At 42.1% G+C, this 72,089-nt stretch overlaps 4 protein-coding genes across 4 annotated transcripts; 2 read left to right on the top strand and 2 right to left on the bottom strand.

Moving 5' to 3' along the window:
• Positions 1-7,138: 7,138 nt before the first annotated feature.
• LOC311064278 (uncharacterized protein) lies at positions 7,139-19,801 on the bottom strand (the record flags this gene model as incomplete). Its single annotated transcript, XM_084084112.1, has 22 exons — positions 7,139-7,182; positions 8,842-9,033; positions 9,939-10,169; positions 10,332-10,889; positions 11,004-11,040; positions 11,134-11,169; positions 12,328-12,408; positions 12,679-12,747; positions 13,382-13,450; positions 13,534-13,602; positions 13,957-14,025; positions 14,473-14,541; positions 15,632-15,703; positions 15,798-15,866; positions 16,292-16,363; positions 16,480-16,548; positions 17,357-17,425; positions 17,517-17,585; positions 18,930-18,998; positions 19,210-19,278; positions 19,536-19,589; positions 19,787-19,801. 22 exons carry the CDS (start codon positions 19,799-19,801, stop codon positions 7,139-7,141), a joined length of 2,151 nt encoding a protein of 716 aa, XP_083940238.1.
• A 9,259-nt stretch (positions 19,802-29,060) lies between these two features.
• LOC311064817 (GDP-Man:Man(3)GlcNAc(2)-PP-Dol alpha-1,2-mannosyltransferase-like) lies at positions 29,061-41,305 on the top strand. Its single transcript, XM_084084769.1, has 8 exons — positions 29,061-29,144; positions 33,462-33,686; positions 34,071-34,273; positions 35,023-35,191; positions 35,924-36,259; positions 36,685-36,822; positions 37,575-37,768; positions 38,229-41,305. The coding sequence occupies exons 1-8, from the start codon at positions 29,071-29,073 to the stop codon at positions 38,510-38,512; spliced, it is 1,623 nt and encodes a 540-aa protein (XP_083940895.1). The 5' UTR covers positions 29,061-29,070; the 3' UTR covers positions 38,513-41,305.
• On the bottom strand, positions 40,077-71,869 carry LOC311064277 (serine/threonine-protein kinase Nek5; the record flags this gene model as incomplete). The annotated part of the gene is made up of 23 exons (XM_084084111.1): positions 40,077-41,599; positions 42,715-42,853; positions 43,354-43,539; positions 43,842-44,037; positions 44,520-44,648; positions 46,850-46,930; positions 47,648-47,755; positions 48,533-48,613; positions 48,847-48,966; positions 49,745-49,823; positions 51,055-51,363; positions 51,546-51,616; positions 52,822-52,937; positions 55,511-55,613; positions 58,806-58,892; positions 59,200-59,313; positions 60,262-60,316; positions 65,040-65,126; positions 68,796-68,866; positions 69,790-69,873; positions 70,243-70,340; positions 70,531-70,627; positions 71,744-71,869. 23 exons carry the CDS (start codon positions 71,867-71,869, stop codon positions 41,302-41,304), a joined length of 2,835 nt encoding a protein of 944 aa, XP_083940237.1. The 3' UTR covers positions 40,077-41,301.
• LOC311064827 (protein SYS1 homolog) lies at positions 45,115-45,558 on the top strand (the record flags this gene model as incomplete). The annotated part of the gene is made up of 1 exon (XM_084084780.1): positions 45,115-45,558. The coding sequence occupies one exon, from the start codon at positions 45,115-45,117 to the stop codon at positions 45,556-45,558; it is 444 nt and encodes a 147-aa protein (XP_083940906.1).
• Positions 71,870-72,089: the final 220 nt, after the last annotated feature.

The following is a 72,089-nucleotide window of genomic DNA, read 5'->3' as shown; positions in this document are numbered from 1 at the left end:
TCAGTAGAATTCGTTTTTCCAACCAATGCATGTTTATTGTTATTCTGAAGGATGAGTTCATGACTAAAGTGAGTATGAAGATTATTTAAGACTGCAGAAAGTAATATTATCTGGCATAATTGTGTTTCATGCTCCAACTATGTGTTATGGGTTTGTTTATGTTATTGCCTGATATTTGGCTTATTTCAGCTACCCGGTGTAGCTGGGTAGCTCTGCTGAAGCTACATTATTCCAGCTATTTAATTCTAGCAGAATGTCAGCAGATGTAATTTTGACAACTTGTTAAACAGTGTGTGAATTGAACAATGTGATTTCTCTTCATATTAGTATGTTTAAGGTTTGCAGTTGGTCTAATGTTCATTGTGTTGCAGTATGGTTTGCTAATTATATTACCTGCCTTTGCTAATAAAACACACTAAAGTGTATCTCGACTCCTGTACTCTTACCGGTAGGCCTACCCCTGAGGCGAAGCCAGCAGAATCCGAACCCAGCAGCAAGCTAGATTATACAGTCCTTCAAAAAATGTCATCCAATCAGGGGACAGAACCCCACAAAGATCCATGTTCCAATTTTGCTCGTTTATTTGTTTCATCACTTCCAATTGGTTATACTGTAGGCTTGTATGAGTTCTCTCTCCTGATACAATAAGGTATCCCAACCTGATATATTTTTGACAAAAATATATCACCTTTAAAATATGTATATTCTGTATTCTCTATTTCTCACCCCAAATGTAAAAAAATAAAAAGAAAGAAAGAAAAAAAAAACATTCTTGAGTGCACTGTTTAGCTGTAAATTACATTGTGTGTTTGTTTACATGGCTCGCATGTTGGATACGGCAAAAATTAAGATTGCTATGAACAATAACAGACCAATGAATTCAGTGATTGGCCAATCAGAATCAAGCATTCAACCAAGCCGTGTGATCATTTGGCGTAAGAACCACCACTGGTTAAGAAAATCTGAATGCATCAAAAGGCAAAGACCTTCCAGCCTTTCTGTCCATGCGTTCCGTTATCTCCTTTAGGTCCTTTCTCCCCCTGTGGAATGAAACAAGAAGCGGGGTGAGATTTGAGTACAGACATTTACAGTAATTTACTGTTCCTGTTTGTGTCTAATCTCTGAAAACCAATGAGACTGGGAAGACAGCAAAGCAAGGCTGATGTTTGTTTTTAAGATTTTGTGAATTTTGGAAGAAACAGAAAAGGGGATTAAAAAGGTAAAAATAAAAAATAAAAAAGGTACGTGTGGGCATTTGTGTGTGCATGTGTGGGTGTGCGGGTATGTGTGCATACCGTTCACATGAGTGCATGTGAAGAGACATGAGCTTGACGTGGGCTTATTCAGAGGGTCATGCATGGCACGGGTAATTTCCAGTGGTACAACATTTCATTTGGTATATTGACAAACATTTTTGAAAATAGCAACGTGCAACGATGCATAGATCAGCATTAGATTAAGCATTACTGCTACTTATTGTTGTATTGTGTAGTACTAGGCCCTAGTCAATGGAACATCTGCCAATAAAATATAAGTCAGCATCGTATTAGCAACAAAATGATAAATCTACAGTATTCATTCTCATGCCGCTGCAGCATCTTTTTCTCTACTCTATTGAAAAAACAAAGATACTAATTGTTTTGATTTCTTCTATGTTCTTTCACATAGGATAATAATACAAAAATAATTCTGCAAGCAGATCATTTGTAGCCCATCTTTAGAAAGTGACAGATGTGTCAAATGCTGTGTACATGTGTAACCTCATGTCAAATGGTTGTTTTCTTTTTTTCTCATGACATAATCATCAAGAGGCTACTGTACTTACCCTTGGTCCCTTCGGTCCCGTCTCGCCTTTCTCACAACAAGTGGGTGGGTCTGTGGGTGGGGGTGGGGGCGGGGGAAGGGCAGGGCACTTCCAAAAAGGAATGACAAGTTATGTCAGTGTTGTGATGGAATTCTAAATACAGTCACTCATACATCTACTGTTGGGTGCATGTAGGCCTGCAAGTATCGATCATTTTCTTAGAAGTTATTCTATAGATGACTTTTCCGATTTATCGAATAACTGAAAAGTGTGTTATTGAAATCAACAAATTGATTAACCACTTAGGGGCCGTTGTCCACTGAGGCTTTTTTTCCCGGCTGAAAACGTGGGGGTATTCGTATTTGGTATTCGTCTGCTTCCAGGCGCCCGAGCTGAAAATTATCTTAGATCTCGGCAGGCAGAGGAAAGGCAAGGTAAATGCCCAGCACCACGGCAAGCTGCTGGAGTTTCCAAAAATGTGGCGCTCCCGTTATAAACAATAAAAATCAAGCGCTTCGCTGAGGGAAAAAACATCTTGGTGGACACGGCCCTTTTTGATTGATTGATTGGAATACTTTATTAGACAGAAATATAAACAGTACGAGGTACAGTCAGACATTTCAGCTAAAAAGGATAATGCAAAAATGTCCTGGGGACTTGTTTCCATTGTGGTCCTATGTATTTATTTTATTTCATACTTTGTCACACAACAGTGTCATACAAAAATAGTGACATTAGCAGATCTACAAGCTCACATCACGCACAATGTAGATCTGCTATTTTAATCTACAGCACAAGCTTTTAGAATTATTTTCAAACTTTTGGCCTATGATGAAATGCACAAAATCGTAATCGATAATTGGTCAATTAGTTTGATAAATTATTGATTATTGATTCTTTTTAAATGATTGATTAAATCGATTAGTTTGATAAACTGTGTGTGCGTAACACTATGGGCAATGAAAAAATATGCTACTTACCCCTTTATCAGCCAGTTCCTCCTGTATGAAGAAGCAGATGAAAGTGATGAATAACAAACAAAACATGTTTGAAGATGGGGATGACGAGGAGTCAGGGGAAGTGCAGAATTAAGACTCTCGACAAAATGCACTGGTGTATGAAATCCTATATTGAGAGGAAAGGGCCGTTATAGGGGCATATATGGAATCCCAGAGGATATGCAATCACAATGCATACAGTACATGTCAGCTATATAACATCTTCTGTGGTAAATGACTTTTCTAAGCAGCTGTCATGTTCTTTCTTGTAATCATTTTTTTCTGCATTTCACCATCACTCCACCACCTCGGTATGAATGGTTGAACAACCCATAGCCAAATTAAATCTGAATACTTTCTGCAGCTTTTTGGTTTATTTGTTTGTTTGATATCGGAAAAAGAAACGGTAGGCTACTTACAATTATTTCGAGGACTTTCTTTACAATGTTCTCATCCTGCAAATTACAGTTGAGGGTGTTAGGGTGGCTGGCAAGCTGACAGGCAATGCTGTGCTCTCGTTTGATGCCCACGGTGATGAAGTTGATGTTGTGCTTTTCCTTGGCCACGGAGACGGCTGAGCGATCGTTGTAGAGTTGTTGGCGGCCATCTTGGTCTGTGAGCAGCACGGCTATTTTGACGCTGCAAGGAGTAGTCTCCTCCTCGTACATCTTGGTGATGTTGGTGATGGCGTAGATGGTTTCGGTGCCTGAGTGTAGGTAGGTGAGTTCCTGGACGCGGTCCTTGAATTCCTGGGTGTCCCGCCACTCTCTGAAGTGATGCTTTATTTCGACATGGCTGCTGTACTGCAGCAGAGCCAGCCTCCACTTCAGGATGCGATGATTCGGAAGCTTGAGACTGGGGAGTCCGTCCACCACGTCCATAGCAAACGTCTTCTCTATTCCATGGTACTTCAGCTCAATACTCTCAGAGCTGTCCAACAGAAAGGAGAGGTCCAAGGCACAATCCGTGTTTGCACACACTGGGGGGTCCAGGGTGTCCCGAAGAAAATAGAGTTAATATAGCAACAAAATCAGTTTAACCATATACTGTAGTATACAACGACCATTTGAAAAAAGCTGATCCGCTTTCCCCTCCACTCCAAATCTCCTTGGCCAACAGCTGATCTACATGGTTGTGTCACAATGTGATGCGTTGTGAGCTTGTAGATCTGCTATTTTCACCAAATTTTTGCCACGGAATATATCCTCCATGAACAGCGCAGTGCGCAATTACTCAATTTAGTGGCTTGCGCCTTCCATTGTCATATTTTCCCCAAGCACAACTGTCTTACCCACACAGACTTAGAGCATTGCGGATACGACGGCCCTTGGAACTCGTCTTATCCGCAGCGCAGTGTGTTTGGTTTAGTGTTTGGTTTAGTTACGCAGCGCAAGGACGCTCAGAGCAGTTCAGAGATGGGGAGATGATGATGCACGATACATGCTTTAATAACTTGTTTAAAAACAAAAGTGTGAGAGTGAGCACGTGATTAAGTTGGTGTGAGGAGATATAGCTATGGACAGAAGAACAGCAGCAGCACAACACATTTTATTCCATTTGATCTGAACACAGCCCTAATGTTCGACAAGTTAATTGCGGTGGCATTTAACGGCACTTAATCCTTCATTAATCCTATGAAATAAAATAAATTGTTATGCCTGTTAGATGAGCAGTTATGGAAAGAAATGGAGCACGTCTTTTACAGTATAGTTGCATGCTTGCACTCCATTTCTATGGAGCAACTCCATAGAAATGAATGGGCGGGGATTTCCGGTTACCACTCTAGATATATGATAACTCTATGGGTCAAAGATAGCAAAATAGCGCTGGGTGACGCCCTCACACTCAAGTTAAGACAGGTGTTAAGTTGGATTTTACTGTGCTCATACAGTACTTTTTTCAGTTTTGTAGTTTTGGTAATGTGATATATTCATTGAAACATAATGAATATTTAGTAGCAGTAAAGACTTATCAGGTGCAACCAGAAAAAAATATGTTAACAATTAGGGATGCACGATTAATCAGTCATCATATCAGAAATATCTGCATTAAAATTGCAATATCGGTACGGACCAATATCAATCGGTTTTAGTCGATATATCGTTTTAATTTTTTTTTGATGTTTGAATGTGAAGCTGAAAATGCAGTGTTTTCTGGGGAAGCTTTCAAAAGGGTGAACGAGTTGGAAAAATGTTAATTAAAAATACTGCATTCACATTGTTTGAACTAGTATGTGCATCAGTAGGCCTAATAAATCAAGTAATAAGAATGCACTCTTTGTTCAAAGTCTGCATCTGCACCCAGAATCACACTTATACTATATAACAGGTGTTGTAAACTCTACTGGAAAAACTTACATTGCAATATCTGTATTGGCCGATTTTCGGTAATCGGATATCGGCCAAAATGACAATATCCTGTATCCCTATTAATAATGTTATCAGTCTTGGTATTATTTTCTTACCTTGTCCATCATGGTTATTTGCACATTGCCTGCACTGACTCTGGGCACTGCTGGTCAGGGCTGTGATGAGCAGCACCAGCTTCATGGTGAAGGGGGACAGCATTGTCCTACCTGTTGACAACAGTGGTGGAAGAAGTACTCATATATTTCAGTTAATTAAAAGTAGCAATACGTATATACCATAATATAAGAATAAAAGTAAAAGGCTTGTAGAATTCAAACTTTGACTTGAGTAAAAGTACAAAACTAAGAATATATATACTAAAAGTACAAGAAAAAAATCTTATCGTGTCAAAATCTTTCTATCTTTCTTTGCCTCTTAGATTTATTGGAGTAGAAGTAGAAAGTATTGAGAAATTGATGAATTCTCAAGTCAAGTAAAAGTACCGCAAAATTGTACTTAAAGGACGACTTCACCCATTTTCAATCTTCCATCTTCATATATTTGGTCCTCACTAACGCTCATTATAATATGGCACCATTTTTGTCTACTCTGTGTCTCAGAGGACGGCTGTGGACAGTTCAGAAACCTGCCTACCAGTGACATCATCGGTAGGCAGGTTTGGTCATTTCAATCAAGATTTCAAATGATATGTTTTATTGATGCGAGAACAATGGCTTCTATCATAGCATGCCAACTTTCCAGGAATAGAAAGACTGCAGTTTCTATTAGCTTCAATTCTCGATGACACTGGTAGGCAGGTTTCTTTTCTTTTCAAGATCTTTTTATTGGTTTTTAGTACATGGCCCAGGGGCAAGCATACTGCACACATAAAACTAAAGGCACGAAATTTAATCAAAGCAGATAGAATAGAGAAAAAAAAGCAGATAAATAAAAATAAAATAAAAACATTTTAGGTTTACTGTGTGTTGCAGTCGCAGTAGGGATACGCCACACTATGCAGCCTGAGTGTTGTGGTAAAATATCATGAACGGACCCCAGGTCTTATAGATTTTTTTCTCGGAGCCGGCTATTGAGAATCGCAACATCTCCAATTTAAGGCAAGACATTATATCGCGAATCCACTGAGTGAGCACGGGCGGGGCAGCATCCTTCCATCGGAGCAGAACAGCACGTCTAGCAAGCAACAGGGCAAAGTCCACCATACGGCACTCTGTACGTGTCAATGGGAAATCCTCCCTTCCAGCAGTGCCAAACAGCGCAATTAGGGGGTCTGGGTCTAGAGTTCGCTTGTAAAATAGTGGATAGGGTATTGAAGACACCCTCCCAAAATTGTTGTAATTGCGCACACATCCAGTATTGGTGGATGAGGGTTGCGTCAGTATTCTTGCACTTGTCACAGGTGGGGGTTATGTCAGGGTCTGTAGGCAGGTTTCTGAACGTTCCACAGATCTCCTCTGAGACACAGACCAAGTAGACAAAAATGGTACCATATTATAACGAGCAGTAGTGAGGACTACTGCTCCACTGCTGGTTGGCAACTAAATCGAATATGAATAATCCACCCCAGGTGACACCGCAAGCAACACCTGTCTATATAAATAATGATATAGTCTTTGTGGTAACACTTTCTATGAAGCCCATAATGCATTATCAACATACTTATATATTCTGCCAATAACACTGGATAATTGTAGTTATAAGCACTAACAAAGACTCAATAGATAATGATTTATAAATCATTTTATGACTAAGGTCAAGTATCATAATTGCTGGTCACTCACAGGATCATTTGTATTAATTACACCTTTTCAAAACGTATCATTTGAAGTCATTTCCATATTATATGAAAAGAATGATATTGTTTATGGACTAGTATGTAAGTATCAGTAGGCGTCCCTTATCTGTTGCCTTACCTTTCAATATCCTCTGTTGAGAGCTGATGAAAACGGGACAGTGGTCAACTCCAGTTAGCTGAGCAGCAGCAGCAGCAGCAGCAGTGGACTCAGCCTTCCTGTGGTGCAGAGAGAGACAGTGACCCCTGAGCCTCTCCCTCCTTCTTTAAAGGAGAGACCACCCCATCGTAGCCCCCCAAACCCAGTGGTGGAAAGTACTGTAAGTTAAGCTGTGTTTTCACTACAATGCCTATATATCACCAGGTAAAGAATTTGCATATAACTTGCTGTCATGGCAGTGGGAGATTCCTTTTCACATGCCCTCCTTGACAGTAAAAGTGATGGAAATGCCTGGTAAGCATGCCTGGTTAGAGACCGTTTTGCCTAACTTGCTGGAATCCTTTTCCTCATGTCCTCCTTGGCAGTAAAAGTGCTGGTAATGCCTGGTAAGCGACCTTTTATTTGTAGCGGCTGATAGTATTTATACTTATTATTAAAAGGTATTTATACCTTTATACTCAGGCTTAGCCTGGTAAACCCCCCTCCCTCCGGAAATCTCATTTGCATTTGATTTCAGGAAGCAGGATAATAAAATGTAACTTTTACAAGCCATATGAAGGTGCATCAGTTGTCATGAGATTAGATATTAGTGCCTCTCTTAAGCCTAATATATACTTTGGCATATGATGTGTAAAACTGTTACTTTTAACGATTCAAACACAGCAAAAGTAGATCTACAAACTCAAAGCGCTTGTGGCTCTGCAACTTTTGATGCTTTTGTGTGACACTGTAGTATGATCAAGTGTGCCGTTAATTTACGAAAAAACTAAAAATTAGAACATGGAGATAAGGTTTCTGCCTGACAGCAACGATAAATTAAGCTTCAGCTATCATTTATCACCTGTCCTATAGTAATCAAAGTGTTATTCTATCTGTGTCAAAACTAAGAAAAGATCTGTAGCAATTATTTTGGTGAAAAACTCCTGTGCCAGGTCCGTTGGGAGGTGACTGTTTTTGTCTCAGCTCCATGTAATAATGGAAAGGTTCTAAGCCCTCTTTGTTAGGAACGTTGGTATAAAGACTTATCACATCCATGTCACAAGTCATTATATCCCTGACCCCTGACCCCTGGCCCGCCCCATCCCGCATCGCAAAACACGCAAATGTGTCCATGTGACAGAGCCAGAACCAGCCTACAATGCATTGAATACACACACCCCACACAACAGCTGTCTTGTCTATTTGCTTGTAGGAAACCTTATAGGATACACATGTATAATAATTTGGAATGGGATGTACTGTAGCTCTGAGATCCTCTGAAGAATTACATCTCCATACAACTTCTCTCTTAGGAATGATTTTTATTTGAAAGAAAAGCTAGTACAACTTACAAACAGTATTTCATAATATATAGCTTTTTATGAATTCAGTTCCCATTAGCACTGCAAAATCCTCATCCTCAATGTATCCAATTATAACTGTGTACAAATATAACCATATGCATTTGCATATAAACCAACAGAGGGCGTGGTTTGACAAACACAGGTGAAAGTGATAGAAGTAGGCTACTATACTGAAGTAGAGAGATCACAGAATCCACTCCATATCATATGGACTGCCTTCTGGGGCCTCTTCATACGAGTTTCTTGCCCTTATTTTTTTCCAGCTGAGGGAAACAAAACAAAACATACTTTAATCACTTAAGCCCTATTGTATACTTTCTTTTGCTATTTTAGCTATTTTTGAATCCCCCCCCCCCCCACACACACAAGGTTTACCTGTTCTCGATAGAACGCATGTTTTTCTGCATTCGTCAAGTGTCTTAAAGCGATTGTCATTTCCGCCGCAGCCTCCATACCAGAACTGTGCACAGGCATTGGCCCGTTTGAGATAGTACCACTGGACAGTGTACTCGCGACAAGGACCTGGCTTCAAAGGCAGGTTACAGCCGGACACAGCAGGAGCTGACACTGATGGAGAAATATTGTGAGATACTTGATTTCAACCATCATTTCCAGTACTGTTATTCTTATTCATTGCTAGCATGCGCATTAAACATGTTGCTTCAAAGTTTCTAAGTATTATTAACCACTATATACCACTTAAAAAAATCGTGAAAAATCTTTTCACCTATAATGACATATGCCCAAAACCCAAACGCCCTTTGTTGTGGGGGAAACATTCGTCAGAAATTGCCTACATCTGCGCCATCTACATCTATGGAGAACTCCACTCGTATGGGTGCAAATGGAGTCTGTCTTGTAGGCCTAGCTGCTTCAATGCATTCACTGCTGTGCTGTTCTCTTCCTCAGAAGTCGAGTAAGTGTGGTGAGAACCCGATAGTGAGGCACTCCACTAACATTTGAAACCAAGGACTGGACCGCTAGCCTAGCTTAGGCTCTCATATAGGCTCTCATCTGGTTTTTCTAATAAGCTCCCCCAAACTCCAGCTTGACAGCACTATCCTGAATGTTTATTTTGTATTAACCATTTATTAACTCTGATATTCTGAAGCCTTCCATGAGTCACTTGAAGAACCAGTGGGAGAAGGATTTGTGGTTTGAGATGAATGATGACTTATGAAACCACGGGTTGCATCGTCTGCACTTATCTAGGGCTAAATTGGGGAAGATATTTCCATTTATTGATCCTATTCGTTTTCTAATGTAAATTAGAACCAGCCACCTTATTTTATACATTTTTGTCCTGTCATAAATTGGCCGATTTTGACTTTTGTTCTATTATGGCTTTGTTTGGTTCGAAGAAGAGATTTGGTGTGGAAGGCAACAAGAGCAGCCCAAGTACAGTTGCAACTCAGATAAAGGGTTCGTAGAGAATAGAGGGTTTCATGTGGTTGAATCAAGCCACTGCTTACCTTCAGGCAGGGGAGGAATCACCTCGGGCAGAACCTGAGTAGAGGTAGATGAGGATGATGAGGTTTCTCCATGTCTACGGCTGTGGCTATGGATTAGGCCATCATATTCATCTCGGGGCCGAACCTGATCATAGGTAGATGACGAGGTATCTCCGTGCCCATGGATGTGGTGAAGGATGCGGGGAGCATGTTCATCTGGACAGAGTTTAATGAGGAGTTCGGACTCCAGTGCTGGAAAACATATTAAAAGAAAATTGATTACTTAATGTCAGCCAATTCATAAATAAATTCATGTAAGAGATTGTATCACAAAGCCGCTTATCATATATAGCCACTTTGTGCAACAACATATATTTATTCAACACACAACTGAACATTACAGAACATAATCACCTGATAAAAGATTGAAGTCTTCAATATGGTGAATATGTTCTTCGTCTGGGTCAGAGGCAATGAGCCTGAGCTCTTCCTTTAAGTCATTAATGTTAGGGTGAGAGGAATTGAAAACCCCCACGACGTGCACGTCAATTTCGACGTCAAGATGAGCCTCCATCACGGCGTCCTCAAGCTTAACGGGGTCGTGCTCTCGATCCGTCTGTCCATCTGTGAGGACGATGGCTACTTTCCTGACTCCATCCCGAGCGCTGGAGAAAGTTTGCCAAGTGGCCGTGCTGATGGCGGTGCCAGTGTAAGTGCCCTCACCCAAAAAGTCCAACGCCTTGATATGATCGATGATCTTTTGCTTGGTCATGTACTCATCCAAGTTGAACCCTTTAACATCCTGGCTGTAGAGAACCAGTCCTATCCTGGTGGCAGTGGGTCCAATCGTGAAGCGTTTCACTAAATCTGTGACAAACTCCTGGATCATTTTAAAGTTGTCCTTGCCAACGCTCTCTGAGCTGTCGATGACAAACACAAGCTCCATCTTCTCGCTGCATGTAATGGAACATCCTGAAAATAGAGGAAAGCATCTTTGGGGTTTATTTATAAACAGAAAGCCAAACTTTCACAGACACTTCTTATTTTTCATTGCTTTTTGTCATTGCAGCATGAATTAAATCTTACCACATATTTCTCTGATCAACTTGAGGATGACTTCTCTCTAGAAGAAGTCAAAGTGTGCAAAGTATGGGTTATATCAATACCAATCCAAAGAATGTGTGTGTTCCTACATTATTAGTGCAGTTGAACTTACTGTGAGGCCTGGGTCTCCTTTTACTCCTTGTATGCCCTGGGATTGAAAAAAAAAGAAGAAAAAATCTCATTACCTGGTTCTGTCTCTCATTATTCAAATAATTAATAATCTATAATTCAAATAATTTACCAAAAATCAATTGATTTCACTAATTAACTGATGACTCAATCCTTTACATTATAGATGTTTGATTAGTTATAATAACGTATGAATAATCTTAATTTTGCAGTGGGGCCAGAGCCTGTATTATGATGGGATGTAGTTAGAACGTCATCTGAACCAGTGGTTCTCAAATATTTTTTATGTCAGGAACCCCCACCTTGATACATATTAGGCTGTGTCCTCCATTTGAAAATATGTTTTGGGGACCCCCATAGCAGAAGATGTTTGTTAGATTAGATTTGAAACTCTATACTGTACTGCAGGTGAGGAGATAACAGGGCAGAGTGAAACCTGTGATCTGAATATTCATTTTTAGACATTCTCTCAGGGCTATAACTTCTAGCCAGTGAAATACAGTAGCCTAATAGTGAAATTAAACAGTTCCTCGTTTTGCTGAGGGCCCCCTGGGATCACCTGGACCCCACCCTGAGAACCACTGATCTTAACCACTTAAGCCTCCAGGTTTAACGTGGTTAATTGAAAAGATGGGTTCACACATGATGAAAAAGCTCCTTTACCGAATACTCGTTTTAATTCCAGGATAGAAAGATGGTGCTCTGACCTCTGGCCGTCATCAGACTGTCACAGGAATATTCAGTAAAGGAAACTTTCTATTGTGTGTGACCCCACCTTTTCAATCAATATACTCATTTAAAAAATAGCATACCGCGACACTTGTGAGATTGTACAGTAGATGTTCTATGTTTTTGATATTTCTGAAAATGTTTGGGAAAAGAAATTCAGAAAAATTCAGAACATATTTTTTAAATCCCACCTATAATTACATGCCCAAAATAGGGACTCCAGGTGTAAAATGGTTAATAAACATGTCTCTCTATGATACCAAGAAACATTGAAATTCTGTAGCTACAACTTGATATAACTTGTTCACCTGGTTTACCGGTACTGTATGTGTACACTAGGGTTAGTAATTAATTGTAAACCTGCTGGCTGACAACAGAATTAAACAACATACTTCCAAATGGTATAATGACATGTTAATAAAATGAAGAGCAGGTGTAATCTACGTACAGGTCCACCATCGAGTCCAGGATCGCCCAAGTCTCCCTTTACGCCATTTGGGCCCTTCAGGCCCTGTACGCCACGGTCCCCCTGTAATCAGAGGTTTGCAGTCAGACAGTCAAGGTAATAAGGTGGCAGGAAAAAACAGTGGTGAAAAGCAACTAAGTTAATTTACTCAAGTAGCATTTAAGTACTGGTACTGTACAGTAAGTATATTTTGATGCCAATACTTTTCTACTTTTCTTTTACTTTTAACAGAGTATCGCTACTTTTTTTGTATTGCAAATTTTATTTTAGTAAAGAATCAGAGTACTTCCACCACTGGTAAAACTAGACCAAAAATATATTTAGCTCCCTTACCTTAGCACCTGGTAATCCCTCTCCCGTGGGCCCCATGGGTCCAGTCACACCCCGAGACCCTGGCTCACCCTGAAATTACAATCCAGGTGTTATTGTGTTTTATGGACCCAGCAGTAGATCATTACCATATCATGCTTCTTATAATATCACTCATCCAAAAATCATTAGAACTCTAAGGCGGTGTGGTGTCCACCAAGCCGTTTTCCCCAGCTGAAAACGCAAGGCGCTCTCCTAAAAATGCTTCCAAACCCCCATAGTTGAAAAATATTTCAACTCTGGGCGACCAGATATATGTGCCAGATGTGAACACGCAGCGCAGAATAGATGTCCATGCAGCGCCTCATCACGCTGCTAGCGTTTCAAGCTTAGCGTAAATACGTGCTGCTCCCGTTGAAAACTATTCAAAACATACACTGCGCTCAGGAAAAACACCTCTTGGTGGACAGTGGACACACAGCCCCCTAAGAGACTAATGCCTGCAAATATAAGATATATGTACATGTGAAATAGTCTTGCACCAGTTCACTTACATTTGGACCTTGAAGACCCAAGCCTGTAGGTCCCATTGGACCTAGGTGCCCTGGACTTCCAACTTTGCCCTGAAAGTAAATTATATCAGATTATATCAACTGTTGGTTGATATCAGTAAAGTTGTGGGTTGATGATACACTAATCATGTCACATGGTAATGCATTTTTCTTACTGGTGGTCCTTCCAATCGCTCCCCAGGTGGGCCAACTTCTCCTGGATATCCCCTGAAGCCAATGTCTCCCTGGAAGAGATACACTGTAAGAATACTGTACATATACTGCATAGTATGGCAATCGTGCATGTCTATATTATGTACACACTAACCTTGGGGCCGGGGATTCCTACACCTGCAGGGCCCTGTTCACCTTTTAAGCCTGGTAAACCAGGAGGACCCTAGAAAAGGTGCATGAAAAGTCAACTTACTCGACCATTCATTTCCCCAACTTTGAGTTCAAGTGTAATTTGTTGGGAATTGTTCATACGAACCACAGGGCCAGGTAAGCCGGTACCCGCCGGACCAAATAGACCTGGTAAACCAGGATAACCACGATGGCCCTGGTAAAACAGTATTCATTGGTAAAGCACACAGTAACATCTGGAGGGTTAATTGCGCTTGACTTTTACACTCGACAAGTGAAATTAACAAAGATGTTGCTGAGTACTATTTATATAATTATCTATCAAAATGTTAACAAACAAAAACTAAATTATAACAGAAGTATTGTTTTCCAAAATGGCAATGCTAACCTTTGGACCGGGAGGCCCGCGGTCTGTTTGCCCAGGAGGCCCAGGTGGACCAGCAGGACCTACGTCACCCTAAAATAAAGAAGATAATATAGGAATTCACTTCAATGGAGCATTGCATCACATTCCCTCCGATAGTATTTCTGATTGTAGGCTTTTTTTTTTACCGTAAGCAGAGGTCTCACAATGCATCTGTGAGCTTGTAGATCTGCTATTTTCAAATGGCCGAAATGTATACAGGGCTGAAGTGGTTAATGTATGTTTTGTAATAATAATCAAAGTCTACAAAGTAGTAACTAAAGTTTTCAAATAATTGTAGTGGAATAAAAGTACAACATTTGTCTCAGGGTTAGGGAGTTATGTAGTGGAGTAGAAGTAAAAGTACTGAACATTTGAAATACTCAGTTAAGTAAAAAATACCTCAGAATTAAGTACAGTACTTGAGTAAATGTAATTAGTTACTTTACACCACTGGACCTGTGTGAAGACAGACAGTGATAACTGATGTGTATTTGTTACCTTGGGTCCAAGTATGGCTGGTCCACGCAGCCCGGGCCTGCCTATCAGGCCTGGTGTGCCATGCTCTCCCTGGAAGACAATAGTTGGCAAGAAACATAACGTTTAAATCAGACATTTGTTTTATTCAAACCGAACATTTTATCAAAACCAACCATCTACCGCACAACCAAGGGGCAATAGGCTCTATGCACAACAGCCATATTGGGAAGAAAGTGGGCCTCTTCCTTACTTCTTTCATAGGTGTAACCAATGATACTAATGAAGGCTCTGTTCCATTCTGGTCAAACGGAGTCAGGGTGCTGATATTGTGCAACACTCTCAGAGTTATGGGGGTCATTGAAATTATAAAGTTTGAGAACCACTGTGCTACACTCAGTGATGCTATGCTCATTTGAGAAGTGGTTGCTCTCTATTTTAATGACGTGACGCGCACGTCGCTTAACACCTACAGTACAGGTCACACAATGGGCAATTGATATGCATATAGGCTAATTCCTATGTTAATGTACCTGGCGTGAGTCGGGAGCCTTTGTAAACTTTGATGAAGTGTGAATTTAAAGTAGTTTTAAATCTATGCGTGTGCCTGCACGTCCCCCTGGCCAAATAAGTGGTTGCTCGGCGTGCAACCCTGTCCACTGAGCATTGCACCCCTGGCTACACTAAATGGAACAGAGGCGTATCATTGGTAAGACTGTGAAGGAAGTAAGGAGGAGGCCCAATTACTTTCCAATATGGCTGCTGTGCATAGGGCCTATCCCCCCTCTTGGCCGAGGGAGATATTAGGCCCACCTTCGGGCAGGCTCTGCTACTCATGCACTGTACGTCTGTAGGTTCTGATTTCAGAACCTACAGAATAGTTATACAGTAAAATCCAGATTTTTGGGTCTATTTGTAACATTCTGGATTTTACAATATAGAGCTACTATAGTAAATATTGCAATTATTTGACTTGAATTGAACTAATGTGACATGCTGTACAGTAACATCTGTGCAATACTTTATTTACCGTACAGAATCAATGAACAGCAGTGGATATACAGTATGAATTAAGAAAGCATGTGAACAAATAAGAGTATTACTATGACTCTTGTACATTTGACAATCACTTCAAAGTAAAAAAAAAATAGTCTTTGGTCTCAATGCAGGTTTCTCAGCTCACCTTTGCTCCTGGGGGTCCGCTGATTCCGGGAGGTCCATGAGACCCACGCAAGCCTCTCTGACCCTGGTCACCCTGGGATGGATTAGAGCACATCATTTTTCAATACTAGCATGTGATCTCCACAGTGATAGGAGTTCAACACGATGGCCGTGAGTATAAAACACACCTTCTCTCCTTGAGTGCCAATGCCAGGTGCTCCCTCAGGACCTCGTGAGCCAGGTAGGCCAATCTCACCCTGATGAAGAGAACCTTTCTGTCGTTAGCGTCTTTAACACTTTCCATGGATTCACAACAATTCCAGCCGTAGCTTCAATTTTTAATCTACTCTAAGCGAATAGACTGTGAACTATCTAGTTGATACCATTTGGTAATAAATTTAGCTTGGACCCGTCAAGGACTGCTAGGGTGTCAAGTGGTTTAAATGATCAATAATTACAGTTCAATAACATGCTATACTCTATGATTCTGAAATGGGCATTCTGCATAATGTGTACTTTTACTTTTATATTTTGTTATAAGTACTGTATATTTTGATGCTCATACTTTTGTACTTTGACTTACAGTACGTAAGATTTTGAATACAGGCCTTCTACTGGTAACAAAGTATTTTTGTGTTGTGGTATTGCTGAAAAACATCGGAGCACTTCTTCCACCACTGACCTTCTGTCCCGGAGACCCCTCTTCTCCTGGAGAACCTGGCAGGCCATCCACACCAGCTGCCCCAACCTTACCCTGACACAGTGACATGCGCGTGTGCATTAAAGGAATATCATAGGAACATCCTACATCTCCATATACCGTATAGAGACCACAGTAATTGGATTATTATGTTAGCGGTCCTACTATACCTTTGGGCCGGGTTCACCGATGCCCCTCTCCCCCGGAGGACCTTGTTCTCCATGTAAACCTTGGTCTCCCTGGAAATAGAGACAACTTGATGATGTTGCACGCCACCAACATTATTTTGATATGTTATGCCAATATGTTTGTACTTTTACTCAAGTAAAACTTTTTTTTTAACATGTAACAAGAGTATTTTTATGTAGCGGTATTGCTACTTTTACTCAAGTAAACAAAATTGGAGGACCACCACTGCAGGTTTCTTAACTTACAGGGAGGCCAGGTTGTCCAATCCCTGGCGGTCCATGAGGACCATCACTGCCCTTTAACCCCTCATCACCCTGTAGATAAAAAATGATTTAGTGAAGGGCAAACAAAACTAGCCTGGCGTAGCTAGACTAGATTCGTCTGGTCCCAGGCTAAAACAAAACATGATATAATAGATATCAAAATATAATAAAATCATATAAGAGTGAATTTAATTCTACGAATGTTGCATTCGTACATTTGTAAATTAAACCAGGACCGTCATTTGGAGAGGGCAATTGCCACCCCCCAAAGTGTTCACATTTAACCTCTAATTCAGTTCTGTTATACATATTTCTCAACCTCTGAACGATTTTGCACATTAATTTGATTTTAGATCAGTGCTGACTGATTGCATCTCAATCCACGTTATAGACACGTGTCTGCAACCATACATTCATTAACCACTTTAAACCAGGCATTACAGGCAATCACTTTTCCAAAAATGAAACTTTTTAATTTTAGCCAATCTACAAGCTCACAATTTGTTGTAAGCTTGTAGATCGTCAATTTATTTTAAGTAGAGGTTAAGTGGTCACTTTTTTGCCAACCTCTATTTTATTTTTGCATTAAACTGACCTTCTCTCCCTGTAAGCCCACTCCTGGAGGGCCAATTGGTCCTGGAGAACCTAGAGGTCCGATTTTACCCTGGAGGTAACACATAAGAGAATCAATATTAAAGATGAATACTGATTCCAAAAAAAAACTTACTGTAAGATAGTAGTTGAAGAGAATTTACCTGTGGTCCTCGCAGGCAGAGTCCAGTGTCACCTTTAAATCCAGGTGGGCCACGGTAGCCCTGGTCACCCTACCATCACAAACACACATACAGATTACATATACTACATAGAGGCAAGAATCCCCTTCTACAAAGCTACTCTCTCGTTCATATTTCACACATAAGAGACCAAAGAGGTCTCTTATGGTCTGGTTCATGCAGACTACACTGTTGGCAGCTAAACTGTTAGACTCTAACAGATGTTTAGCTGCCAACATTGTGGTCTGCATGCATTTTCCGGGTTCTGCTTTTACAAATAAAAAGTATTGTGTAGATGTCTTTCCCATTGTCAACCTTGACCACAATTCCTGAACTGAAGTGCAAGAAATCATAGCAATAAATCATAATAATAAATCATAGGATGTTACGGCATTTATGTTACGTTACTGTCTTCTTCTAGCAGCATGAATGGTTAACACTTGAGTGAGCAAGTACAAAATTGGGGGGTCCTTGAAATGAAAAATGTTTGAGAACCACGGATCTAGCTGAACAGCAGACCACTCTCAACTGCACAAACACCAATACCCCAGGATCACTGGATATGTACTGTAATCTTATGTTAAGTTTCCGTTTCATTATATCATGTACGTAGCATTAGGACACATTAGTTAGCCTTTGAGGGGACATACAGACATACATACTATACAGTAAATACATACAAACAATAGCAGCCTTTAAAAGCATTAACACAGGAGTATTCCACTGTTGGCAGAGATCATGTTTCTTTTGTTTTGGTTCTTTCACTCATGACAGATGCAGGGTTGGATGATAATATCCAATTACCAAGACCGATACTGCAATACAAGTTTTGTCCAGTAGGGGTTACCTTACACCACGTTATACAGTAACTGTGATTCTGGGTGCAGATGCAGTCTTCTAATAAACAATGATTTATTAGGCCTACTGATGCACTTCATTAGATTTCATCACCACAAAAGGCTTTTTCTCTTTTTTGTAAAATATATTTGTATTTCAATATTAAAAAATAAAATATTGTCCAAAACCGATATATTATTTTTACCGATATTGCATTTTTAAGGCAGATATTGCCTATACAGATATGATGACCGGTTAATTGCGAATCCCTAATGCATAATCATACCTTTGGTCCGGGGAACCCCTCGCCTTTGGGTCCTTTTACCCCTTGGAACCCTTGTGGCCCTCGAGTCCCCTGTGAGAGAAGATATTCAGTACTCTTACTTAATTTGTACAGTAAGTATTTTGATGCCAATATGTTTGTATTTTTGCTCAAGTAAAATTTGTAATGCAGGCATTTTACATGGCTGTAACAAGAGTATTTCTATATAGTGGTATTGCTACTTTTACTCAAGTAAACAAAATCAGAGTACCATCACTGCAGGTTTCTTAACTTACAGGGAGGCCATGTTGTCCAATCCCTGGAGGTCCATGACGACCATTACTGCCCTTTAACCCCTCGTCACCCTGTAGATAAAACATGATTTAGTGAAGGGCAAACAAAACATAATATAATAGATATCAAAATATAATAAAATCCAGAGTGTGAATTTTACTACAAATGTTACATTCAGTTACAAATAGATAAATTAACATTGAGAAACTTTTTGTGAACCTGGTACAAAACTATATTTTGCAAAATGGCGAACATTTACAAGAACTGATAAAGAGAACTTACCTTTGATCCAGGTAGGCCATGTCCAATGTCACCTTTAAATCCACGTGGGCCTGGGTAGCCCAGTTCACCCTGCGATAACAAACATACATACAGTAGGCTACATTACATACAACATCACTGTGTGTGTGTGTGTGTGTGTGTGTGTGTGTGTGTGTGTGTGTGTGTGTGTGTGTGTGTGTGTGTGTGCGTGTGTGTGTGTGTGCGTGCGTGCGTGCGTGCGTGCGTGCGTGCGTGCGTGCGTGCGTGCGTGCGTGCGTGCGTGCGTGCGTGCGTGCGTGCGTGTGTGCAATGTCCATATATGGAGTCCATTTACAAAATGCACCAACCTTCTCCCCCGGAAGGCCCTCTGGTCCGATGTCACCCTGCTGTCCTGGTGAACCCTGGGCAGGAAAAATACAGCTGTTATGGGGTCTGTGGCTTAATACATATGAAGCTGGGGGTGGACAGAGGCTTTACCACTGCACCACCCGGACATCCCGAAAATGTACATTTGTATCTTGCTCTAATATTTTGTGTTACTAATTCAATCTGCCCACAGTAATAATAAAAGTAAGGTTTTAACCGCTGCATCACTGACCTTCTGGCCTTTCATTCCGTTTGCGCCAACTGGACCCGGAGGACCCTGAATAGCATCACACAGGAAAGACAATAAATATCAAAACTTGAAAAATTATTAGGCAATAGATATATATGAATGGTCTTTATATACCTTGTCTCCATGGATGCCTTGGATCCCACATTTACCCCGTTCACCCTGAAATAGAAAATAGCATTAAAGCCAAAACTACATCCAACACTAATAACCACTTAAACCCTGGCATCCTTATTGTGGGGAATGCATTCTCCGAAGATAGGAGATTGACAAGCTCACAGCGCGTTGTCAGCTTGTCGACCGGCTATTTTCAGCAAAAGCTTTCCCCAAAATAACAGAAAACTGAAAATACACTAATATAGAGCCCTGAGGGACTTCGGTCAACCATATAGGGTTTAAGTGGTTAAATACTGTCATTAAACTGAACCACATACCTGCTCTCCTTTGGAACCTGGTTTCCCCTGCAAGTGGATATAATCAGATTAGATTTTTAATGTGCGTAATCAGCTATCAATACATTTATTTGTGTTGTAAAACATTGTTGTTCATGAATGGTAATATTTACCATAGCGCCATCTTGGCCAGAAGATCCTCTTGACCCTGGTTCTCCCTGTTACCAAAGGAATACATGCAGTAAAAAAAAAAGGCGTTCTGAGAGTGTAATTTGAAAAATTACATTTGGTAAATTAACACTCATTAACACACGCCATTTATCTGATTTATTTGATTTGTCCCTTTTTACTATCTGAGCGTTCTGTAACAGTGAAAGTAAAAGATGAGAGCAAAGATCATTTCTTTGCTTGAGCTCTAGTTCCAATTTTGTCTGCTCATTTATTAGTTTCATCACTTCCAATTTCACTTGTTTATCCAGTTCTCTCTCCTGATTAGAGGAAATTGGTATCCCAACCTGAAAATATATTTTCTGTTCACTACTGTACAGAGGTGGAGACACAGGGACACCCTGTTACTGAACAAACACTCTATAGCAATGATTACTACTGTACTGTATGTGAATATAGAGCAATCTAACACTTTTTGACAAATATATATCACCTTTAACCCTTAGCATCATTTCGTCCTTTTGATTATCCGATGTTCAAGTTAGATTCAAATCTGTTATTTTCAGGTATTAATTATTGATTAGGCTCAATCAGAATTTATCAAAAGTCAATGACCTTCAGGCCTTTCTCTCCAGCGGCTCCGTTATCTCCAGGGGGTCCTTTCTCCCCCTGTGGAATGAAACAAGAAGCGGGGTGAGATTTGAGTACAGACTGTGTACAGACTGTGTACAGAATGTGCACGCGTACTTCCATGCATACCGGTTTCTTTTTGTGTGTGTGTTTGTGTGTGCACACTGCACATGCATGCACGTGTGAAGAGACAGGTGAGCTTGACATGGGCTTATTCAGAGGGTCATGATGGCATGGGTAATTTCCATAGGTGGAAATTTGGGTATATTGTCATAATTGTTATCGACATGATGCGACACGTTTGTGTCCACCACCATTGAAACGATGGTGATCGTAAAGATCACCAAAGATATGTCCTTGCTGTAAGTAATGTACTTACCTTTGTTCCATTCTGTCCCGTCTCGCCTTTCTTACAGTCACATAAGGGTGCGGGCGGAACTATGGCAGGGCACTTCAAAAAGGAATGACACGTTATGTCAGTGTTGTGAAAGAATTCTATACAGTCACTCATACATCTGCTGTTGGGTGCATGTAAGCCGGCCCTGCAAGTATCGATCATTTCCTTAGCGATTATTCTATCGATGACATTTATGATTAATCGGATTATCAAAAAGCATGTTTTTATATCAACAAATTGATTACTTTGTCACTCAAGTGTCATACTAAAATAGTGAAAATAGATCGACAACTTCACATCGCCACACGTTGTGAGCTTGTAATAGGCATCGATTATTGGTAGATTATTTAATAAAATGATCAATTATTGATTATTTTGATAATCAATTACTTGCAACTCTTGCACCCGTAGGTGCATTATGCTCAACACTACACACATGGGCAATTAAGAAAAATATACTACTTACCCCTTTATCAGCCAGTTCCTCCTGTATAAAGAAACAGATAAAAGTGATGAATAACAAACAGAAACTTGTTTGAAGATGGGGATGAGGTGTCAGGGAGAATTCAGAATCTCAAAATACACTTGTGTACGAAGTCATATTGTCAGGAAAGGGCCGTTATAGGGCCACTGGTTGAATGGAATCCCAGGGCATATGCAATCACAATGCATACAGTACATGTCAGCTACTTTAACATCTTCTGTTAAAAATGGGGAGAATTACTTTTCTAAGCCGAAAAAATAAAACATAAACACAGAGCTCTGTCATCAATGTTCTTTCTTTCAATAATCATTTTCCCAGCATTTCACCATCACTCTACCACATTGGTATGAATGGTTGAACAAACCCATCACTTTGCCAAATCTTCTTGGAGCTTTTCTGTTCATTTGTTTTGTTGTTATTGCTGAAAAAGAAACGGTAGGCAACTTACAATTTGTTTGAGGACTTTCTTTACAATGTTCTCATCCTGCAAATTCAAATTACAGTTGAGGGTGTTAGGGTGGCTGGCAAGCTGACATGCAATGCTGTCCTCTCGTTTGATGCCCATGGTGATGAAGTTGATGTTGTGCTTTTCCTTGGCTTCGGTGACAGCTGAGCGGTATCTGTAGAGTTGTTGGCGGCCACCCTTGTCAGTAAGCAGCACGGCTACTTTGACGCTGCGAGTAATGGATTCATTCTGGTACATCTTGGTGATGTTGGTGATGGCATAGTTGATTTTGGTGCCTGAGCGTAGGTAGGCGAGTTTCTGGACGCGGTCCTTGAATTCCTGGGTGTCCCGCCACTCACTGAAGTTATGCTTTATTTCGACATGGCTGCTGTACTGCAGCAGAGCCAGCCTCCACTTCAGGATTCGCTGACTCTGAAGCCTGAGCCTGGGGAGTTCGTCCACCACGTCCATAGCAAACGTCTTCTCCATACCATGGTACTCCCGCCTAATACTCTCAGAGCTGTCCAACAGAAAGGAGAGCTCCAAGGGACACTCCACATCTAGGATTTATGTGTGCACATATAGATCATGGTCAGTCACTCTCTATCTAGGTTATCAATGTTAGTGATAACGGCAATCTTTTTAGACATTGTCTTTTGATTTTGTTCTGGCTTGACAAACTGTCTCTGGTTAGCTTTATCTTTGTCTCATCCATATAGCTTCAAACAAATCACTGTTCAACATGTTAGATAGATATACACAAGTCAACTTGTTTCATAGAGGTTAACATAGCAAAGAACATTTACACCTTAATTGATAGAAGATACACATACACTTAGTGTGACACTAATACAGTACTGTATCACACAGCAAAATCCTCAGTGTTAATCGAACTGTGAAAGTGTTCAGGTCTATTTGGGTCCATTTTACACTCTCAGAGTTAGATTAAGACCGAGGATTTTACTGTGCACACGCACATAACATTTTGGTGTGATATCTTCCTCGAAACATAATGAATATTCAGCACCAGTAAAGACAATGTATCTGTTTATCAGGTGCAAGTTTGCTAGGAAAATAATGAATGTTATCAGTCATGGTATTATTTTCTTACCTTGTCCATTATGGTTATTTGCAGATTGCTTGGCCGGACAGAGACTCTGAGCACTGATGCTGGACAGGGCTGTGATGAGCAGCACCAGCTTCATTGTCCCACCTGTTGACAACAGTGGACGATAAAACAACATTAATATTCAAAAGTGATACCATGAAGTAAGAACTTAAAGTATAGGCTGGGACAATGGCGGGTCTCTGTAAAGTGTCTTGAGACAACTTGCTGTGATTTGGAACTTTAATAGAATTTAATTGAATACTGTTTTTGATTAATACTTTATTAGTCAAAAGAAGTACAGTAAAGCATTTTAGGCTATAAGGAAAACACAAAAAGGTCCTGGGGACTTGTTTCCATTGTACCGTTAGTTCCATTGAACCAAGGTGGAACCCAATCGATTGGTTCATTATTCAAATAAACATGCTCTGAAAATGCCCATCTGTTGAGTGGTCAGATGGGCGAACGCTTTTGAGGTTTTCAAGTATGCCCTCCTTTAGAAAAGGTTGAGAACCACTGTTTTAGTTCATTAAAAGTTTCCTTACCACAATTTAAAAATACTCATTTAAAAATATGCATCAAAATGTACTTACAATACCAATATTCTCACTGAATAGTCTAAAATAGTCGTTAATGTATGTTTTGTAATAGTCAACTAAATCTATAAAAGTAACTGGTAACTATAAAGTATTCAAATAATTGTAATGAAGTAAAAAGCACAATATTTGCCTATTTGATATGAAGTATAAGGTATCGAGAAATGGATGAATTTACAAGCAAAGTAAAAGTAACTCAAAATTGTCAGTACAGTACTTGAGAGTAAATGTTCTTAGTTACTTTACACCAGGTCTCAATGCATTAAAAACATACTTATAGGCCTAGACTGTGGCGTCGCGGTCTAGGCACCCTGGTTGCAAATCCTTAATAGCAGTGTGCCGCGGGTTTGCGTCCCGTTCCCGTCGGCCTTTCCTGCATGTCTTCCCCCCATCTCTCTCCCCATTCTTCCTGTCAGACTACTTTCCCTGTCCCTCTCCAATAAAAACAATAAAAAAATACCAAAAACAAATCTTAAAAAAAAAAAAAAAAAAAACATACTTATAATGCATTATAAATATATAGGCTATATAATATAACGGTGTATAATTATAGTTACAAGCAATAAATAATGATTTATAACTATACACAGGATAAATACTATACATAGTTATAATCCTGGAAAAAAGAATCTGCCCACAACAATCAGTTAAGCAGTTTGTTATACTAGAAGTACAGTGCAAACCTAAGAGATTCCTCCACTCATGATGTCATCACTTCACAGTTCCCCTCTACCAGTTACCTGTAGGTTCACCTTTTCAAAATGTCTCATTTTAAGCCATTTCCATATAATTGTATGAAAAAAAGAGCAGATATTATTGTTTAGCTTTTGGACTAGTATGTAAATATCAGAAGGTGTCTCTTATCTGTTGCCTTCCTTACCTTTCAATGTCCTCTGTCTGTTGTGAGCAATTGAAAATGGGACAGTGGTCAACTCCAGTTAGCTGAGCAACAGCAGCAGCAGTGGACTCAGCCCTCCTGTGGTGCAGAGAGACTGTGACCCCTGAGCCTCTCCCTCCTGATTTTATAAGATTAGATGTGTAAATCATGTGATTTCTCATGTATTAGCAAGTCTTACGTGAGTGCATGAATGTCAAAGCAGGCAGTAGATTGACAGAGGATGAGCATTACACAAGAATAATCAATCAATCAACACATTTAGCATGAGCAATGTATTAATAGGACAAGAGAATATTATACCAAAAATAAAGAGATTGCATAAAACTAAAACATTTTGACAAAAGAATTACCAAACATTTACAAAGAATGTATTGCAAATCATGAGAAGTAATTACATGGGGAAAGGAAAGATGCAAAAACAAAGAAAGCACGCACATATACTAAAATCAATGTTCTCATTTAAACCAGGGGTAGTAATTGTACAAACATGATGACACAGATATGGGAGTGACAAAAAACGTCCTATATACCGTATCTGCTGGGTAAAATACAACAATGTGCAAACACAGCAGCAAGATTTGAGAGCTGTTGACAGGAGAAGGATGACCAATGGAATACAACCATCTTAAGGACTACTATGTGTATTTCTGCATTGCAGCAAGTTGAGCACGGACATAGAACTCGTTTACATACATGAACAGAGCAACTACCTTTTACATTTGAAAAACTGCTGGACTATTTGTGTATTATTTTACACCTTTGAAAAATTGCTATTCGTCCCAAAACGTTTTATACCAAATGATGCACAATCCAGAAAAATTGCTGCTTTATATCTACCCTTGTATAATCCAACTGTGGTTCTGTAAACTACAGTTGCAAATAGCTCTGTTTACACCTCACTTTATTCATTTTTAACTGTAAATATACTATACATTTCTTAGGTTTTCGCCCTGTTCGTCTGTGTGTCCGACCGTGTGTGTGTCCGTCAGTCTGTGAACAGATCGGCATGCACAGTCCCGGGAGGCCAAGGAAGAACCTCTGCCCCACATTTTTCACATCAGCCTGTTCAAATCGTCCGGTCGGTCCAGCGGTACCGAGATTAGCTGCTCACAGACACACACGAACGGTCAGACAGACAGACAGACACGGGCGAAAACATTCTCATGCCCTGTGCCTTGACATGTGTCACAACCTCTGATTTGTATTTTCTAACCCCAGTTGTTACAATGCCTAGTCATGAGCTGCTTGTTTGTTAAAAAAAACAATAGGTATGCTATCACTATCACAAATGTGAGGCAGATGTTGGAACTGGCCAAAAGGAATGCTATTGGTCAAACAGAGTGGATGGAATGAGTCCACTCTGAGAAAAGTGATACGTGAGGTTTTCCTCCCATAGACAGTAGTGTGATGATATCCTTGGAACCATCCTTAGAAATAGTGAGGTCAAGAATGTTAATGCTTTTTTGAAAGTATTCGATTTAGTGATATTATCATTGAAAGAATTCAAGTAGGGGCCTAATTGGGAAATTCTAACAGTTGCAAACTGTAACAGAACAATTGAAAACAATGATAAGTCATCAATATAACGACCATACCAAGAGATGCAATGATTCCATGGCTTAACAGGGTTTAGTACAAACATCTCCCAACTTTACATATCATAGGTATTGAGTACAGCAAACCACTAAACAGCAGTGGAGACCGGATTGAGAAATTAAACCAGAAGGACATTTGGATTCAGATGCATTCACAGCTCTGCTAAAAAGGGCCATGGCAGTCACTAAAGAATGTTTAGAGATATCGCATTCACCCCCTTTAACCACTTGAACCCTAGAAACCCTAATCTGGGGGGAACATTGGCCAAAAATAGCAGATCAATTGCAGCTCAATAGCAGATCTGTGAGCTTTTTCTGAGGAAGAGATTTGTTCTACAGTGGGCGGGGGGAGAGTATTTAGCCAACTCATGTCCAGTTTACCAAGTGTAGAGGGTTTAAATGGTTATAATATACCAGACCACAGGTTGATAGTAATAAAGAGCAGAGATGTGCGTTTCCATTTTAAAAATAATAAAAAGTTGTATTTATAATTCAAGACAGAAGCAGCTAAGAATAAGGCTTCAAACTGGAAAGGGTCAAGTTCATGAATTTTAGGAAATATATTTATTTAGCAATTTCACAACTAATTAAAATGTAGTACAAAATATCTCAGGCGTATCAAAAAGGGTTTAAAGGGGCAATAGCCTACTGTATATACCAGTAGCCGGGGGGGGGGCGTATAGGTGTCCTTGCACAGGGAGGCAGGGAATGAGTTTCACCGCCACCAAAAGCGCACACACGCACTGTACTGTAAGACACATGAGAAAATGTTAAAATACACTCAACACCGGGTGCTTAAAAATAATGAGCATGCAAGCAGTAGATCATGCACTAAAGCTAAAACCCCAATACTACAGCCTATCACCCGTGAGGCCGTGACCACCCACCTGTCGGGACCACAACTATGGCCAAAAATGTTTTTAAATGGAAACAATAATAATAAAAACAATTAAATGAACACAATTCAGATCAATGGTAGGAGCCCCATCCCCAACATAAAAAAAAATACATTTCTTTTAAATTTACAAATTTAAAATTACAGTATCATTTGTAATGTTTGATGAGTGTTGTACCTGATTGCGGAATTCCAATCCTTGAGGAGCCTTTGCGGGGTCCCAAACCTGTATAAAAGGTCCATGATGCATTTGGACACCTCCTCAGCGTGTTTGTTCTTTAGTAGATACGCCTCTGACCACTTAGTGAGAGGCCATGCAGTCATCATCAGTGCTCCCTGGCTGGTCCACAAGCAACACGCCACCGAACCACCATCAGGAGAGCACAGCAGTAGGCATGCATGCTCGCAGGACTCCATCAGCAGCTCCGCACAGGGGTCATCATGCCATCTTGTGGTGGACATTTTGGTAAAAATTCTATTTTTGCCACGGACATACAAAATTAGTGGACAATAATATTACCAGAAACACATAAAGAGCTAGCCCTGAATGACCATATAACAGGTCTGTAACTCTGAGAGTGTACAAAGGGAACCAAATGGACCCTTACGGGTCCATTTGGTTCCAATTGTACACTCTCAGAGTTATGGTGGTCCTAAGTTGCAAATAAAACATTTGAGAACTAAATTAGTAGAACGGACTCCTTATGTGCCATAGTGTCATAATAAATCAGTTAGAGTTAAAACAAAATGGAGTAAAGGAGTGTAAAACTCTACTCACTTTCAAAACTGCCCTAAAGATACACCTTCAGGAGGCTGCAATTCGAAAATGGCCCCTGTCTAAGTCTTAACCTACCCCCCCCCCCCCCCCCATTTATTTTTCTTCTCTTGTACATTTTTTTTTTAACTCTTCATACCAGTAACCTGTAAGCTGATTGTATGACATTCTGTGTATAGTAGTGTGTATATCTGTCTGTCTCTTATATGTCATCATGATTTGTGTGCATGGGGATCTCATCTCAAACAAGCTCAGTGCTTAATGAGTCTCCCAGTTTAGTAGACCTTGTATTGTGAATTTGTACTTCCATTTACTGATGTTCTCATGTCTTACTAAATAAAGTACATCAATCAATCAATCAATTCTGAAGTAAACCTGGAGACTTGACATTCAGTGATTGGGTCTTGTGATCAAAATAAGAACATTATAATGGTGTGTTAATCAATACATTTCCACAGACAAAAAAAGGTACGACAATATTGATGAGAGGCTGTACAACTGGAGGGGGGGGGGGGGGGGGGGGGGGCAAGTTAACCTACCCCACCGTCAGATGCCATCAATAACCTTCTGTCCTTCTCCCACACCTACCACCCAACACACCACCAGTCAAACATAAGCCAACCACATGACTTATGGCCAGGTGCGGCTCCCCTTTAGTCAGCCAGCAGTCTCGGCTGTCCTGAATAGGAGTGATTAGAGGGCGTTACACAACTAGGGAAAAGCTCAACCCACATAATATATATAAAAATTAGTATTAGGCCTACTTTTTTTTCCTACTACATACTCCGGTACTGTAGGTGGCGGTATATATGTAACGCTCAAATAAGAAGAAGAACAACAACAACAAGACGAACACTTCCGGGGTCAGAGGTTTTGTTGTGTTGTCAAAATGGAAGGACACGATCATCATCATCACCACCATGATCACCAGCACTTCCCTATGTGTTTCTGTGATCTAATCAGGTAATTACAGCATTATGATCATCTAAGAAGGTCATTATTACAGTCTTGTAGTAAACACGTTCAGATCGTTGCACAATATAGACATTTCTCTGCAAGAGGGACACGCGATTCTAAAACCTGATCCACTCTGTACTGACGTAGTACGACGACCTAAACAAGAACAGATCTACAAGCTCACAACGCGTGGCATCGCTACGCGTTGTTGGCTTGTAGATCTTTTTTGTTTGTTTTGCCAAAGCTACGTTCTCGTGTTATTCATCAGTTGTTCTCATCAATCAATCAGTGGTGTAAAGTAACTAAGTACATTTACTCAAGTACTGTACTGAAGTACTATTTTGAGGTATTTTTTACTTTACTGGAGTATTTCCAAATGTCAATACTTTTACTTCTACTCCATTACATCTCAGAGACAAATATTGTACTTTTACTCCACTACAATTATTTGCCAATAATGAGTTACTAGTTACTTTGCAGATATACATTATTATAAACATACATTAACCACTCTATTTTATACATAGGCTATTTGAAAATAGCAGATGGGGTCCCCAATTGTAGATTGGCTATTTTCACAATATTTATCTGTGGGACGGAGTCAAAAATGTAATGCCTCAACTCCTACAATTCCAAGTGCTGAGGTGCACAAGTGGATGAGGGGTTCCCAGTTCAAATATAATACTTTTGCTGGGTCACGGCCTGAAAAGGTTGAGAACCGCTGGTTTATGTACCAGTACCCCATACCGTATATTGATTGAGTACAAACAGAGCGCAACGCGCAACAACTTTTTATGTCGCCCCTATGAGTCCCCAGACATGGGATGGCTGTCAGGCTGTGTACTGTAGCCTAATGCAGGGGTCTTCAACGTTTTCAGGCCAAGGACCCCCTAGCTGAGAGAGAGATGAAGCAGGGACCCCCTACTCTATATTGTATAAAATTGTGTTTCAGATTAACGTTTTTTTTTTACTTAGTCTGTTCTTTTTTCCCTCTACACCTATACCTCTTAGCCAAAAATAGCCGATGTTCCCCTCAGAAAAGGAATTCTATGGTTCAAGTGGTTAATGTAAAAAACTAAATACTATCACACAATGATTTGGCGGACCCCCTATAGTAGGCCTGAGGACCCCCTACGTACGGGTCCCGGACCCCCTGTTGAAGACCCCTGGCCTAATGGAATACATGCAATGTAATATCCCAGCCATTCTAGGGCTACTGCTTGCTACTACTAGTATATAGATATTGTCACTATGGCAGATATATGTGTTTTCTGTTATATAGCATACTAGAGTTTCGGGGGGCTACGCCCCCCTCAACCCCAGCCGCGCACGGGGCCCAGCGTGGCCGTGTGTATATTGGGGGACCCAAATCGCCGGAGTGAAACTGTGGAAATTTTTTTTTGAAAAAGGAAAAAATTTGAAGAAATAATATTTGTTATGTTTCAGGGGGTCCACAGGGGGTCCGCGGACCCCCTGATGGTCCACTGACCCCCTGAGGAGTGTTGGGACGCGCGGGGACACCCCTGGAACATTGCGGACCATTTCGGTGTTTTTTTTTTTTCCATGAAGGTGGTTGCTTGTTTCTGGCGCAGGCTGTGCAAACCTGGCAACCCAGCGCATGCTGCCGCACGTTTAAGTGGCGTAGCGTCATGAGGGTCAGTGGGGCCGTGGCTGGGTCAGTGAAGACCCTGTAGTGCGGATGATATGTGGCATAGAGGGGCAGATTGTAAATCCAAAGAGGAAACATCCGTGGGCTACCATTGGTTCAGCGATGTGTGCGGTCGCCCTGCGGCCCCTCGTCCTCCACCAATGTGCAGTATTGAGAGCCCTGACGTCACAACAATTGGAGCGATGGGCACTGCACTGTGGTTGGTTAGGGTACACCTAGGGCCCAGGTAGAACCCAGTTAAAGCCTGCATGGGCAAACCCAGTTAGGAGCCGCCTTGGTCCCACATAAACATGGCTACTTGGGGCCCACCTGAGGGCCAGGTAGAAGCTACTTATAGCCTGCATGGGCATCGCAGTTGGGACTGAAGTGGATGCCGCTGACATTGCTGACATGGGGTCCATATGGTTTAGCCCACCTTGAAACCATATGGGAACTACGCTGGCATGCTGGCTGTAATGCAAACGCTGCATCATACCTGCAGTGTGTAGTTTGATGTTGTGTGTGTAGCAGATATACCTGCAGTGTGTAGATCAATGTCCATAGGAAAGTCAATGCCCAGCAGTGTTTTTTTTCCCCAGCAGAGTTTCTAGTGTCTCTGTGTCTCTCTGGAAGAGGTTGCACATGAACTCTGCAGCCGCACTGAGGCGCTCCAACACAAACACTCTGACATTAAGCTGCTTCACACAACAAACATCAGCACCACGCTGCTGTTTGTCCAAAAGACACAATATCTCCTCTCCCACCGACGTCATGTGTTCATTTATCGACAGCCGTACAGCCTTTTTTTGACACATTTTACGTCGTTTATCCAGCTCTCACTGACTCTCCACATCGGGCTGTTATTTTGCTGCGATCAAGTCAACGATGTGAGAGATTAGCTATCACAGACGGACGGACAGGGGGTGAAACATAGTCTTGCGCCATGCCTTTCGGCCTGGCGGAGACAATTAAAAACCGAAAGTAAAGGAAATGGCCATTTCTGCAACAGAAGTAGTCAATAAACTATGCTATGAAAACATGGGCCACATTGGCAAAGAATGTAAGAAAGAGGCAATCATGTAGAAAATAGCCGATCTCCAAGCTTACAAAGCCTCTCAACGTGAGGCGTTTCGAGCTTGTAGATCGGCTATTTTCACAATATGTACTTGTGGAACGGAGTCAAACAGAATGGGGGGGTCCCAGATCAAGTACGTGTATTTGGGGGGGGGGGGGGGGGGGGGGGGTGGCGGCGTGAAAGGGTTGATAAACACTGCTCTAATCGGAGCGAAATTATCTGAAATTACTACATGACCATAATGCAGGCTAACATGCGTTGCACGGGGCGGTCCTGCCATTACGTTAGTTACTGTAGTTGCTGTGGAGCTACATAGTTCTCCAGAAGACACACACAAACATACACCATCTACAATGGACGAACTGAGCAGCAATATAGACATTCACCACACGAACGTGCATTGTTGACAAAGTGATTGCACAGCCGCTGCAGGCATGACAACCAGGTTAGCGTTAGCGACATGGCAGCTATCACAGCGCCCTGTCCGTCGTGCTGCAACTGCCTGTGATGGCTACAGCAGTAACAGCAAGCTGTCTGCGATGCCATTGTCTGGAGACTGCTCTTAGCGTGACACGACCAATGAGAGTGAGCGCTGTAGTTGTTGCTAAGATACGGTGGCGTCTCTGCCCCATAGCTTGTAGATCTCTCACACATGATTGGCGTAGGCTGCGTTGCCAGGTCTGACTTTGTGTCTAAGCAATGGTCGGCTTATTTTTGCGCGCCTTTGGGCTCGTTTGCATTGTGCGCACGGCAGCGCTTGTTTAGCGTACGTCAGCGCGACGTGGCAACGGACGTGGCAACGTGAAAGGTGATTGGCTGGTGAAAAGAAACACCCGACGTTACACCAGAAATGGTGCCTGGAGAAAATGGTGACCAAAGAAAAAGTTTGGAAAAAAAGGAAAAAAACCCCGCAGCAGCTGCCTGCTGTTGTGGTGATGAGGTCGTGCGCACGGTAAACGGTACGAAGCTGCCTCCCCTTCCGTTTTGTCCGACATTTGGTGAGTAGAATTAATTATGTTGCGCGGTGGAAAAGGTGTAGTGAACAGTGAGATGTCCCCTACGCGAGGCGTAAATTCAGCGCGGCCGCCGTGGCGAGTCAGTTGGCGACATGTGGTCTGGCGGTGCGTTGTTTATTCGATAACAGAGCTGTGGGGTGTGGACACCGAGGGTGCGGAAGTCGGTCGCCATTTATATAGTTAGATAGTGTTTTTCTAATGTGCCTTTTTGCACATGTATATGCCTCACGCACGCTTTGCACATTTGTATACGTTTGTCTGGTCCCCTCCCCTCCTCCCTGCCCTTATTATTATGTTATGCTGATGTGGATAGTGTTGAAGGCTCCTTGTTTTTATTTTATTCTCATCTTAGTTTTTATTTTGTATTATTATTATTATTGATCGACTGATTGATTTTATTTTGACAAAAAGAAATACAAATTTGAGCTCAATATATAACTTCAACCAGGTTGAGTGTAATGAAGCACTTATTCCCAATGTGGTCCTGTTATAATTGTTGTTAGCGCAGTACTTGGTGGACCTCACAAAATTGCATTTAGCTTCTTGTACCAAGAGAAGTGACACATACAACCTTCCTGATTCAGGTTGCTGTGGTCCCTGGTTCTGCCCTGTGTCTACCTGAGCCTGGTTCTGACGCTGGTGCTGGTTCTGGTGGTGGTCGGGGTTCGGACGTGGCTCCAGGGGCGCCGGAAAGCCCGCCAGGCCCGGGACGGTGGTTCCCCCACCGTGGGCTTCTTCCACCCGTACTGCAATGCCGGTGGCGGCGGGGAGAGGGTGCTGTGGTGCGCCCTGCGCTCCCTCCAGAACAAGTGAACAACCAACACACATTTTGCACACACATTTGCACTCAAAGTGTGATTGATTGATTATTTTAAAGTACAGCTGTACATCAAATTAAAGACGCCAAACGGATGAGACAAAAAGGAAAAAAATCAAGGGATTGTTTCCATTGTGGTCCATTAAACATTCAACACTCGAACAACTGGACAAACCAACAACAGCACAACACTTTAAAATATAAAAATATACAGTTACATATACAGCTTTCCTTAAACTTGAATGGGGAATTTAAATTGGAAACAATGGAAATAAGCTCTTGAGCTTTTTTGCGTTTTATCCTTTCCACAGATATGTACACATTTATGTTCATGAATAGATAGATTTCAATTTTCTTTCCCATCACTTCCATTCAGATACCCCAGTGTTGCTTTCGCTGTGTACACTGGAGACCAGGGCGTGACCGGGGAGCAGATTTTGGAAGGAGCGCGACAGCGCTTCAACATCACGCTGCCTCGGCCTGTCACCTTCGTCTTCCTCCGTCATCGTTTGCTGGTTGAGGCCAGCCTATGGCCTCACTTCACCCTGCTGGGACAGAGCGTGGGCTCCATGTTTCTAGGTAATGTTAACCACTTCAAACCTGTATATGTCGTATTTGCCCGTGGTCCTCCAGGGGGTCTATACGTGATCCCATAGGAGCCACCCTACAGTAGGAGCCTCTTCGTTAAAAATGTTTCTAAATTGACCCTTGAATAAAAAGGAATCATTTAAGATCATTGGTTATCTGCAGGGGTGGAAAACGTTCTGACATTTTTTACTTAAGTAAAAGTATCAATACTGCAATATAGAAATACTCTGTTAGAAGTAAAAGTCCGGAATTCCAAATGTACTTGAGTAAAAGAACCAAAGTATTGGCATCAAAATGTACTTCAAGTACCAAAAGTAAACATACTCATTATGCAGAAGGTCCCATATCACACGTTTTCACATGTATAAAAATCCATTGAAAATAGCAGATCTACAAGCTCACAACGCGTCGCATGAGCTTGTAGATCAGCTAAAATAATAGCCAAAGTATGTAGGGCTTAAGTGGTTAATGTATGTTTTACAAATAACTAGTAACGTTTTCAAATAATTTTTGTGGAGTAGAAGTACAATATTTTTGTGGTGGAGTAGAAGTAAAAGTATTGAAAATTGGAAGTAATTGAGGTACTTATACGTTACTTATAAGTAACGTATAAGTACCTCAAAAGTGTACTTAAGTACAGTACTTGAGTAAATGTACTTAGTTACTTTACACCACTGTACATTATCTGTACATGACCCAACGTGATGTGAGCTAACCTTTCTGTGTTGTGATGTTGGCAGGGTGGGAGGCGCTGACGGCCCTCGTACCAGATCTGTACGTGGACTCCATGGGCTACGCCTTCACGGTGCCTTTGTTCCGCTACCTGGGAGGCTGTGAGGTGGCCAGCTACGTCCATTACCCCACGGTCAGCACCGACATGCTCTCTGCGGTCAGAGAGAGGAACCCCAGGTCTGAACACAGAGGAATCACACAACTCGCACAACACTATTTACAAAGTGTAGGCATTTACATAAATGGTAAATGGTGCATTTATATAGCGCTTCTATCCGAAGCGCTTTACATTGATTGTGCCATTAACCCATTCACACACACACATTCATACACCAATGGCGGAGGAAACCATGCAAGGCACCAACCTGCTCATCGGGAGCAATTAGGGGTTCAGCGTCTTGCTCAAGGACACTTCGACACTAACTCTAGGGTGAGCGCCCCAGCCCGGGATCGAACTGGGAACCTTGCGGTCTTCCAGTTCACTCTACCCGGCCACTCTACCCCTGAGCCACTGCCGCCCATACATGCTTTGTCATGTGACAAATAGCAAAAATCTTCAAGCTCACTGCGTTTGCAGTTGCAGTTTTTTTTTTTTTTTTACAAAACTTGAAAAGAAAGGAAAAGGTGAAAATATCTGAACATTTTGGGAAGATTTGTCACAAAATCAGTGGTCCACTTACTAAGATCACCAGGTGGAAAAACCTTTTCGAAACACATTTTAGAGCCACTTTTTGGAGACAAACTACAACTATGACATTTATTCACAAATTACTATTATTCACAAATTACAAATTCATGCTGAAAACATTGTGAATTACGTTGAAATTCCATCCGTTGGATCTGATGGACAGTCTTTACTGTAATGCATTTATTTTAACTGTCTTGTCTGTCTGTCTGTCTCTCTCCCAGGTTCAACAATGCTGACTACATCTCCGCTAACCCCGTGCTGAGTGCGATCAAGGTCCTCTACTACTGCTGCTTCGCTCTGCTGTACGGCCTGGCGGGTTCCTGTAGCGACGTGATCATGGTCAACTCCACCTGGACGCTGGGTCACATCCTGGCTCTGTGGCGCGCCCCCGGCCGCACCTGCCTGGTGTACCCGCCCTGCGACGTGGCCGCCTTCCTGGCCGCCCCGTTGGACGAGAAGGACGAGGAGGCGGAGGACGGGTGGGAGGAGCTCGGCCAGGAACTAGGAAGCGGAGGAGAAGATGAAGAAGGCGGGATTGGAGGAGGAGAAGGAGTCGGGTAGGCCTGTTACAATTATTACGTAATTGCATGATCGCAATTATTTTGCGTAATCGTCAGAATTGTTTCATCTGTATGAATTAATGTGTTCAAAAATTGCGGAAATAGCCGCTACAAGCTCTGATTGCGTCGTATCACAATGAAAAATGAATGTATGTATGTAAACCATACAGTATGGTTTGTTTTGGCCATAGTACCTTATTTATTTTGATTATTGGTAATGGGGTCATTGTCAGTCAAATCGGTATGTATTTAAGTTATTTGTCATATGCCTTGTGCAATTTTTGTTTACAATGCCTAAACGCATAAATATATCTTTTATTTATATGTTGCAATGTTCAATGCCAAAAACACATTTCAATTATTCATTGAAATTATTATTATTTTACTTTAAAAAAAAAATGTCATGATCGTGACATCCCTAGTGGCGGGGACAGGAAGTGTCACTCCATCGTGTCAGTGGCACAGTTTCGACCAGAGAAGGACCACCGCCTGCAGATCCGGGCGTTCCGCAACCTGCTGGACAGGAAAGGGGAGGGGCCCGGCGGGCGGGAGTCGCTCAGGTAGGGGCTGCGACTCACGATTATTTTATAAGTGATTGTTCTGTCGATTACTTTATTTCTTATTTATATCGATGAACCACCTTTTTTCATACTCCGTTGGACTATGGTATCGTGCAAAAATAGTGAAACTAGCAGATGTACATGCTCAAGCTGAGAGCCTGCTCTGTAGATCTGCTATTTTCACTATTTATTTCATGGTTCTTTGTTTTTGAAAATACCTATAATTTCATAAAATGACCAATTCTGTTTTTAACACATTGCCTGCCAGAGTTTTTTCAGATTTTTAGCTGTTGTCTGCCAGGGTTTTGCCATGTTTTTGGTACCTGTTCGCGTAGCCACAGATTTTTTTCCTCCAGTATGATTGATCCCCAGATGGTTTTTAATCACAGATGAGATTCAGGTGTGGTTTCACAAATGTCAACGAGGTCATTTTGACCTCGTTGACATGTGTTGTTTGATGTTTCAATATAGCTCAAAACCAGTAGTTTTAAACCAAAAAACAAAGTGAATTGTTTGTCCGTTTGAATTTTAACATTGAAGTGAATGGAGCAGCAAATCTTCGAACATTTTTAGCTCCTAATCTGTTCGTAATTCGACAAGGGTTGAAATTATTAAAAAATTCATCGTATATATACGTCTTTGGCGGACAACAGCTGATAATTAAAAGACGTATATATACGTCATTGGCAGCCATTGTGTTAATAATCTATTACATGGGTTAGTTGGATTAAGTGTTGCACCGCTATGCTCAGGCTGGTGCTGATAGGCGGCTGCAGGAACAAGGAGGACGAGGACAGGGTGCTGATGCTGAGGGGTGTGTGTCAGGAGCTGGGCGTGGCCGACAGGGTGGAGTTCAAGCTCAACGTGCCGTTCGACGAGCTGAAGAGGGAGCTGGTGGACGCCACCATCGGACTGCACACCATGTGGAACGAACACTTTGGCATAGGTAAGGGCTGGATGGCGTCACATGACTCTACGGCTGCCACGGCTGCAACTACTGGTTTCTTAGAGATTATTATATCGATTACTTTTCCGATTAATCGAGACACGCAGGGTTTTTTACTTTAGATTTTTTGCTTTATATTAACAGATTGTTGCAATTCTTTTTTTATAATACACTAAATGAATTCGTCTGATTAACCAATTAAGCCCTATTTTATACTTCGTCATACAACAGTGTTGCACAAAAACAGCATATCTACAAGCATAGTGACAGGTATTTTAGTATATTTTTTAAAATCTTAAAAAGTTAATTCAAGTTGATTATTTGTTATAATTGATTAAATCGATTAGTTCGATTAACTGTTGCACTACATGACCCCTATCTACCACACATTAACACTCACACACACACCTTTTCCTCTCTTTCCCCATGCCTTTCATGTCTCTCTCCTCTCTCTCCTCAGGCGTGGTGGAGTGCATGGCGGCCGGTACCATCGTCCTGGCCCACAAGTCGGGCGGCCCCAAGCTGGACATCGTGGTTCCGTACGAGGGCGCCCAGACGGGCTTCCTGGCCGACACCGAGGACAGCTACGCCGCCGCCATGGACGCCATCCTGGCGCTGACCCCCGCCGCGCGGCTGGAGGTCCGACGCAACGCCCGGCTCTCCGTGGAGCGCTTCTCCGACCAGGAGTTTGAGGCCTGCTTCCTGGCGGCCATGGAGCCCCTGATGACGAGACTGGAGCGATGATAACGTCCCACCACCACGGACCCGCCGTCCCACCACCAAGGACCCCCCATCCCGCCCCCACCCCACCCGGATGGGTATGGGTGTGTGCTCAGCAGCACTGTTTCTCAACGTCAGGTCCAGGGACCAACGGGGGTCCAAATTGACCTTTATGGGTATGTGACTCTGAGAGCGTACAAATGAGAGTCCATTTGGTCACATTTGTGCGCTCTCAGAGTTAACACTGAGGATTGTACTGTGTAGATTGGAGTTCCAGTGTAGTTCAGGTCAGTCATAGATTACCGAAGTCCTTTCTATTGGAATCCCCAAAGGCAAATCTTAGATTGCGTCATATAAGAACTTTGTTCCAAAAATAAACAAATTATTGTGGTTATTTGTTAGGTATTTGACTCTGTCGTTTTGATGATATTGAGTTACATTAGTTAGTTAGTTAGTTAGCGTTAGTTACATTAACGCCGTGGCCCAGGGAGATGGCGCCCTCTAGCGGCAGTGATCAGACGTCGGTGCTTTAATTGTCGACCTTTTTAATTTCAAGGACCCTCAGTTTGATATGCATTAGGCCACGGACGGACCCCCATTTGATACCGTTTTGTTTTGATCTGGGACCCCAATCGACACAGTAAAGTCCTCAGTGTTTATTGAACTGTGGGAGTGTACAAATGGACCCATTTGTATACACTCCCACAGTTACAGACTCGTTAAGGGTCCATTTGGACCCCTAGTGGTCCCCGGACTTGACTTTGAGAACCAGAGCACTATATAAACTTAACGCAATCAAACACCATAAAAGGTAATAACAGCAGATCTGTGTTAAATGTTGAGTTGAGTCAACGTGAATGACAATCATGCACTTCCTGTGTTCCATGTGACCTGGCCCTTCTGTTCCAAATATTCCAATATGTTAACTGTTGGAGCCAAATCAGAGCTGTTATGCCTCATCTATGCTTTGTCGCTTGGCGCCGTCACCTGCTGACAGGAACTGATCTTAAAGTTAACAACGCATCGCGTCATAACCCGAATTACAGAACCCATTAGGAGAGGGTTTTTTTCTATGGGACAATCTCAAATGTAGTGAGATTCAGTTTTATTAGACTACTATTTAAGTCCTCAGGCGCTGGCATTATTATTATTTCCCTAACAAAATACTTAGGAAAGCGCTAAATATAAATCTATATAAACAAATAAAATGTTTTATTATTATCCATGATTGAGAGATGGAGGCAATAATCATCTCATGTTTTCAAGTACGTGCAGTACAACTGTAGTTATGAAAAATGAAATCTACCTGGTGGGGGTTCTTGGTTAGCTTGTACTTGTCAGCAAGTGGCGCCATTGTGCAATGGAGTATAAATGAGCTTTAAGGTCTTACTTTATATGTTAAGGGAGTTGCAGTAGTTACATGAAGGATTTTCTCTGTTGGTGGAGGTCGATAAATGTGTTTACTCAAGAAGCACTTAAAAAACATTTTGCAATGGGGTAAAAAGATGACCAAATCTATTGCTTATGTGCTTAAAGGAACACTTCACCTATTTTCAAACATCTTATAATTGGTTCTATATTCCTATAGTGAATTAGTGAAGATCCTATGGAGATTATGTTGAAAAAAGGTGAAATGTTCCTTTAAGTATATATGGTGTGTTGACTGTCATGTCGTGCAATAAATAATCTTTATGATATGGACCACAGCATGGAGGTGTCACCAAATGTGTAAAATACTTAAGAGCTTTTATTTTAGAAGAGGTACTAATGTTTAATTTGTTGTAATAGTGAATTCCGTGTTGATTTCTAGTTTGTTTAAGAAACTGAACTCAACTTTGCTTTATTTAATAACACTACAATAAGTGTAAATATCATATGTCTTTTCTGTATCGCTTGCTTATTGTAATCTGCCAGCCTGTGGCAACAAATGGGGACAGCTAAACGTATAGACAGAATATGTGCAAACAACAAAGCACTGCTACATCGGAAAATCTATATTTCTGCAGAACAATGAAGATCTGCATGGTCGTGTTGGGACAGGTGTTGTCATCAGATAACCAGTTAAGTGTCGCTGTGTCGGGTTGAAACCTTGTTTGTCCAGAAATGTTACTTTTCAGGAAATGGAAAAAATAACTTGTGTTCCAATGCACCCATTACAATTATTATTAATTTTAGATGCAAGCTCTTGTTAAAGGATCTACACCATGAATTTCAAAAATAATAATATTTAATATCATATTGTTTATGTCCCTCAAATGTTTTTCAAAAGGTTTGAGCCTAAATCAAGCTTCAGATATACTCATTCCAACTAACTTCTCTCTGGCTTATAAAGCACTTTCACCTGCAATACCACATTGTCCTGTTTGGAACTCCAGCTGCATTAGCCACATTTAGATAGTATTGTGCAGTGGCTGGAAAGTGGGAGTCCTCTGCTAGCCATTTTGTCAGGTAACAGACTGACTTAACTGTTTTGTGTTCATATAATTTAGTTGGCTAGCAATACACATACAATTGGCTGATACAGTATATCTTGGGATTTATCAATCATTGCTGCTTGAAATAAGCTTCCTGCCCTGTTCCTTATTAAACAGACCTGCTAACTTAAACTGTTTGTAATTGTTGATAATGAAATCCATTTATTAAGCTTGTTTCAGTTCACTGAAGATTTGACTGAACACATGTCCAGAAAGTAAGATTAAGTGTAAAGTCTTCAAGTTGCAGTGTTGTGCAAAATGTATCATCACTCTTATCTTGTTTTTGTTGTGGTTGCTTTTTCAGTCGCTCACAATAAATATTTCCATATTTATGAACACTCAAGTAGTCCGTTGCTTGTCCTCTGTGTGGGCGTCGTTTGTAGCCTGGGTCTCTCCTAGATGCTCGGACTGGACTCCACAGAGCTCCTGGTCAGTCTGGGACGGTCCGGCCTCGATGGGTCCAGCAGCGTTGATGTTTTCGCCAAGAATCTGTTGGATCCTTTTGGGTTCCTTCTCCACTCCATCATCTCTCTCTCCATCCTGCTCCTCCTCGGAGCTGTGTCCGTCCTCCATGTAGTTATTCATGGATTCTGACACCTCCTCTCTCAGCGCCTCCTCATCTGACTCCTCGAAGTTCCTGATGAAAAACAATCCCAAGTTGAAATTTCCCTTTTGAATAAATGTTTCTTTAATGGGATCAACCGTAGAAAAAGAAAGGTATCAACTAGAGCACGACCAATGCCAGATTCTTGGGTCCGATGCCTGATCCGTTTTTGGAGAATTCTAGACCACAAATTACCGATGTTTTGAGCAACATTTTGTCAAAAAGTGCAACATTTTCTAATCAATTTCAAGTTTCCATTTGAGAACATTTTTATAAGCTTCAGCAAACAAATAAAAGTCAACAAATTTGAAATAAGGTTTACACATTGAACGTCAATACAAGAAAAAAGCACTTAAGCCCTATTAAGAGAAGCTAAGTACATATTTTAAACATTTGAAAATCTTGGCCAAACCGATATATGGGTGGGGCTCTATCTCTCTCTTTTTTCAGCACAGCAGGTGTTAGTGCAGGGGTAGGCAATTGAGATAAGCCTAGGGCCAATATCACTCCCAGACATTCCATCGCGGGCCGGGCCTCCCCGCGAACATGCAACACGCGCCCGCGCGCGAAGCCCGCGCCCGCGCGCAAAATTTTTCGGGTCTAATTCGGGTCTAACTCGGTCTAATTCGGGTCTAATTTGGGTCTAATTCGGTTCTGTTTGACCAATATAAATCAACATTTTTTCCGGTTTAAATATCAGCACAGGCGATTTTTCTGGTGATTTTTTTTTTCTTCTTCATTTTCCTCTAATCTAGCTATAAAATGTTATAAATCCTTTAAAATGCATCGTGTTTATGAGTGCATGATTTCAAAAGTGGGTTCAGGTTCTATGAAATAAGTATTTATAATTATTTTAACATTCATTTTTAATACTTTTTTTATAACACTTTTCAGTAAATCATTCATACTGTATCTTTCTGTATTTGGATATAATAGATATCGGTCTGATACTGTATAAAAATAAAATCCCTCCCCCCCCCAAAAAAAAAAATCAAAAAATATTTTTCTAAAAAAAAAAAAAAAATTTTTTTTTTTTTTTCAAAATTATCTCACGGGCCAGATATTATTTCTGGGGGGCCAATTTCGGCCCGCGGGCCGCCTATTGCCGACCCCTGTGTTAGTGAGCAGAGACCAGTACATGCACTCACGTGTCATCGTCATCCGACCTCGGTTCTAGACGCTCTTCATCCACATCCAGGTCAGAATCCTCTTCATCATCCTCCTGTTTCTTGTTCTCTTCTGCATCACTCTTACCTTCCTCCTCTCTCCTGTCCTCTGTCACTGGTTCTAAACGTGTAAACGACAGGAAAAGCAGAGTCGACTTCAGGTTATTCTATTCAGACACATTCTCTATAATAACTACCAGTATAACATGAAAACATTATTTGTAGATACAAATGTACAGCTTACAAACATGCTTTAACGATAAAGTGAGGGGAAATAGCACAGTCGTAAAAGACCTATGAAACATAAATTAACTAAATTAAAACGAGGCATTCCGTTGGTTGTATAAGTGTTGGGGCATTATTACTTTCAGCTAAAAGCAACAAGTTACAGTACAATATTACTTTATTTGTCAATTAATGTGTGTTACATACTTACTTTCACAAAACACCCATACATTTTACTGGAATTAAAAGGCAATCTTAGCAGTCTAAATGTCAACATTATGAGAAAGATCAATATATGTGAAGGTTTAGGCATAGTTTTTGTGAAGTTAAATGTTAGCGTTTAAACGCAACATGGGTGACACAGACACACCAACGAAAGAGGGAGTCCCGACTTACCCTGCTGGGTGGCTTCCACGGTTGATGATGTCATCTCAGCGTTGGCCAGGGTTGATGATGTAAGCTCAGTGTTGGCCAGGGTTGATGATGTAAGCTCAGCGTTGGCCAGGGCGTTGAGGAGTGTTCGAGGAGGACCCTCTCCCCACTGCTTCCTCACCTCTAGAGCCCCCTCTTCCTCCTCGCCAACTTTATGTGGGGAAGAGATGTAGGGATGCAACAATTAATACAAACTAATCGATTGAATTATGAAAATCTATGAAATCAATTTGAATAAAATAATTGATTTTAAATACAGAAAGTAGCATGTAATCAAAAAAGTTATCAATAGAATAATCGCTTAATAGAATAATCGCTAAGAAAAATTTACTGTAAGGCATACTGGCACTGAAGAGGACTGAGGTCGACGTTTGTATCAGTGTGTAAACACAAACACACACACACACACACACACACACACACACACACACACACACACACACACAGAGTACCTTGTCCAGGTGTAGCTATAGAACACACCAGGTCCATCTCTGCCAGGGCGTTGAGCAGAGTGTGGGGGGCTTCCTGTCCCCACCCCCTCCTCGCCTCCTCTTCCTGCCCCTCCCACCCGCCCACCGCTGACCAATCCCTGCCTCTCAGCTCCTCCCCTGCCTGGAAGGTCAGGGTCTGGTTCAGCGGGTCTACCCCCTGGTGATGAGAGAGAGAGAGAGAGACAGACAAGACAGACAGACAGAATCAGAAAGAGGCAAGAAAAGGAAGAGAAAAGAAATGAGGATCAATATTACAACCTGACCGATGTGCAATTCCGATGCCGATTCCTATGCCACCAATTACCAATATGTATTGACCAATATTGTGTGAAAAGCATATATTTTAGAACAGGTAAGTACAAAAAATGTACACCTGAACACCTTGTGAGCTTATAGATTGCCTACTTTTGAAAATGTCATGCCCAAAATATGCCCAAACATGCCCAAAACATGCCCAAAATAGGTAGGCCAGGTTGAAAATGGTTGAAAATGGGCTGCATTATGGCTGACAGAGAGGGAGAGAAAAAGACAGGGAGAAAGTGAAAGGAAGAGAGAGTGATGGAGATATAACAGAGGGAGGGAGAAGAGCAGGGGGAGCGAGAGAGACAAAGAAAAAAAACATCCATACTGTCCACTTACCTCTTTCTCTTCTTTTCCATCACACTCCTTTTTCCTTTGCTCATGTCTGTTTTCTTCTTCACCCCTCTCCTTATCTACCTCCTCTTTTGTCCCTCCATCATCTAATCGGATCTCGAACATGATTCCTTTCTACAAAAGAAGACGGAAAGTAAAAAACACAACCACAGATGCACTTTCAAAGCTGTACACCTGACTTAACAACCTGTGGGCTCTTTCTCTCATTGTTCTAAACTCAGATTAAGCTCCAAAGGGCCTCTCACAATGTCCATGTTTGTTATTATTTCCATACAGAGTATTTGGAGCACAGTCTGGAGTCGTGTGGACTCCATATTTGGGCAAGACTACATATTGATGATGTGAGATCAAGGCGACTCGGCTTAAAAGCTGATACACAAAGTGTGAGAGGGCAATTGCGACAGACACAACAACAGAGCCAGCACGGCCGCAAACAGACGTCGCTACAAAAGAAATCCAAAGACAAACCTGTTAATTGTATATACCGGTTTCAGGCTCTGAAGTCATACATACTCTACACTGCAGAGGGTGGTGTCATCTATTCTCTTTTGCGCCTGCTGGGTACAAGCTACATTCTGCCATGGCACCTCATTTCCTCAGCTACGTATGGAACCCGGTCCTTATCGTGTGTCAAATGGTGCTGATGCAGTGCATCTTCTACGGCTCCTTGCGTCTGTGGTTGGCCGGAGCGCACCCTCACGGTTCACCGGACCAGATCTTCAGCTATGACATCATAGCATTTACCACGACGCAGGGCTGGCTCTCGGTAACGGCGTTCGTCTTGAACTCGCTCACCTGCGCCGTCGGCCTGTGGTTTTTCATTCGTCGAGTGAAGCAGTGCCTTGACTTCTCCGTCTCCGTGCATTTGTTGCATTTGATCGGCTGCTGGATGTATAGCGACGCCCTTCCAGGCTTGTCCTGGTTGGTTGTGAATGTATTCTGCATGTTACTGATGGCTGTGGTCGGAGAATACCTGTGTATGCGCACTGAGCTCCGGGCGATCCCCAGGCAACAGTGGACCTAAGTGATTCTAAACCTTTTTTTCCATTTCAAGGACCCCCAGTTTATTCAAGCCTGGGACCCAGCAAAACCATCGGCATTAAATTAACTCTTGAGACTGTACAAATGGAATCAAATGGACCCGCAAGGGTCCATTTGATTCCATTTATACAGTCTCACAGTTACAGACCCGCTAACGCCTCAAGGACACCCTGGGGCTCCCCCCGGACTCCACGTTCAGAAGCAGTGGTCTAACCTTTGGGCTGCATTGACCTGGAAGACGTGAGGCATACAGAACTCTGGCGGAGAACTTTGTGCGACGGAGCAAGGAGAACCACTTGCATCTTAAGGTCAGCCAGTTGGTGTTGGACATCTGGAGGAAGAAAGAGCCCCCTGACCCCTGTCAACATCCAGGGCCCTGATGTGGAGGAAATGGTCCAGTCCTATACCTTTCTGGGGGTCCATATCGACAATTAACTGGACTGGAAAACCAACACCGATGCCCTCTATAAGAATGGGCTGAGCTAGGCAGGCAGACCTTTCTTCCTCTGGAACCTTTGATTGATTGATTGATGTACTTTATTTAGTAAGACATGAGAACAGTACATGACAGTACATAACAGTACATGGAAGTACAAATTCGCAATACAAGGTCTACTAAACTGGATAGCTCAGTTAAGCACGTAGCTTGTTTAAGATGAGATCCCCACGCACACAATCTCATCTTTTATACTTTTATCAGACAATAATCACACTTGTAATGTAACGGCAAGTGTCATTTTTATGCTGCTGTGTTTTGGGTGTTTAATGTTAGCAAGAGGAATGCTTGCAAAATTGACAAGGTGGTAAAAAAAAGGCTCTGTCATTGGTATAAGGCTGGACCCCCCTGGACACCGTGATGCAAATACGCATGAGGGCCAAAATCTCCATCATATGGACAACGCCATCAACCTCTTGCAGCGGAGCACCTTCAGCTCTAGTCACTGGGGTGATGGAGCAAAAGACTTGAACTTTCTACTGTTATGCACGTATGTACTGTACGTATATGTGTGTCCTGCCTTGTGTACACCCTGTGTACTGTAACCTGATTGATTTCTTTTAGCCCTATTCACCCTCTCTAACAGTGAACAATGTTACAAATCACATACAACCACTGTACACCACCATTAGTTGCTCAACCTTGAACTCATAGATGCATCATCCTGAAAGAAAAACGTCAGCCAAGTAGGCAGAAATCGGCCATTTCAGCTATTTAAAGACTTTTTTTTAAAAACACATTTCTTTAACAATTTTAAAACATTGAGGTCTGTGCTCACCTTGTCCCTGTGCTTCCTCTGCAGAGTTCTTCTCTCCTCTCTGTTCTCATTCCTAATCTGTCTCAATGCCTCCTCCATGTTCTGGACAGAAACATGAAATAAAATGAAGAATTTGATTTTTACATAAATATCACACACAGCAAACGTAAATATCACACATATCAGGCAGTCTACAGTTCCCAAAAGCAGATGCATTTAATTCAGTCTGACCAGAAGCAGGGATGAAACATATGCCCACTGGCCTCTTTCATGTGACATCACAAGTCAATTGAGCATAGGGGTCAAGTTCATTTTGGAAGTGAAGAAATTTACAAATAAGAGTTTGCGAATTTCTGTGAATATTCTAACTGTGGAAGCCAGATGCCCAAAGGTTCTATTTTATTATTTTAATTGTAACTCTCGTACAACCTCATATACATATAACCTCCATTCATTTGTTACATAAACTACACTCCAGTAATGAAAGGCTTGTGGTGTGTCGCTGTTTTCATTCAGCAGGAGAAATTAAGTGTATTTACTCAAGTACTGTACTTGAGTATAATGTTGAGGTACTACACTTTTACTCCACTAGATTTCAGAGGGAAATATGTACTTATTACTTTTAGAACACACCAGGTACATTTATTTGACAAATCATCAAGTGAATATATTAACGTTAGCCGCTACATTAAAGTGATGAACACATTAATGCATAAGCAGTTATATAGCAATAGCCAGCAAATGATTAGCATGGATTTATGTTTCAAATACAGTGTAGTGTGAGGAGTTTAGTACATAAGCAGGATAAACTCCTGTTACCTGAGCAGGTGGGGCTCTGGGTTTGTCTTGGTGTTTACTTTGTGCAGGTGGTCCTGGGTTCTTGGTTTTCTCAACCAGGTAAGTTCCTTGTTTCACCTGTGGATGGGCCTGATATATCACAGTGGAAACAGACAATATTTTAATATACTTGGCATTTCACTGCCACACGTGCGTGTCAATTATGCTGGGCTCAGGACTACTTAACAGTGTTGTGTTAATCAAACAAATCTTAAATGTGTGCACATCTTTGAATATATACATTATGTACATATTTAACTCAAATCTTTGCTTCTGAGGGTCCCTGGAACACATTTTTTTGAGTTGGGGGGTCCACGGACAAATACATATAATTTCGGGTGTTCCTTGACATGAAAAAGTTTGAGAACCACTGATATAGCAACATACGTTTTTTTCAAAGAAAATAACTGTTTAACTGTAAAAGACATTTGTAGAATCCCCAGAAGCAAAACATTTAGTTAAAAATGTTTGCTTTAAAAAATATTATTATTCAAGCTGTAGGTTAAGCTACAAGAAGTCTATAGTCTCATTTACAGTATGCGTTATGCACTCGCCCCAACCACTCACATAAAGTTTCCTTTTCAAATACCGATCTTTGCGTATATATTTGTGTTCAGCATACAGTATGGCGCCCTGCTCTACCAAGTTCAGTCAGACATTGCTCCTATCCAACTGTTTTTATATGCTGACCTGAAAGACCAGAACTCAGTAAATTTACTCAAGTAAAACCTTTTAGGTAATTGTTTCCATTTTCTGGTACTTAATTCTACTTAACTACATTTATTTGATATCTTTATTTATTTTGGGGATTGGAATTAACCATATCATCTTTTTTTTAAAAGGGTTCATGGTGGTTGTTTTGCATACCTCAGCCTCAGCTCTCCTCCTTATTCCTCTCATTTCCTCATAATACTGCTGTCTGATGAGCTCCAGCTGACGCACGTACTCCTACACACACACACACACACACACACACACACACACACACACACACACACACACACACACACACACACACACACACACACACACACACACAGAGTGCCATGTTATTTAATCATTTGACAGTAGCAGCAGGACAATCAACATTGAACCCAATGAAGTGGAGGATTCATTATAACCCATAATCAGTTCAAAATCAAATTCAATTCAAGTAAATATAAAACCATCTTCTCTCGTACCTGCTGACCTTCCTTCTTCCTGTCCTGAGGTAGGTGTGGTTGCGCGGCTCGGACCGCTTCCTGCTCCGCGCTGACGGGCTTCCTGTAGCGCTCAGCATCAGCAGTAGACGGACGCAGACCCTGGACGTCACAGAGGAAAAGCCCAAGGCTTAGTCCTGTGACACTCATACGTAAATATGAATGGCATGTACTGTATGCAGTACTGTACCAGCCACTCATAAGCAACTAACCATTCTATTAACGGTAACCACTTGAAATCTATATACTTTGTTGACCGGAGTCCCCCAGGGGCCTGTTAGTACATGGTCCACTTTTTTCACCTCTACTCCAAATCTGTTTGCCAAAAACTGCTGATCTACAAGCTCCTGCGTTGTGAGCTTGATCAATGTTTGCCTATTTTTGCTGAATGTTTGGACATGCCCAGAACAAGGATGATAATGTAGGGTTGAAGTGGTTAAAAAACGACAGGATCTAACTGCCGTGGCTTTCATTTGGATCTCAGGATGTCATGTGGCCAGCGTATGACATGACGTCACTGATCAGTCATCGGAGAAATATTTAGGGATTTACTTTCTACTTGGCCTAGCAACTGGCAGAGTGCACAAGGAATTTGGAGTTGATTGGTCCTGTGGCTTGCGAGATTTTCCCTGGGAAACACAGGCTCACAGATTCAACAGCGAGATACTGTAAAAAAAAAAATATTGATTTGTTATTTGATAAAAGTGAAAGTGGCTTGGTACAGTATGCCTAAAATGCAAATGACAGTGGGCCTATGTAAGAGGACAATTTTCTTTGTACAGTTTCTGTATATTAGCACACATCTTTCTTTTTTACCTTTCTCCTAGTTTAAAGTGTAGCATGTAATACGGTGTAAAATGGCAACGTTTTGTCATCTTACCAGCTGTTTCTCAGCCCTCAGCTTGTACTGGTTGGCCTCCTGCCTCCTCTGGAGGTAGTCATTACGAGCTGCAGCCACCCTGACATGACAGGCACACGGAGAGGAACACAGACTGGGGTTTAGAGATACAAGCTCTAAAGGACTGTCCAACCAAGAACGATAACTTTAACCATAACTATAAATATATCATTAAAAGAACAGTGGTGAACAATATAGTTGGGATCACTTTGCGATTCGTTGATTAACAAAAACACTGCCAGCCTATCAAAATGTCATTTCATTACAGGTTAAAGACATCACTCACGTGTTTTCAGAACTTTATCGTTCATCGGTGTGAATGCTCACATCATTATCATTATGGTTACTGTTATTGTTCTTGGCCCTTAAGTCATTTTCATTTTAGTGTACATGTAAGTTATATTTACAGTACGTTTTTGTAATGATTATCATTGCTGACGTGACTAATGTACAGTATGTGAAGCAAAGATTGAGGTTGCGCTTTGTCTACCCTGCTGTCTGTATAGACTCAATATACACAGGAAAATCCTCAGTGTTCATTTATCCATTTGTAACACTGAAGAGTGTACAATTGTTCACTTCTCACAGTTAACACCGAGGCAGGGCACTGCACTGCCCTCGACCACAATTCCATACAGAGGCTGGTGCCGACAGAGCTTTCCCTCTCTCCGCATGAGGAACGGTGTCTAGTCAAGGCCGAACGTATCATCAAGGACACTCACCACCCCAGCCACAATCTGTTCACACTACTGCTGCGACCACGGCCAAGCAACTGATACCAGAGTATCAGAAGCCATATCACCAAACTTCTCAACAGTTTTCACCTGGAAACTATCAGACTGCAGAACAAGTACTGAGCCCTACCGCCATGTTGTATTGCCACGTAACCATGCATATTAAACTGTGAGTTTATACTATACCCATTACTCAATGCTCTGCTTTACATGCATTTATCCATGTCACTTTTGCCACAAACATGAAAATTGTACAGCAGTATCTGCAATTATTTTTTATTCGCTGGCTATGTTTTCCACCTACACGAGAAGCTGCCTTCTGTAGAGCCACCGATCCATTGCAAAAAACATTGTGTATTTGATTTTGTATAATTGACTTCCTGTTATTTGTCGTGTTCCTTTCCTCTCTATTCTCTCTTCCCTATTCTAACTCCCTCTGTAACTGCAATGTTGAGAGACTAAAAATAATTTCACCCCCTCTTTTCCATCTGTAATCGGGTGATGTGACAAAAATGTTGATTCTGATTCTGAACAGTGTGCATTAGTTCTCTCACTTACAGTTGGTAGGGCTCCACATGAGGAGCAGCCCTGTCTTTAAACCACTCTCTGAGTCTCTCCTCTCTGAGTCTCTCCTCTCTGAGTCTCTCCTCTCTCAGTATCTCCTCTCTGAATCTCTCCTCTCTGAGTCTCTCCTCTCTGAGTCTCTCCTCTCCGAGTCTTTCCTGAGCAGCTTGGGGAGCCAGAGGAACATAAGGAGGAGGAGATGAAGATGAAGGAGGTGGGGGGATCTCCTTATTTCTCCGCTGTATGGCGTCCAGTTGGGCGTGGTAGTGTAGGTAGTGATGGCTGACTGGCTGGCCGTTCCACCTGCAACACAGTGTGTGTGTGTGTGTGTGTGTGTGTGTGTGTGTGTGTGTGTGTGTATAGTATTACACAGTAAAATCTTCAGTGTTTATTTAAGTTAAGTTACAAATGGATGAATTAACATTTACTGTGTATTGTGCAGGCAAACCTAAATGTTTTATTGTAATGACCTGAAACATCCTTACCGTTGATCCTGTTGACCGTCTACGTGTCTGACTGCTGGGTCAATCTGTGGTCCTGCTCGCGGATGGAACAGCTGGGACACAATAAAACATACACAGACGTATAATTTAAGATATTAGTATTTTTTTGTTTTTGAACAACTCCCTAATTTATTCGTTATGACTGTTGGCCTGGGAAGGGTAGACCGGCTAAGTGATTCTCAACCCATATACCATCTCTTATTCCATATACCACCAGAAAAACATCCAAGGCAAAAATACTTTATTTTGATGGCTATTTCATTGTAGAAATATTCAAAACAATGCATGTTTGGGGCATACAACCGACCGGTTTCCTGTTTTACAATGTGCATTGTTTTTAATATTTCTACATTGAAAAATAGCCATTGAAAATAAAGGCTTTCTAACATTCTTGCCAGAAGAGCACTTTGTTGAACTTTTGGCTTCCCTACCAACAGTCTCTCTGTTGGCTGGAAGGCAAAAGTTCCCTACCGCCGTCGTCATCATCATCACACATCTTTTGCTCTCCTTCCTGTCTGTTTTTTCTTAAAGAACAAACTGCAACGGAGAGAGAAGTGGCCACTTCAAACACTCCAGTCCAGGGGTCTGGCTATGTGGCCACTTGCACCCACTGAAGCACTTCAAGGTGGTCCTTGGAAACAGTCCAACATGAAACACATTTCTAGCCAAAGCCTCAATTCCACCTCACACAGCAAAAATCCTCAGCATTAATCAGGGGTGGAAAAAGTACTCAAAAAGTCCGGAATTCAACATTTACTTGAGGAAAAGTACAAAAGTATTGGTATCAAAATGTACTTAAAGGACCAAAAGTAAAAGTACTCATTGTGCAGAATGTCCCATTTCACAAGTGTTCAAATGTATAAATATCTATATCTTTTGAAAATAGCAGACCGGCTATTTTCAAATGGCCGAAATGTATATAGGGCTGAAGTGGTTAATGTATGTTTTATAATAATCAAAATCTACAAAGTAACTAGTAACCAAAACTGTCAAATAACTGTAGTGGAGAAAAAGTACAATATTTGTGTGGAGTAGAAATTGGAAATACTCAAGTAAAGTACAAATACCTCAAAATTGTACTTAAGTACTGTACTTAAGTAAATGTACTTAGTTACTTTCCACCACTGGCGTTAATTTAAGTCAGAGTGTACAAAAGATACATTTGTACACTCTCTGAGTTACAAGTGGATAAATGAACACTGAGGATTTCACTGTACAAACATCATAAACATAATTGTGACTGCTCAGCAGGTCCTACTTCATGTTGTGCAGGAGCGGGGATCCGGACAGGGGCTTTCCACGCCGGTTTAGGGGTCAGTTTCTTGCCGGGGGGTCCGGGGGCCCTCTGCACAGCTCTGGATCCAGGGATCCTTTCTGGAACATACAAACAGTGAAGGAGAGAGCAGCGTTAATGACAGGAAACTGGCAGGTTGTCAAAGAAAATGCTGATATCACAGTAGCCTGGAAGTGTGGTCTCCCACGTGAGATACACACAAGGTCATGTCCATGTTTTTGCCTGTTCCACTCTTCCTCCAGGATGAATGAAGGAAATGTGCGCCTGTGTGCATGTGTGTGCGTGTGCGTGTTGGGGGAGACAAAAAACGAAATAGCTGATCTACAAACTCACAACATGTCAAATTATAACATTATTTGTTATAATGTGATTTAAGACAGGCCTCGAACCTTGGCTCTGACTTTCACCACAACATTACATAAGCCAAGATGTGACGTGATTACATGATGACAGCAGCTTTTCTTTTGAGACAGACTAGTCTGTGACTCATGTTACCACAGACAGTTCCTTCCAAGATATGTTTGCAATGAGATAACTTGAAGAACGTTTGATGCATACAGCAAATACAAACATGATTGAGTGCTCTGCTGCTGTGTCATTATTCCACCAATAGATGGAGCTAGTGTCCACGTTTGACTATGCTTCTGACACATACCTTCAACACAGGAAGTAAATGTAGCAATACCAGAATGTAGAGATAAATACTCTGTCACAAGCAAAAGACCTTTATTCAAAGTTTGGCTTGTAGAGCTAGAACGGCTATTTTTCCTTTTTGTAAGTCTAAGTGATTAATTATGTCTGTCTGTGGGTTTTATAAATGTTAACCAATGAAAAGCATTAACAAGCGCTTTTGACTAAATAATAACTAAAATTGGAACACAGGTTATTTTTTTTCATTTCCTGAAAAGTAACCGTTTTTGACATACAGTACAAGTTTTTCTCCCAACAGCGACAATATACTATAAAGTACCCAAGTAAACCTTTTTTGACAATAGCAATGCAAGTATTTTACCTACACTTTCTTTGGAACAACTTACCTAATCCCCTGAGATCTGTGGAAACGGTTTCCTCTTTTAAAATCATACTTAAAACAGAAACATTTGAAATAAAAAAGTAGATCTACATTGCGGAAGTATTTTACCTACACTTTGGAACAACTTACCTAATCACCTGAGATCTGTGGAAACTGTTTCCTATTTTAAAATCATACTTAAAACAGCTTTCAACCTGGCTTCCCTATTTTTGGCTTGTCATAAATTGTCAAAAGAATTTCTATCTACAAGCTCAGTGTGCTCTGTGAGCTTGGGGATCAGATTTTTCTCTATCTGGTGTACAACGTATGTAGGGCTCAACTGGTGAATATATGGTATATTCACCACTATTGTTGTACAGTACTTTAACAACTTGAACCCTATGCCAGGGGTCGGCATCTTTTTATAAGCCATTAGATGATGAGCCCGAACATAATGGACATAGGACAGACTGCCATATATGATAATAACCGTATAGCTATATAAGATTTGAGTAGTATCAATCAAATGGTACAGGTGAAGATAGAAATGCCTGTGTAATCATTTTGTGCCGGCCACAATCTTGAACTTGAGGACATATACTTAATTAAAAAGTAACATTTTATCTGGAGACAGACATACTCCTCCTTTTCCAACAGAGATAAACAACAGACCTTTCATAGAACAGGTGCTCGTTCATTGGCCAAGGTCTCTTTGGGAGAAACCGCTTGTTTAAGCCATGCAAAACCCTTTTTTTCTCCTTTTTTTCGCACGTACACTTTTCAAGTCGAATAGGAAATGTGACAGAGAAAACGGTGAATTCAGAGAAGAAGAATGGAAAGAGAAATATGCATTCATCCGACCCAATCTGAATCAGTAGTGTAATGGTGATTTCTTTTCCAGGGGAACAGTATTTGAATTACGTCACATGCACGCACGCGCACGCTCACCGCCACCACCGGTAAACCTGTTATACAAAGTAGCCATTTGGGTACATAGCTCGTGAATCTAAGGGGGGTAAAAATGTTCCAGTGGAACGCTGTGGTGTCCCGTGTAGCGACCAAAACACCACTGACTATGAGGTTCAGCACCATAGCTGCAATTCACGTGCCTGTCTTTCACTCTCAGCATGGATTAAACAAATATTAAGCATTCTACAGGTGGTGGTAGGCTCTCTGTTTGGACATTATAGCCTTTATGCGGGACTGCCAGTTAGATATTGTAAATTATTTACAAACTAATATGCCTCGCCAGATATTATTGCTGATCGGCCAGTTCTGCCCCACGGGCCGCCTGTTGCCTCCCACTGCCCTATACTATCCCCCCGGGGTCTATACTAGGCCCCCTCCTGTTTTCACTCTAATCTTCACTGAAAAATAGCAGATCTACAAGCTCACAATGCGTCGCATTTGCGACGCATTGTGAGTTGGTAGAATAGGGATAGGGACACTAGGGGGACACCAGGGTTCATGTGGTTAATGTGAAGAGCACCGAGGTGGCTCTTGCACAAAATGTGTTATAAAATGGACTTGACTTGACTACCAAACACAGTCTCCCTGTTGGCTGGAAGGACACCGGCAGAGGGAGTGGAGAACTATTGTGTGTGTGTGTGTGTGTGTATGTGTATGTGTGTGTGCGCGCACCTGGCTTGTGTACGGGTCCTGGTTTGGTTGTGGGGGCGTGCGAGGCTGCAGGCGTGTGTGTGTTTCTGTGTACAGCAACACTTCTGAACTCCTCCTCCATCATCTGCAGAGTCAACAACACAGCTCACAGTCAGGAAACCACACACACACACAGGATATCCTACTGTTAACACGCACTCAGCTAGATGCACACACACACAAATTACACGCACACACATTATACACAAGCCACAAACTTGCACAGCACCCGCCCGAGTGCTAGGGCTGCACAATATATAGAAAATGTATCGCCATCGCAATATCAACATGCACAATAATATTGTGCATGATATTAAGTCAAGTGTGTGTTAAGTCATCTCTTTTGAGATATTTAAAGGTCTTTTGCGACAGCAAAAGACCTTTAAATATCGCAAAATAGATTACTTAACTTGTTTTCAACACACACACTTGACTTAATATCATTTCTTGCATATTCCTTGAAATAATCAGCATAACGCTTTTGCATTTGCATGTGTGTTTATGAGCGCAGTCATGAATACCAATAGACCCATAGTAATGGTCGAAATGTTACATAGTGCAGCTTCAACACTTATATATTATATACTAGAGTTTCGGGGGGCTACGCCCCCCTCAACCCCAGCCGCGCACGGGGCCCAGCGTGGCCGTGTGTATATTGGGGGACCCAAATCGCCGGAGTGAAACTGTGGAAATTTTTTTTTGAAAAAGGAAAAAATTTGAAGAAATAATATTTGTTATGTTTCAGGGGGTCCACAGGGGGTCCGCGGACCCCCTGATGGTCCACTGACCCCCTGAGGAGTGTTGGGACGCGCGGGGACACCCCTGGAACATTGCGGACCATTTCGGTGTTTTTTTTTTTTCCATGAAGGTGGTTGCTTGTTTCTGGCGCAGGCTGTGCAAACCTGGCAACCCAGCGCATGCTGCCGCACGTTTAAGTGGCGTAGCGTCATGAGGGTCAGTGGGGCCGTGGCTGGGTCAGTGAAGACCCTGTAGTGCGGATGATATGTGGCATAGAGGGGCAGATTGTAAATCCAAAGAGGAAACATCCGTGGGCTACCATTGGTTCAGCGATGTGTGCGGTCGCCCTGCGGCCCCTCGTCCTCCACCAATGTGCAGTATTGAGAGCCCTGACGTCACAACAATTGGAGCGATGGGCACTGCACTGTGGTTGGTTAGGGTACACCTAGGGCCCAGGTAGAACCCAGTTAAAGCCTGCATGGGCAAACCCAGTTAGGAGCCGCCTTGGTCCCACATAAACATGGCTACTTGGGGCCCACCTGAGGGCCAGGTAGAAGCTACTTATAGCCTGCATGGGCATCGCAGTTGGGACTGAAGTGGATGCCGCTGACATTGCTGACATGGGGTCCATATGGTTTAGCCCACCTTGAAACCATATGGGAACTACGCTGGCATGCTGGCTGTAATGCAAACGCTGCATCATACCTGCAGTGTGTAGTTTGATGTTGTGTGTGTAGCAGATATACCTGCAGTGTGTAGATCAATGTCCATAGGAAAGTCAATGCCCAGCAGTGTTTTTTTTCCCCAGCAGAGTTTCTAGTGTCTCTGTGTCTCTCTGGAAGAGGTTGCACATGAACTCTGCAGCCGCACTGAGGCGCTCCAACACAAACACTCTGACATTAAGCTGCTTCACACAACAAACATCAGCACCACGCTGCTGTTTGTCCAAAAGACACAATATCTCCTCTCCCACCGACGTCATGTGTTCATTTATCGACAGCCGTACAGCCTTTTTTTGACACATTTTACGTCGTTTATCCAGCTCTCACTGACTCTCCACATCGGGCTGTTATTTTGCTGCGATCAAGTCAACGATGTGAGAGATTAGCTATCACAGACGGACGGACAGGGGGTGAAACATAGTCTTGCGCCATGCCTTTCGGCCTGGCGGAGACAATTAAAAACCGAAAGTAAAGGAAATGGCCATTTCTGCAACAGAAGTAGTCAATAAACTATGCTATGAAAACATGGGCCACATTGGCAAAGAATGTAAGAAAGAGGCAATCATGTAGAAAATAGCCGATCTCCAAGCTTACAAAGCCTCTCAACGTGAGGCGTTTCGAGCTTGTAGATCGGCTATTTTCACAATATGTACTTGTGGAACGGAGTCAAACAGAATGGGGGGGTCCCAGATCAAGTACGTGTATTTGGGGGGGGGGGGGGGGGGGGGGGGGTGGCGGCGTGAAAGGGTTGATAAACACTGCTCTAATCGGAGCGAAATTATCTGAAATTACTACATGACCATAATGCAGGCTAACATGCGTTGCACGGGGCGGTCCTGCCATTACGTTAGTTACTGTAGTTGCTGTGGAGCTACATAGTTCTCCAGAAGACACACACAAACATACACCATCTACAATGGACGAACTGAGCAGCAATATAGACATTCACCACACGAACGTGCATTGTTGACAAAGTGATTGCACAGCCGCTGCAGGCATGACAACCAGGTTAGCGTTAGCGACATGGCAGCTATCACAGCGCCCTGTCCGTCGTGCTGCAACTGCCTGTGATGGCTACAGCAGTAACAGCAAGCTGTCTGCGATGCCATTGTCTGGAGACTGCTCTTAGCGTGACACGACCAATGAGAGTGAGCGCTGTAGTTGTTGCTAAGATACGGTGGCGTCTCTGCCCCATAGCTTGTAGATCTCTCACACATGATTGGCGTAGGCTGCGTTGCCAGGTCTGACTTTGTGTCTAAGCAATGGTCGGCTTATTTTTGCGCGCCTTTGGGCTCGTTTGCATTGTGCGCACGGCAGCGCTTGTTTAGCGTACGTCAGCGCGACGTGGCAACGGACGTGGCAACGTGAAAGGTGATTGGCTGGTGAAAAGAAACACCCGACGTTACACCAGAAATGGTGCCTGGAGAAAATGGTGACCAAAGAAAAAGTTTGGAAAAAAAGGAAAAAAACCCCGCAGCAGCTGCCTGCTGTTGTGGTGATGAGGTCGTGCGCACGGTAAACGGTACGAAGCTGCCTCCCCTTCCGTTTTGTCCGACATTTGGTGAGTAGAATTAATTATGTTGCGCGGTGGAAAAGGTGTAGTGAACAGTGAGATGTCCCCTACGCGAGGCGTAAATTCAGCGCGGCCGCCGTGGCGAGTCAGTTGGCGACATGTGGTCTGGCGGTGCGTTGTTTATTCGATAACAGAGCTGTGGGGTGTGGACACCGAGGGTGCGGAAGTCGGTCGCCATTTATATAGTTAGATAACAACAACAACAACAACAAATTACTTCCATGCACTTTACTGGACAGCTTACCTGTGGGTCCAGATGTTTACTGATGCGTTTCTCCAAGAAGGACCGTTTAAGCACTGAGGTGACAGAGGGCCGGTCTCGAGGGCTGACCTTGAACAGATGTGTGCAGTGGTGGAAAGTAACTAAGTACATTTACTCAAGTATTGTACTTAAATACAGTTTTGAGGTACATTTACTTTACTTAAATATTTCAATTTTCCTGACTCGTTAGCCAAAACACAGCAGAGGCAAATATTGTACTTTTTACTCCACAAAAATTACTTTAAAATTTTAGTTATTGGCTACATGGCAGATTTAAATTATTAATACAAATATTTGCGTTCTCGTTTATTTGTCACACTCCCGTTGTGTAAGGACTGTAAAAACTGAAATGAAAACAGAAAAAAAGGCAGCTGACCTTGAACAGCTGCATGACCAGCATACGAAGATCATAGGAATAGCGGTTGGGTACTGGGTTATAGCGCCCCCTGCAGATCCTACCCACCAACTGACGCAGGTTGCTGCTCTCAAACTGGCGGGACGACACAAAGAGAGGAAGACACGCACACACACACACACACACACACACACAAAATCAAACTATAAAAAATGTATTAGATATCACATCAGCTGTCATTATATACCGTCATACATGTACTTTTACAATTGACACATTTGGGTATTACACACTAGCATCTGGAGGAAGTTACAATAAGCATGCACGCACATCACACACATGCATCATCCCTATCTCCCCCACGTCATAAAAAATGACACTATGACACCCTCATGTTGACACCCAGATAAACAATCAAGCTAAACAGTCAAGCTGACAGCCAGGTCTCAGCACTAAGCGGCATTAGTGGTTAGCATGAAGTGTCTCAGCTGCACTGGAGCCAACCGAGGCCTCAGCTAAGATGTGGAAAAAAGGAAGGGGCCTTGTAGAGAGCATTGGGGGACTCTGGTCAACAAATGGCTCTTTTCCACTACAAGAACTAAGTGAACTGTGCCGTGGTGTGAACAATATTTCACAGGTTCTGGATTTGTTTCTGTACGCTATGGCTCAGTTTCAGATAAGGTTTTCAGAACCTAATCTGGGCCCTGCTCAGGAGGTGGTACTATCCCTGAGTTTTGGGAACCCAGAACTCAGAAATTATACTTCCAATTCTTCGGGGGGTTTTATTACATTTTTATGGGACTTTTTTATGACACACTTCCCGCTTTAGGAGTGGTTCTGGTCATAATCGAAACTAAACAAAACAACAACATTTCAGGCGTTCTGGAACGCTTTAGGTTATAGAAGGTTTTGGGTTTTAGTATATAGAGATGAAGTGGTTGAAGTATATAGAGTTGACGTGGTTGAAGTATATAGATTATAGAGTTGAAGTGGTTTTAGTATATAGATTGCGTGGTTAAGCGGTGCTGGTGTTGCTCCAGCAGTGAGTGAGAGGAGGAGAGAGGCGTGGTGCTGGCTGCTTACTGGATGTCTCAGTGTGCACAGTTCATACAGGACACAACCCAGAGACCATACGTCCCTGTGGAGAGGAGACACACACACACACACACACACACACACACACACACACACACACACACACACACACACACACACACACACACACACACACACACACGTTTGTATAACTACACTTGTGAGGACATCAACATTTTATGTATGTGCGTGCATGGCGTGCGTGCATGCATGTGTATGTGTGTGCGTGCTGGGCAGTGAACCAGTGAGGTATCAAAAGATGAGGCCAGACTGCAGAGCTGAACAATGGGAAGTCCAGACTCACTGCAGTGGCTGCAAGCCAAGGACAGCCCCTGTTATCTTTATGTGTGTGTGTGTGTGTGTGTGTGTGTGTGTGTGTGTGTGTGTGTGTGTGTGTGTGTGTGTGTGTGTGTGTGTGTGTGTGTGTGTGTGTGTGTGTGTGAGAGAGAGAGAAAGTGTGAGAACGCGGAAGAAAGAAAAGAGTTTGTGGTTGTTTGCAGGCACGCACCTGCATGCAACTGAATGTTAAGTCTGAGCGCTTGCATGCTCATTGGGTCAATATTTCCACTCTCAGAGGTAATTTAACACAGGGTTTTACTGTGTGGGTCTGCTTGAAAAGGGACTGAACATGTATGTGTGTGACTCTCCCTGCAAGTTATTGAAGAGGAGAACGCCCTTCTCATCAGAGACGATCCTTAGCATCATGAAAAGCATGTCATCGCTGTCGGGTGGAAACCTTGTATCTGTATGTCAAAAACTGTTACTTTTCAGGAACTAGAAAACAGAACCTGCGTTTCAATGGATCCAATGTAGTCATTATTTAGTCACAAGCTCTTGTAGAAATAGCAGATCTACAAGCTCACAATGCGTCACATCGCTGACATGTTGTGAGCATGTAGGTCGGCTATTTTTTCTAGTTTCGTGTGACACTGCATGTAGTACGACACAACATGGAGATGTGAGGTTTCTGCCCGACAGCAACAATCTAACTATATAAATGGCGACCGACTTCCGCACCCTCGGTGTCCACACCCCACAGCTCTGTTATCGAATAAACAACGCACCGCCAGACCACATGTCGCCAACTGACTCGCCACGGCGGCCGCGCTGAATTTACGCCTCGCGTAGGGGACATCTCACTGTTCACTACACCTTTTCCACCGCGCAACATAATTAATTCTACTCACCAAATGTCGGACAAAACGGAAGGGGAGGCAGCTTCGTACCGTTTACCGTGCGCACGACCTCATCACCACAACAGCAGGCAGCTGCTGCGGGGTTTTTTTCCTTTTTTTCCAAACTTTTTCTTTGGTCACCATTTTCTCCAGGCACCATTTCTGGTGTAACGTCGGGTGTTTCTTTTCACCAGCCAATCACCTTTCACGTTGCCACGTCCGTTGCCACGTCGCGCTGACGTACGCTAAACAAGCGCTGCCGTGCGCACAATGCAAACGAGCCCAAAGGCGCGCAAAAATAAGCCGACCATTGCTTAGACACAAAGTCAGACCTGGCAACGCAGCCTACGCCAATCATGTGTGAGAGATCTACAAGCTATGGGGCAGAGACGCCACCGTATCTTAGCAACAACTACAGCGCTCACTCTCATTGGTCGTGTCACGCTAAGAGCAGTCTCCAGACAATGGCATCGCAGACAGCTTGCTGTTACTGCTGTAGCCATCACAGGCAGTTGCAGCACGACGGACAGGGCGCTGTGATAGCTGCCATGTCGCTAACGCTAACCTGGTTGTCATGCCTGCAGCGGCTGTGCAATCACTTTGTCAACAATGCACGTTCGTGTGGTGAATGTCTATATTGCTGCTCAGTTCGTCCATTGTAGATGGTGTATGTTTGTGTGTGTCTTCTGGAGAACTATGTAGCTCCACAGCAACTACAGTAACTAACGTAATGGCAGGACCGCCCCGTGCAACGCATGTTAGCCTGCATTATGGTCATGTAGTAATTTCAGATAATTTCGCTCCGATTAGAGCAGTGTTTATCAACCCTTTCACGCCGCCACCCCCCCCCCCCCCCCCCCCCCCCAAATACACGTACTTGATCTGGGACCCCCCCATTCTGTTTGACTCCGTTCCACAAGTACATATTGTGAAAATAGCCGATCTACAAGCTCGAAACGCCTCACGTTGAGAGGCTTTGTAAGCTTGGAGATCGGCTATTTTCTACATGATTGCCTCTTTCTTACATTCTTTGCCAATGTGGCCCATGTTTTCATAGCATAGTTTATTGACTACTTCTGTTGCAGAAATGGCCATTTCCTTTACTTTCGGTTTTTAATTGTCTCCGCCAGGCCGAAAGGCATGGCGCAAGACTATGTTTCACCCCCTGTCCGTCCGTCTGTGATAGCTAATCTCTCACATCGTTGACTTGATCGCAGCAAAATAACAGCCCGATGTGGAGAGTCAGTGAGAGCTGGATAAACGACGTAAAATGTGTCAAAAAAAGGCTGTACGGCTGTCGATAAATGAACACATGACGTCGGTGGGAGAGGAGATATTGTGTCTTTTGGACAAACAGCAGCGTGGTGCTGATGTTTGTTGTGTGAAGCAGCTTAATGTCAGAGTGTTTGTGTTGGAGCGCCTCAGTGCGGCTGCAGAGTTCATGTGCAACCTCTTCCAGAGAGACACAGAGACACTAGAAACTCTGCTGGGGAAAAAAAACACTGCTGGGCATTGACTTTCCTATGGACATTGATCTACACACTGCAGGTATATCTGCTACACACACAACATCAAACTACACACTGCAGGTATGATGCAGCGTTTGCATTACAGCCAGCATGCCAGCGTAGTTCCCATATGGTTTCAAGGTGGGCTAAACCATATGGACCCCATGTCAGCAATGTCAGCGGCATCCACTTCAGTCCCAACTGCGATGCCCATGCAGGCTATAAGTAGCTTCTACCTGGCCCTCAGGTGGGCCCCAAGTAGCCATGTTTATGTGGGACCAAGGCGGCTCCTAACTGGGTTTGCCCATGCAGGCTTTAACTGGGTTCTACCTGGGCCCTAGGTGTACCCTAACCAACCACAGTGCAGTGCCCATCGCTCCAATTGTTGTGACGTCAGGGCTCTCAATACTGCACATTGGTGGAGGACGAGGGGCCGCAGGGCGACCGCACACATCGCTGAACCAATGGTAGCCCACGGATGTTTCCTCTTTGGATTTACAATCTGCCCCTCTATGCCACATATCATCCGCACTACAGGGTCTTCACTGACCCAGCCACGGCCCCACTGACCCTCATGACGCTACGCCACTTAAACGTGCGGCAGCATGCGCTGGGTTGCCAGGTTTGCACAGCCTGCGCCAGAAACAAGCAACCACCTTCATGGAAAAAAAAAAAACACCGAAATGGTCCGCAATGTTCCAGGGGTGTCCCCGCGCGTCCCAACACTCCTCAGGGGGTCAGTGGACCATCAGGGGGTCCGCGGACCCCCTGTGGACCCCCTGAAACATAACAAATATTATTTCTTCAAATTTTTTCCTTTTTCAAAAAAAAATTTCCACAGTTTCACTCCGGCGATTTGGGTCCCCCAATATACACACGGCCACGCTGGGCCCCGTGCGCGGCTGGGGTTGAGGGGGGCGTAGCCCCCCGAAACTCTAGTGTGTTATAATTACACCCATATGGATAATGGATCACTCCACTTCTGTTTGACTGTTTACTTCATCTCCAATGCATGAGTGCAGAACCTTCCAGGTCCTAGAGCTCTACTATAACACCATTGTGTCATTTCTTCTTTTGTTTTTGCAGTATGCTTGCCAGTAATTCTTGCCATACTGCCAGTATTGTATGAATACTGTCAACCACATCAACGTAGGGACATTGGTACGGTACGATTCTTATGACTGTCCTTGAAGGAAGTGAACACAAGAAATATCCTCTTCTCTGAACAGTGTGTTTATCTGCACACTATTATAATTTATTATATACAATTATATCATTATAATAAGATTTTAAAAATTATAACTGGTGCATTTATATACCGGTAGCTCTTTTCTCCAAAGAGCTTTATACTGTGAATTGCATTCACACACCGATGGCAGAGGACATAATGAAGGCAACAACGTGCTCTCATCGGGAGCAGTTAGGAGTTCTGTGTCTTGCTCAAGGACACTTTGACATGAAAGCCAGGAGGGTTCCCCTGGCTCCTCTCCAGTCCAGGATAGCCACTCTACCTATTTAGCCAGTGCCGCCCCCCCGATTATGCCAACCGTACCCTGATTAAGGCAATGTTCAAAATGGTCATTATCTGATTTCCATTTCTTAATTGGGCCGAGCAGAACTTGACTTTATTTTACCCAACCTTTGATTTATTCACTTTATTTTGGCCTGTAAATGTTTTGTTGATCTTTGGGATCTTTGGGTTTCTTAATGTGGAGGAATGTTGAGGAGAGAATTCTAGGGCCAGAATTTAAGCAGAAAATTCCCCCGGCCTCGACTTGTGAGTTAATCATCATAGTCTCGGTACCCAGGTGTTTTTTTGGTTTTATTTGTTTAATAATTATGTGCAGTAAAAAACCCTTATTGCCGGAATCGACCAAAAACTCTGCCTGTTTGCAGCCAAGAAGCCTGTTCGTGGCATCAGCGTGCATTTAAACGCATCAAGTGAATGTGCAGACAGACTCTGATGTTATCTCACGCTGTAGTTATATTTTTAGCTTTGGCACTGTAAGTTTGAAACCTCAAGACAGGATATCCTGCCGTGGGTGCGGCAGAGAACTGAAAGGTGGTTGTTTATAATACTCACGTCTTGTTGTTGTATGGTCTGTTTTCACAGATCTCTGGTGACAGGTAGTACGGTGTGCCCACACACGTCCTAGCCAGCTCCATGGTGCTGCAAAGTCACATTCACAATCATCATTCACAATGCACATAGTCAGCTTTCAATCAGTGCATGGCTAATGGCCTAATAATGTCAACCACTTGAACCCTAGGCCCTCCTATTATGGGGTTAACATTTGCCAGAAATAGAAGATCTACAATTTTTGGTGTAGTAGGAAACGAAAGCAGGCCAAGAGCCAACTCAGGTCTGTTTAGTATAGAGGGTTTAAGGGTTTAAACTCTCCTCTCTGTCTGACTTACAAATTGTCGATGTCGTGTGAAAACCTTGTATGTTCAAAACGGTTACTTTTCAGGAAGTGGAAACAAGAACCTGTGCTGTAGTTATTATTTAGTCACAAGCTGTTGTTAATATGTTTTCATTGGTTAAATATGTATAACGTTTAAACAGAAGTAGCCAAAATATTCCATCTACAATCATGACACATTGTGAGCTTGTAGATCTACTTTTGGATGATCAAAAAAACACACAGCTAGAGTATGTTGTGTGTGAAGGCTGATTTAAGCAGTCACACGTGGAGGCCTGAATCCAAACTAATTGGATTCTGAGCTGGGAGTGAACGAACACCTGTTGTGCATCAATCTAATCGATGCACGCAGGATAAATCAGTCATCTCCACATGCTCAGGGAGAGCCTCTGTCATGACAGCAATTCCATCTGCTCTGGCTTGCTCTCTACTGTTTGAACCATCTACCTGTGTCCCTGAGTGTCGAAGGAACCCAAGCCACAGAGGTGACTGGTAGCACCAGGCCAGGGCTGGATCCATAGTCCATGGGCCTCTGGGCTCCACTGAACATACATACGTACACCTACATACCTACATACCTACGTACCTGCGTACCTACCTACGTACATACGTACATACGTACATACGTACATACAGTACACACATACAGTACATAGCCTACATACATACATACATACATACAGCAGTTTTTTTTTGCCCAAGGCACACCAATGGCCAAGCCAAAATCTCAAGGCACACCTGTATTCATAGTGAAAATAGCCAATCTCTTAAGAATAGAAAAAAATGAAAAATTATTCAAAACTTTGTGTATCGTCTCACAGCACACTGTTTGCGAACCACTGATCTAGAGTAAACATAAGGTACAGGGGCTGTGGGCAACCAGAAAGGACAGTGCAACTAAATATTTTGTCTTTCGTGAGCAGAGGCGGTTCTTCAGACTGTTGGGACCCTGAGCAGAAAATCCCATGGGGCCCCTCTGACTGTCTTGAAAGAGCCTTTGAGTGCCCTAGGCCCAAGTAGTTTCCTACTTTGCCTGTTCATAAAATCAGTGGTGTAAAGTAACTAAGTTCATGTACTCAAGTACTGTACTTAAGTACAATTTTAAGGAATTTTACTTTCTTTCTTTTTTCCTTTTTTTTATATAAATATTTGTATTAGGGAATTCAATTTAAGGTTTACATTGGTACAGGTGCATAATATATGCATACATGTGCATGCAACAATTATATCCGTCTTTTTTTCTTTTTAGCGGCGCTAGCCGCTCTATACCTTTAGGTATAGAGCGGATATTAGCCCTCTATACCTGGCTTTTGCGTCAACGTTCTGATTGGTCAGGCTCGCCAAGGTTCTGATTGGTCAGGTCCGTCAACGTTCTGATTGGTCAGGCTCGCCAAGGTTCTGATTGGTCAGGTCCGTCAACGTTCTGATTGGTCAGGCTCGCCAAGGTTCTGATTGGTCAGGTCCGTCAACGTTCTGATTGGTCAGGGTCGCCAAGGTTCTGATTGGTCAGGTCCGTCAACGTTCTGATTGGTCAGGCTCGCCAAGGTTCTGATTGGTCAGGTCCGTCAACGTTCTGATTGGTCAGGTCCGTCAACGTTCTGATTGGTCACTATTCATGACATCACTATGTTACTATTCATGACATCACTATGATGTCATGAATATAGAATTAGATGTCTATATAGGTACCCACTCTATCAGCTATGACAGATCAGTTTTTGCCACTTACCTTGGAATGCATTTGGTGATTCGCTTCCAATGGCACTATTTAGTGCCACTGGAAGCCTTGAAATAAATTTACAGAGATTTAATATTGTTTCTCTAGTAGAAACACATATCTATGACAAAATATATCAAAGGCGCCGCTACCTTCACACAGGTGTGATTTTTTCTTTTAACCCTGCATTGTCTCTGTATGTAAAAAAATTAAAAGAAGAGAAAAAATAAATATATGTATAATCATACAGGTAATCACATACCTAAGAATAGCAGTAAAAAGAGAAATAAAAATGACTGGGGAATGTGTACACTGTTGTCAGAAATGTAAAGTATTTTTACTTTCTTCAGTTTTTACAATTTGCAATACTTTTACTTCTACTCCACAACATCTCAGAGGAAAATATTGTACTTTTACTCCACTACAATTATGTGAAAACTTTAGTTATTAGTTACTTAGACCGGATCTGGCCCGATTTTGATTATTATCACAAAACACACTAACCACTTCAGCCGTATATTCGGCCATTTGAAAATAGCAGATCTACAAGCTCACTACGAGCTTGGAGATCTGCTATTTTCAAAAGATTTTTTATATGTTTTGTACTTGTGAAATGGGACTTTCTGCACAATGAGTACTTTTACTTTCGGTACTTTAAGTACATTTTGATGCCAATACTTTTGTACTTTTACTCAAGTACATTTTGAATACTGGACTTTTACTTGTAACAGAGTATTTCTACATTGCAGTATTCATACTTTTACCCAAGTAAAAAATGTGGGCCCCCTGACCTTTGGGCCCCTGGGCCTGGGCCTGACAAGCCCATTCAGGGATCCAGCTCTGGGAAACAAAACTCGCCACAACAAGGTTTCTGCCCCGACAGCAACGAAACACAGAGAGTAATATGAACTGCAAACTGCAGGCAACACAAACAAACAGGGGTGGAAGAATACCGCAATATAAAAATACTCTGTTACAAGTAAAAAGCCTGTATTTACAAATGTACAAAGTTATTGGCATCATGAAATATTTAAAGTACCAAAGTAAAAGTTTTTTTTTTCTTCTTTTTTAAATAGCCAATCTACAAGTGAGATTGTAGATTGGCATTGTATTTTCGAATAAATTAAGTATAAAATAGTTAGTAGTTAATGAAAAACATAATCATGGCCATTATGGTTGCATACAAAGATTTATAATCTATAAATAAACTAGTAACACAAGTTCTCAAATCATTGTAGTGGAGTAAAAAATACAATATTTGCCTCTGAGATGTAGTGGAATAGAAGTAAAATGATCGAAAATACTAAAGTAAAGTAAAACAAAATACCTCAAAACTGTACTGAAATACAGTACTTCAGTAAATGTACTTAGATACTTTCCACCACTGCAAACAAACACCTTCAATGTTTTCACATAAACAGACAAGCAAATATTTTTTTCCCCACACAGCCTCGTCTCCCGTTTCACAGTATGTGACCGCAGGCTAGGAGGACAGACAACTGTGAGGCCTCCCATTATTTGCACGGTCATGTGCCTTTTCCCAGCCGAGCCAGAGTACTGAGCCATACAGGCTGGCTGCAGTGTCACCCTGCAGGTCTACAGTCTGTGGAATCTTAATGACATGTTTGAAGTGCTCCGATAGTGATAAACAGCTGCCAGGAGGGGGGGTTTAGGGTTAGCGGAGATGGCTCTGACTCACTTGTTCAACATTCTTGCGATGCCAAAGTCCCCCAGCTTGGCTTTCATCCCGCCGTCTGTCAGGAATATGTTCTGGAACCAGTGGGAAAGACAGAAACGAATGAATGCACCGTCTGTGTGTCGTCCAGCACAATACAAAACTAGAACGATGCACCGTATTTAGTAGGGCTGCAACTATCGATTATTCTTTCGATTACTTTTTCGATTAATCAAATAATCAAGAACATTTTTATATAAAAATATACATATCAACAAATTGATTAAACACACAAGCGTCATTTTATACTTAATAGAAAATATGAAAATAGCAGATCTACATGCTTGACTTGATGTTCTGCTATTTCAAATGGTATAAATGGTAAAAATGTATGGCACCTTTATCCAAAGTACTTTACATTCACATACTGACGGTGGAGGAAACCATGCAAGGCAGGCACCAACCTGCTCATCAGTGGTTAGGGGTCAATGTATTGCTCAAGGACACTTTTAGACACTAACCTGGGTGGAGCTATAGATTGAACCGGGGAACCTTCCTATTTCCAAGTGGCCACCCTACCTCCTGAGCTACCGCCATCCCCGGTTGATATAAATGTGAATAAGTGTGCGGAAACAAACGAAAACTCAGGATTTCACTGTGTATCTACACAGTAACACTGAGAGTGTACCAAATGTAATCAACTGGACCTGTAAGGCATTTGTACACTCTTGCCAAGAATGTAAATTCTTGCCAAGAATGAACGCCAAGAATTTGTTGAGAATTACAAATGGATAAACTAACACTGAGGATTTAACTGAGTATGATGAGTGAATACCCTTACAGGTCCATTTAGATCCTACTTCAAAGAGTGGTGGATGTGAACACATACTGTACAGTACCTCTGTGTCTTTTTGGCCAGAGCTATTCTGAGACTTGGCACATAGCAAAGTCTTTATCTATTGTCGCGGTGTATTACTGCCCCCCCCCCTTAAATCTGCCATGCCTGAGGATGAGGTACCTGCGTCTTGACGTCTCTGTGGAGAACCTTCTTGTCATGGATGTGTTTCAGGCCCAGACAGATCTGTACGAACCACTCCAAGATCTGAACAGAGAAAGACACGGTCGACGTTTTAAAACTGATTCACCCAGACTCTCTCAGATGTCAAAATGAAAACTAATTTATTTCAATAATATTGCATTGCATTTGCAGGTGTGGCTTCTGCTCCCATGTTGCTGCAGAATAATCTGCGCTTGCATGACACACACTTTGAGACCACAACCAGCCCTGAAGCACAGCCATAAGTATAAACACACTATCTGTGAGAGGATTTTGGAGTGTGTGTGTGTGTGTGTGTGTGTGTGTGTGTGTGTGTGTGTGTGTGTGTGTGTGTGTGTGTGTGTGTGTGTGTGTGTGTGTGTGTGTGTGTGTGTGTGTGTGTGTGTGTGTGTGTGTGTGTGTGTGTGTGTGTACCTGCTCCTCAGTAAAGGGGGCCCCTCGTTGTGTTTTGATTCTCTTCATCAGGTCACCTCCATCACAGTACTCCATAACAATGAATAGACAGCTCCTCTCTAAACATTATACACGCACGTGCACGCGCACACGCACACGCACACGCACACGCACACACACACACACACACACACACACACACACACACACCAGAATTAATTGGCTATTCGCCTATTCGTCCGAACATCTAAAACACGCACACACATGCACACACACACAAACATGGAGCCATTATGACTGCATACAAACCCTGGAATGACTTGAAGAAGGCAACAATATTTGGATGTTTCATCTTGGAGAGCAGCGTCACCTCTTTCTTCGATGCTTCCTTTTCCCTCGGCGACATCTAACATTCAAAATGTTCAGAAGAAAATAATATGATTACAGTAAAATATCATAAGTTGTTATAATAATAATAATAATTATTATTATCATTATTATTTTTTTATATATCTTTTTTTATACCAAGGGGTCCCTGAAATTGATTCCTTTTGAAAGTTTTGGTCCTTTGTGCTTCCATACACTGAAATGTGTGTACAGTATGTAGAATTATGCTACTGTACGTTGGTGTCAGTGATGTTAGTGGGAGCTGAGGTTAGTGCTGGGCATTAGATCCACTTCTTCAACAGAACAGCAGAACTTGAAGAATAACCGTTTTGTTTTCCATTCAATCAGGTGGTTAGTGGAATCCCCCGGTCTAAATGAGTCCCTGGAGATCCCCATGAGATCAAGTCAAGACCAAGACGGACGGGGGATAAGATTGAGTCATGACTGAGAGCATGACAGGGGGGGGGGGGGGGGGTTAAAACCAAGACCAGAAGAATGTGATGTCCATGACCCAATAACGTTTTGTTTTTGTTTTCTTTTTTTACAGTTTATGCAACATACAAATACACAAAATACATACTCAGAATTGGGTATAATAACACCGAAGACTGTCAATAATCAAACTACTGCTACTATAAATGGTATGTATTCAAAATAATGGCTAATAAATTACACTACATGTATGTAGTAAAATATATTTTGAAATGAGTACAATATTTTATGCACTATTTGCTCAAATTATTAATTAATTAATCAGGCAATTCATTAATGATAAAAAAAAAACACAAGATGAGCTTGTAGATCTGCTAATTTCACAGTTTTTGCACAACACTGTTGTGTGACGAAGTATGTAATAGGGCTTAAGTGGTTAACAAACAAACGCTCTTCTCGATTATTCGATTAATTTTAAAAAGTAATCGATAAAATGATCGCTAAGAAAAGAATGGATAGTTGCAATATAATCCTGTGGTCCGAGACCGAGTCAAGACGCGTCACGTTGTGAGCTTGTAGATCTGCTATTTTCTATTTTTACATAGAAACAGTGGTCTTGAGACCAGACTCGAGACTAACACTGCTCTGGAGTACAACCTATAGTCTCCAGGTCCCGAGTTGAGGGGCTCTTGTTGTGGTGTACCTTTCTGAGGTCGACCTCCTTGACCACACTCCGCTCGTCATCACTGCCTCCATCTCTGTGTCTGACCAGGAAGGCCTTACCAAACGCACCTTCTCCAATCTGACGAACAATCTCATAGTTATTCATAACATCTGTGAACCTGGAAAATAAAGAAAGAAATTATATATATATATATGTATGTATGTGCGCGCGCGCACACACACACACACACACACACACACACACACACACACACACACACACACACACACACACACACACACACACACACACACACACACACGCACACACACACACACACACACACACACACACACACACAGAGTGAGCAAACATGTACATAGAC

This window comes from Gymnoscopelus microlampas (assembly GCF_963454915.1).
Source record: "Gymnoscopelus microlampas genome assembly, chromosome: 17".
NCBI lineage: Eukaryota > Metazoa > Chordata > Actinopteri > Myctophiformes > Myctophidae > Gymnoscopelus > Gymnoscopelus microlampas.
This window is presented reverse-complemented; position numbering and strand designations above follow the sequence as displayed.

Bases quoted from the DNA above. Each gene is read 5' to 3' on its own strand.
- LOC311064817 (XM_084084769.1), top strand. From the start codon at position 29,071: ATGGAAGGACACGATCATCATCATCACCACCATGATCACCAGCACTTC. The intron at 33,687-34,070 runs GTGAACAACCAA...ACTTCCATTCAG, and splicing joins CTGCGCTCCCTCCAGAACAA to ATACCCCAGTGTTGCTTTCG. The intron at 34,274-35,022 runs GTAATGTTAACC...TGATGTTGGCAG, and splicing joins CGTGGGCTCCATGTTTCTAG to GGTGGGAGGCGCTGACGGCC.